Source organism: Rosa rugosa, chromosome 4 (assembly GCF_958449725.1).
Source record: "Rosa rugosa chromosome 4, drRosRugo1.1, whole genome shotgun sequence".
Classification (NCBI taxonomy): Eukaryota; Viridiplantae; Streptophyta; class Magnoliopsida; order Rosales; family Rosaceae; genus Rosa; species Rosa rugosa.
Genome location: NC_084823.1, coordinates 26,698,325 through 26,760,987, shown reverse-complemented (window position 1 = coordinate 26,760,987; position 62,663 = coordinate 26,698,325). Strand labels below are relative to the sequence as shown.

At 37.2% G+C, this 62,663-nt stretch overlaps 7 protein-coding genes and 1 long non-coding RNA gene across 17 annotated transcripts in view; 5 read left to right on the top strand and 3 right to left on the bottom strand.

Moving 5' to 3' along the window:
• Positions 1-12,317: 12,317 nt before the first annotated feature.
• On the bottom strand, positions 12,318-13,184 carry LOC133744567 (uncharacterized). Its single transcript, XM_062172658.1, has one exon. It carries the CDS (start codon positions 13,182-13,184, stop codon positions 12,318-12,320), a length of 867 nt encoding a protein of 288 aa, XP_062028642.1.
• Positions 13,185-13,339: 155 nt separating this feature from the next.
• LOC133741874 (uncharacterized) lies at positions 13,340-22,573 on the top strand. Of its 3 annotated transcripts, XM_062169590.1 has the most exons (13): positions 13,340-13,850; positions 14,541-14,597; positions 14,727-14,796; positions 15,054-15,127; positions 15,307-15,404; positions 18,179-18,481; positions 18,702-19,603; positions 19,755-20,076; positions 20,198-20,460; positions 20,589-20,816; positions 20,910-21,008; positions 21,098-21,190; positions 21,887-22,573. In XM_062169590.1, the coding sequence occupies exons 8-13, from the start codon at positions 19,755-19,757 to the stop codon at positions 22,265-22,267; spliced, it is 1,386 nt and encodes a 461-aa protein (XP_062025574.1). In that variant the 5' UTR covers positions 13,340-13,850; positions 14,541-14,597; positions 14,727-14,796; positions 15,054-15,127; positions 15,307-15,404; positions 18,179-18,481; positions 18,702-19,603; the 3' UTR covers positions 22,268-22,573. The 3 variants fall into 3 exon arrangements, with proteins under 3 accessions (XP_062025574.1, XP_062025575.1, XP_062025573.1); XM_062169591.1 differs by lacking the exon at positions 18,179-18,481; XM_062169589.1 differs by lacking the exons at positions 18,179-18,481; positions 18,702-19,603 and having other exon boundaries at positions 13,341-13,850.
• Positions 15,848-19,581, top strand: LOC133744566 (uncharacterized). The gene is made up of 5 exons (XM_062172657.1): positions 15,848-17,369; positions 17,549-17,660; positions 17,718-18,092; positions 18,179-18,481; positions 18,702-19,581. Exons 1-5 carry the CDS (start codon positions 15,848-15,850, stop codon positions 19,579-19,581), a joined length of 3,192 nt encoding a protein of 1,063 aa, XP_062028641.1.
• A 659-nt stretch (positions 22,574-23,232) lies between the features above and the next one.
• LOC133744564 (uncharacterized) lies at positions 23,233-24,867 on the bottom strand. The gene has a single exon (XM_062172656.1). It carries the CDS (start codon positions 24,865-24,867, stop codon positions 23,233-23,235), a length of 1,635 nt encoding a protein of 544 aa, XP_062028640.1.
• Positions 24,868-24,966: 99 nt separating this feature from the next.
• Positions 24,967-28,028, bottom strand: LOC133742870 (uncharacterized). Of its 2 annotated transcripts, XR_009862801.1 has the most exons (6): positions 27,474-28,028; positions 27,164-27,247; positions 26,902-27,022; positions 25,490-25,668; positions 25,174-25,332; positions 24,967-25,077 (listed from the first exon to the last, which is right to left on the bottom strand). It is a non-coding gene; the product is annotated as an uncharacterized LOC133742870 (long non-coding RNA). The 2 variants fall into 2 exon arrangements; XR_009862800.1 differs by having other exon boundaries at positions 24,975-25,332.
• Positions 28,029-28,183: 155 nt separating this feature from the next.
• Positions 28,184-33,982, top strand: LOC133742869 (uncharacterized). 5 transcript variants are annotated; one of them, XM_062170551.1, is made up of 8 exons: positions 28,184-28,318; positions 28,593-28,710; positions 31,252-31,508; positions 31,591-31,673; positions 32,207-32,293; positions 32,493-32,641; positions 32,802-32,933; positions 33,357-33,982. In XM_062170551.1, the coding sequence occupies exons 3-8, from the start codon at positions 31,325-31,327 to the stop codon at positions 33,544-33,546; spliced, it is 825 nt and encodes a 274-aa protein (XP_062026535.1). In that variant the 5' UTR covers positions 28,184-28,318; positions 28,593-28,710; positions 31,252-31,324; the 3' UTR covers positions 33,547-33,982. The 5 variants fall into 5 exon arrangements, with proteins under 5 accessions (XP_062026535.1, XP_062026533.1, XP_062026537.1 ...); XM_062170549.1 differs by having other exon boundaries at positions 28,185-28,318; positions 31,203-31,508; XM_062170553.1 differs by having other exon boundaries at positions 28,194-28,318; positions 28,621-28,710.
• Positions 33,983-34,066: 84 nt separating this feature from the next.
• On the top strand, positions 34,067-35,426 carry LOC133742868 (endochitinase EP3-like). Its single transcript, XM_062170548.1, has 3 exons — positions 34,067-34,198; positions 34,343-34,823; positions 34,918-35,426. Exons 2-3 carry the CDS (start codon positions 34,367-34,369, stop codon positions 35,322-35,324), a joined length of 864 nt encoding a protein of 287 aa, XP_062026532.1. The 5' UTR covers positions 34,067-34,198; positions 34,343-34,366; the 3' UTR covers positions 35,325-35,426.
• A 24,861-nt stretch (positions 35,427-60,287) lies between these two features.
• Positions 60,288-62,663, top strand: part of LOC133742814 (calmodulin-binding transcription activator 2-like) — a 7,077-nt gene continuing 4,701 nt past the window's right edge. The window contains exons 1-4 of one of the 3 annotated variants that reach the window (XM_062170492.1): positions 60,288-60,565; positions 61,065-61,184; positions 61,300-61,415; positions 62,261-62,349. In XM_062170492.1, the coding sequence (XP_062026476.1) occupies positions 60,526-60,565; positions 61,065-61,184; positions 61,300-61,415; positions 62,261-62,349 (365 nt within the window). In that variant the 5' untranslated portion in view covers positions 60,288-60,525. Of the gene's footprint in view, positions 60,566-61,064; positions 61,185-61,299; positions 61,439-62,260; positions 62,350-62,663 lie in introns of those variants that run through there. The other 2 variants (XM_062170493.1, XM_062170494.1) reach the window with 2 other exon arrangements.

Below are 62,663 nucleotides of genomic sequence, written 5' to 3'. Positions count from 1 at the left end.
AACTTAAATTTATTGTATGCTCAGCATAGTTTCAGACAGGTCAGATGCCCCAACTTGGGGAATTAGGTGGCTCCATCTCAAGAAATAATTGAATTTGACTTGAGTTATAGATGCCTTTTCTTGCAGTAGAAGTAACTAAGAACTATAACAGCATTTGTAAAAGTTACATGCAATTAAAATATCAGATCTGATTCTTATTGTGCAAAATATTAATAAGAAATTTAACTCCCACCAAATTAGAAAACAAATGGGGTTGACTAGAAGTCAATGCATGAAGGCCAGGTCTTAAGAACTGGAGTCAATAGACACAGGTCTTTAGATTCATCACATACCACACAATGGAAGTGAAGACTTAGGAATGAGTCATTGAATCTCATTCACATAATTCATGGAAAGAAAAGTATTACAGGAATTTTTGGCATACTTCGAGAAAATTGTGCACAACAGTCCAAGAAAAAGAAAAGAGAGACGAACCTTATAGTCCAGAATCTCCAGATAGGCACTGGACCGTCTGAAGGGCTAAGGCAATATTGAAAACATACCATGGAAGTTCCCAAATTTCTCATTCTTTTACTGTTTGCAGCAACGGTTGCTTGGACTCAAGCGCGGTCACTAGGGTTGCAAAACCTAAGGCAAGGGAGCTCCTTGAAAGTCGAGGAAGAGAGTGACTTCTTAGTTTCACCAAATGGAACTTTTTCCAGTGGATTTTACAACGTCAGCACCAATTCCTCCTGCTATTCAGTATGGTACACCAACACTATCAACAAAACAGTTGTCTGGATGGCTAACAGAGATACACCTGTCAGCATTAGACAGTCGAAGTTAGCCCTCCGCAGAAATGGCAACCTGGTCTTGACTGATGGAGTTGGTTCAACTGTATGGTCAACCAACACTTTGTCTAATGCAAGCATGGAGTTTCATCTTCGACTTCTTGAAACAGGAAACTTGGTGCTGATCAACCAAGCAGAGAGGATCATCTGGCAGAGTTTTGATTCTCCCACAGATACACTTTTACCATCTCCGAGCTAATTTCCGAGCTATACACTTGAAATTAATCAATGCTGTACTTATGAAAGATGTTGGGAATGTTGAGATGATCTTGTTGATGAAATTTGGTGACCAAATTTGGGGTTGGAACCGCCTGTTGTGGCGGCGGGTAGGGGTGCGTCCAGCCATTGTCGGCGTCTTATTTTGGTTTGTTGGGTTGAGCATATCGTTACGAGCGTGTAGATATGGATTTGTATAAATCGAGGCACGTTTTGAAAATGATAGGAATTTCCAAAGTTTTTGGAAGTTCGGGTTTTGATTTGTGAAGATCCGACCAATAGATTGACCCTAGCTTTTGATAGGTTGTTATAACTATTGAGTCAACGTAACGTATGAAATTTGGCTCGTTCGGTTATGATTTCAAGCATCCGATGATTTATGTTTTAGGGTTTCAAATTTATTATCGTAAATTTAGTTTCGATTCTTGAGAAATAATTATTGATTACATTGATTTGTTTAGGGCGATGGGTAATTCGAGTTCGAGGAAGAAATATTTGGACGACTGTCGTAGCTGCAATCTGTGAGTGGATTTGTTTTTAAATTAATGATGCATGCAGTATTATATTTTAAATATTAAATTATCGTGTTGATTTACGACTTGCTTATAATTTATCTGGATTTCTTGACATTATATTTCTGACGAGTTATTTATGAGTTATTGAAAATTCTTGATGCTATGTTTTTCGAATATCAATTTATATGATGATATATTAGTATGAATGATTTATCGAGTATTTGAGCATGAATGTATTATCAAGATATTCTTGAGTTATGCTTTCGATGATTTATTGATGATTTACTAAGTTAATATTGAGTTTCTTTTTCGAAAGCATTTATTAATGAGATTGATTTTAGTTATTCGAGGCATTTATTAATGAGTTTGATTTTAGTTTATTCGAGGAGGTAAATATGTTAGCGCATGCATAACCTGGTCGACATTCCCTTCCAGAAAATATTATGGTCGGCAGTACCCTCCAGATTGCATGAGATAGTTAGTCGGTAGTACCCTCTAACCATCATTTACTCTTCCGATCGGCAGTACACTCCGATGCATCCCTGGTCGATTGTACCCTCTAGGTGGTATGAGATGACTAGTCGGCAGTTCCCTCTAGTAATCGCCTATTTTGAAATATGAGTTTTTTAACAAGATTTATGAGACTACTATATTTTCGAGATTTTTGAATGATTTTGAGGTACTTATCATATGAGATTTTAAAGAGATTTTGAGAATGTTTTCGAGATGTTTTCAATACGTGTTTGAGATTTTAGTAAAGATGATCGAGGATTAAGAGTTTTTCGCGAGATCTTACTGCATGCTTGGTTTTTAAGAGAATAATTTGGGAATGCATTAAATCTTATACTTGTTTTCCTTCGAGATTACTTATTTTTCGTCCACTCACTCTAACGGTTTTTAAATGCTTTTCCCCTGGGCTCTTCGGTTTAGTTGAGGTTGGGCGTACATGGTGTTGAGGCATAGCTGTCACTGCTTCCGCATTGTAGGACTTATCGATCAATCCTTTACCTTTCTATTTTATTTTCTTGTATACCTGGTGTATTAGATTGCTCTGATAACCTAGTGGCTAAATGTTCTTAAGTTGAGACTTGTGTTGTGTTGTGGAGTTTGTTGTGAATCGGGGAGTAGCGTGGGTCCAAGAGTTGAGGATGGTGTTTGATTTTAGAAGTGTATTGTTTTTCTACAGGTTTTGAGTAGCCCATCTTTAAGGGTGACTCTGTCGAATTTTCAATAGAGTTATTCCTAAGTTAGGCCCCGCAAGGCTACCTTGGATTTCACGGTGAAATCCAGGATAGGTCCTGTCATGCATGATCTTGGTGCCTCCTTAACAGGCTTCAAGGGCTCTCTCAGATCCATGATCTCGGTGCTTTGCAATGGAATTCACCTTTAAATGATCTCGATACCTTCTCTATGAATATTCAGGCCCCCTCGTACGAGATGCATATCTACCTTGACATGATCCCATTGTCTCTTTAACGTGATTCACCTTTTCATGATCTCGGTGCCTCCTCTACAGAATTCAAGGCCTTTTACTTTTACATGATCTTGTTGATGTCATAATTTAGTCGACAAATACTTTTGACTTTTCAACTCATTCCACGTGGGACGTGTAGAAATGTCAAAGAGTCCACGTAGGACTCTGACCTTTCAACGCACTTAAACCTTTCATCTAGAAAGAAAATGAATCCTTAGACATAAATAACCATGACTAGTGAGATGCCTAACCATGGTATGCCATGTCCTTGACCTTGGACCTCCACCTCTTAGGTCTTAGACAGTCACCATGTTATTGACTTGTCGTCTTGGATTGCAAGGTCAGAGCATATTCTGACCTGGCTATTAGAATAGGGTCCGAATGAATCAGGAGCCTCAACCCCCAAAGGCCAAGAATTCGACCCCCAAGGCTTAGAAGCCTCGACCTCTAAGGATCATGGCCACGACTTCCAAGCCTAAAGCCTCGACCTTCAGGCTCACACTTAGACACAGTCAAGGAGACATGGTAGTACAAATCAAGGACCAACTATCACCAACTTTTCCACGTGTCATGATACGCTCAAAGCAAGCGCATAATTTAACCCTGAAATATCGTTAGTAGTATAAGCAAATAGGGATCGTTCTATTCCGGGGATTGAGGGTACACCTGTCATTGTCAAACAATTAAACAATTAAAATTAAAACAAAGTATAATATTCACAAAGATATTCACAAGTATAAAAAATTATTTACGAAAAAGGGGGGATTTAGGTTTTGGTTTTCGAAAATTAACTAAGTTAAGAAAACAATTAAAATGCAAAAACATAAAAATACGAATGGAATGAGAAAACAAAGATCAAAACCAAAACATATGATTAAAATCGACTCAATTTCTAACATTGTTCATCAAAGTCATGCAAGAGGAGTTGATCATGTAAATTGTTAGAAAGCAAACAATTCCCATATTTTACTTTTCAATGCTAAATTAATCTAAGTGAAAGCACAAATACTAATCCTATCAAACATGCATTCAAGCCCTAGAAAGCTAGTCAATCACACATGTTTAACGCAATAAACACCTAGAAAGGCTATCAACTCAAGTGTGCAACTTAGTATGAAAAAGTCCACCTAATTGCAATTCTCTTTGATTAAATCCGATTTTTGCACAAAACCTTTACTACTTTTCGATTCAAGAACACAAAACCAAAAAGTTGATTCATGTTCTTAAATTCGTAGCACCATTCATATAAAAACCCTAAAAGTTTCGAACCATTTAGAATTAACATACAAAAGATATCTATCATGCAAATTTAATCAAACACTCACACAAAAGCAACAATGAATCGCAATAAAAGAATCTGAAAATTCTTCAATTAATCATAAAATTTCAGAATCAATAACTTTGTTTAAACATATATGTCAACTAGTTCATAACCAACAAAATTCAAAGCAAAGGTTACAAAGGAGAATCGGATTACACCGTGGATGAAGATGAGATGGATGATACGTTATGGTCTCTTGAAACTCGAAAGCAAGCTTCAAGGATGAATATGGATGATGGATGCTCACGGCTTCTCTTCTTCTTCTTTGGCCTTGCTTGAACTCGTGGAGATGACTAGAGGATGGAGAAAGGACTTCAAAAGCTCACGGCAAAGAGAAGTATTTTCTAATTTTTCTAAAGTAAAACGCAAAGGAGAGGACCCTTAGACATTGAGAATGAGAGAGTATATATAGGGGATGGCATACCTGGTCTCCAAGCCGTGCACTTCTCCAAGCATTCTCACGGCACAATGATAACTCCACATAATTTTCCTCCAATGCTTGCTTGCCACATAAGCCCTATGATGTGTTCCAACCAATCACAAAATTCCAATGTTAATTCCCTAAATAATCTTGCCGAAATGTATAGAGATATTTTCTGATTTTCTTCACCAATTTCGGCAACAATATATTTAGAGAATATAGGGGACGAATCTAGACTCCTTTTTGGCCGTTTCTTGGTCTCCACACTTTGGCTTTCCTTAAAACTCTCTAGGGTTTATCACTTTGCCGAAATCTCTAGGGTTTCTTCTTGACTTGGACGGCAATCCCTTCTTTTCCTCTTCATTCTTCACGGCAAAACCTTCTAGGGTAAGTCTCCAAGTATATTTCTTTCCATAAAAATAGCCCTAGAAAATCTCACCCGAAATCTTCTAGGTTCTTCTTGATTCTCACGCCACTTTCTCTCTCCTTCTTTGTATTTTCACGGCAAAGCATCTCTAGGGTTTCATCCTTGCGTCACAAACCCTAATTCCATGGGCTTTCATGGGCCTTGATCCATTTTGCCGAAAATCCACTTCATTCTTGAGAGTTCTTGGGCCTTGTTGCTTCAACTTCAAGCCTTGTCTCTTTCCAACGTCAAAACACATTATTTTTCCATTTCTTTTTCATGGTTGCGTTGGAAACTTGCTTGGGAAGCCTTCCTCCTTTTCGCAGGATTTCCTTGTTGGACTAGGAAAGCTTATTTCTTCATTTCTGCTCAATTGTGTGGCCCATTTTGTCTCATATTCGCTCGTCTTGACGTTCGCAAGCTCCTCTTTCCATTCGTGAGTTCATTTTCACTTTTTAGCTCGGAGGTCCTGAATATAGAAACTATACTGAAAATAGAAACTTTCTAAAAATGAAAAATAGAAACTTACTAAAAATGAAAAATAGAAACTTTCCTAAACTGAAAATGGAAACTTGCCAGAAATGAGAAATGGAAACTACAAAAATAGAAACTTTATACAAATAGGAACTTTCCAAATCGAAGAATGGAAACTTTCCCAAACAGAGTTTTAATAAGGAAATAACGCAGAAAAATGTAGGGAAATGCAGTTAAAACGTCGCATTAAAATGCTCCTATCATGTCACTCTTGTCATGTCAACAGTGATTCGAGGACAAAGGGTGGTTTATGAGGTGACACCTGTCACCAACTCTGTCAAACCCATCCTGGAGTGTCAGTGAGCAGAGAGTAGGGGCTGACACCCCCGATTTTATGGGATTGAGACCATGCCTTTCTCTTTCCACCTCAACCCTCTTCTCCTATAAAAACCCAGCCTTCACAAGGCTGAAGAGACAACTTCAGCTCTCTCTTCTCTCCCAACACTATGCCAAAATATATATGCTATGAAGCTCTACCAGTTGGAGGCAATAGAGGCCCAACATCAGGTGAAGGAAGTCCGAGACGAGACTATCAGTTTCACCTAATATACGAGCTTGGAAGCCCAAGACCAGGCACAAGACCACCAAGGCCGTATCTTCAGTAATTCAGTCACAAGAGGTGGATGACCAAGACTAGGCACAAGATCACCGAGGCCATACCTTTAGTCACACGAGGTAGAAAACCAAGGCTACTTATGTTGTCAAACTAATCGAAGGAAGAGATAAGCCCACTTGAAGAAAACAACCTTACCACTTTACACTTCGATTTTAACGGAACTTCCATTTTTTATGCCGAAATTGACACCAACAGATCTCATGGCTTTCCATACGAAATTCACCTTTGCATGATCTAATTGCCTTCTAGTTGAGATTCATAGTCTCTCAATCACCTTGGCACGATCTCATTGTCAAGATTTTTGGTCTCTATCACCTTGGCGTGATCTCTCGCTCTTGCAAGTAACTTCTTGATCATCTTGGCATCATCTTATGGCCTCTTGTATGAGATTGACGGCCACCCCTTCACAATCTCATGGCTTTCCATCCGAGATCTCATGGCCTCCCGTATATGATGCACAACCTCCTTGGCATGATCTCGCGGTCTCCCGTTACAAATCTCACTATGCTCCAACATGAAATTCACTGCCTCTGCATGATTCATGGCCTCCCCTACATGATGCTCAACACTCTAGTACGAGATCCAGGCCCTCATTTGCCTAATCTCATAGCATCCCGGTCAAGATTCATTGCTCCCTGGTCTAGATCTGTGGCCTCCCGGTCGAGATCCATGGCCTTATGATAACCTTTGCATGATCTTCTGGCCTTCAAGATTGAGATTCATGGCCCCCAGGCTGAAACCTGCCAAATACCAGCTAAACTGGGCCAAGTTAAATCGAAACCGACTCTAAACTGGATGTCAGGCTCGGCAAAACCGAACTGACAGACTGAGTTCGATTATGTTTTGGTTGAGAAAAACCTGAAGTCCAATTAAGACTGAACTAACCAAAGTAAGGTATTTGTAACCAAAATGACTTCAATCCCTTTTATGAGGTGTGGGATCAAAATTGATGGTATAACTTGATTTCGAATTCCAATTTTATGTTCTTTGAGATTTCAGCTAGTATTATCCGAGTACAAAAAAGAACCATTGCAGAATATGTGAGAGGTCTAACTCTACTAGTTCTCAGCTGACGAGATACATTGTTTCTTTATCCTTCTCAAGCAGGCTATAATTCATTGAGTGTTGTTGGGATTGAAATATTTTGTGGCCTTAAATGTTGATGGTTAACGATTTCTTGATTTACTGTATTTTCTTTTTAGCAAGGTTTTTTTGTGTCCTTGATTGGTTCCCTATTATCTTGACGACTGAATAGGGCTGTCAATTCTGACATGACTCGAAATCCAAATGAAATAAAGCATGTTGAACCCGCACAATTAAAAAGTGGGTCGGCCGCGGGTCGACCTGCCATGACCCATTTAATAAACGGGTCGGCCGTGGGTCAACTCACCAATACGACATGAATCCTTATAACCCGTTTATTAAATGAATCGGGTTATATATTATATATTACCCGCGTAGACGACCCATTTAAAAAAGTAATATTATATATAAGGGTTGAATAATTCTTTTCTCACTTTAAACTAGGGTTACCACTTCACTGTTAATACTATAAATTTTCTAGTGAATTTAATCAATTTATGCATTTTTTTAGTTAAATGGGTCACAATAATGTTAAACCTTAAATGAGTCATTTTGTCCAACACGACATGACATATTTATTAAATGGGTTAAGCGGGTTGGAAATGGGTAACTGTTTAATAAATAGGTTGGGTTTGAGTTTAAATTTTTGACATGATTATTAAATGGGTTGGGTTTGAGTTTGTCTCTTGTGACATAACAAATACCTTAACCCGACGTGAACCATTGACAGCGCTACGGGGTGAAGATGGGAAGATTTTTGATTGATTTTAATTTGTCATCCATTGAAATTTGTTCTTCACCATGCTCAAGGTGGATTGCTTCTACATAATGCCTAGGCTCTCAAGTCATCTAGATTTAAAAGATGGGAGAGTCTTCCATACACAACGTGAAGATACATGCACTTTTGAGATTGGACAATTTTGGGTGAAAAATAACAGACCCCACATATAGACGGCTGAGATTACATAATTGGTGTATGTGCACTTACACCGTCGTGTATAAAAGAATTTTTGTTAAAAGATGGTACATTCTTTAATGGACCAACTTACAAACTCCCCAGCGAACCAAATTTCAAAAGAAAAGTGATTACATGGACAAAGAGGACAAGACGAGAGCAAAGAAAGAAAGAAAAATCCAGGTATTTCATAAATGATAGGTTCCAAAGTAAACAATTTCAACGCATCCAAATAGATACAGCAAGTCCACTGAGGGACTTGTTGCCATGGGACCAACTCACTTTGTGACCCAGGTCACAAAAAAAATTCAATTTCCAGCTGCTTCCATTGGTCTTTTGTTGCCCCAACAGTGACTGTCCCAGGCCACTACCCAGGTCAAGCTTTAAATCTTCAAAATGTAATCCAATCCAATTCAAAAACTACTTACACTAGCATGTAGAGCACGAAGAGTAGATCAACTTTTGTATCTCCTGCACCACAAACCGTCGCCGGAGCCTTGGCTTCTTAAACTAAATCCATGGCTTCTCAATGAAAGCATCAATCTGGAAATCATATTTCTCATAGATCAATTGGCAATCCAGGATATGTATGGTTTTGAGGCTTTGCCCACAGCCAAAAACTGCTGAACTTGCAGTGCTACGCCAAACTCCTTGGCGATTAACCTCCTCCTGTGGATAAAATCAATTTATGAAGAATAACGAGAACAGTATTAAATAAACAAATACCAACTAGGAAAATGTTTTGAAACAATCTTATATTCAGACTAGCATCAGAGATCAGAGTAGGTAATGTAGTCATCAATCATTATAACTTTCAACTCGGCTGATATTCCTATGTCATTATGCTAAAAAATTTTGATTGAATTACCACCATATATGATATATGTGATAATTCAAAACAACAATCCCCTTTTTAATGTTTCCTTTACTTCTGCAGATTCATCTGCAAGTAAAACTTTTCCCTTCAGATGCTTCTGCAGAGGAATTCACAGATGTTATGATTGTTATCACTAAACACATGTTTCCCAAACTACTTTTGCATGTAAGAAAAAGACACCTACAATAAGGAGCGGGCTAACCTATAATTAAGTCATTATTTAAAATTAGTTTCAAGAAAACCAATTGTAGACACAACAAATGTAAACCTACAGTCGACCTATCATTCCCGTAATGTATTGGTAAAAATGTAAGTTTTTTGCTTCTTTGCTAACTAGCTAGCATCACATGTTTATCACTGTTGAATGCTACATTAATTTCTATATTTTCACTACCCCTGATTTGTCCCCAGTAAAAAATATATGTTTCTGCCTGTGTAGAATCCTTACAAGCAATTTACCTACAGTCGACCTATCATTCCCGTAATGTATTGGTAAAAATGTAAGTTTTTTGCTTCTTTGCTAACTAGCTAGCATCACATGTTTATCACTGTTGAATGCTACATTAATTTCTATATTTTCACTACCCCTGATTTGTCCCCAGTAAAAAATATATGTTTCTGCCTGTGTAGAATCCTTACAAGCAATTTACCATATACAAATTTAGTTCACACATCTGTTTGTACCCACATTTGCATGGCCACTCGGACGTAGCTAATGTGTATAGTTATTGAATGACTTCTAATTACAATGAGCCGCTCAACAAGTAAGTGGGGGTCGATAGCCAGAAATGTTGGCCAACGAATAATTGGACACTTCGTTTGGTCCAAGACGAGTCAGACAAAGCTAGGCTTTTAGTTATCGGCCGGCCCATAATCATCAATTTGAAAAAGAGATTTATTATCTAAAAGCCCATCGGCCAATTGCTCAAATCACTTAAGTCAGTTTCCAACTTGGACTCAACAACTTGGAAAGATAGCAGCCGATTGACAGATCGAGGCCGATAAGTGATACGGAAGAAAGTTGATCAAGTTAGTGTTTCAGTCGATTTGAAGTTTGTTAGCCGATAAGGAGAGTCCAATCCAAGGTATCCTACTTCAAGATTAATCACAGCCATTGGTGACAACCGTCAAAGCCGATCAAGATGAAATCCAACGTCAAGTCAGCCGACGATAAGTATTGGAGCCAAATCAAGATAGAGACACTGAGCCAAGAGGAAGCCGAATTTCACTCAACTTCAAAGAGCCAAGAGGTCAATTCAATTCACAAAGTAGCCAATATAAATAGAAGCATCGACAGAAGACAATAGACACACAACTCCAGAAACTCAAGCCATCAAGCTTTTCTTATTTTCGTGTTACCTTTTGCTTAGGTAGAAGTTCCGTCTGTTTCCCTAGTTTATTTGCTCTGCTAGTTACAATTTCAATTGCTTTAATTTCCTTGTAGCCTAGTATCGATTTTGAATTGTTCTCTTTGTTTTCTTTCAAACAATAGTTAATAATTTTCAGCCATTCCATATTTCAGTTTCGTTGTTATTATCTTTTATTTGCTCCTTATTGTCTTTATGCTTTATTTGTTTGATCATGTTATTTACTGTTCGTAGTCGCATAGTAGCTATCAATCTTGAAGATTTCATCCGTTACGAGTTCACCTTTACAGTTACTTGTTATTATTTGGATCCAATTGATTTAAGCCCTGTGACCAGACAATTCATATTCACTCACACTCTCACAACCACACCCAATTCACCCGACCTTCAGCCATCAAGTCCTTGATCCAAAGGCAGCGAACTATCGGCCGAGAATCAGTTTTTTCCTCGGCCAACAATTGCTTGATAAGTCAGAACTACATCTACTACAACTACAATTGCACACTTGGCCTTCTGGCCGTGTGCTGGCACGCCCCGCAATCTACTCACCAAGAAGGACATTTGTTTCTTGATCTCTCGGCTTTTTGGCCGAGGTGATTTTTAGAGGCAACAACATCATGCAAGTTAAGCTTTGATACTTAGAAAACAACCAAAATACACATCAAGGTCAACAAGCATAAAAGCTGCTTTATAACTTTTTTTTTCCCCTCCATTTTTAAATATTCATTCATATTAGACAGAAGTATTCTCTTGGATAATTGATATCTTCACTACTACCAAATCACTTGTGTGCATGGATACGTGAAAATGGCTTCATATCCCGTACCGATACAGGATACGGGTGCGATACGGTTGGGATACGCGTATCCTTTTCTAGCTCAACCCCAGTGCTCTGCGTCTGATCTGATGGGGTTGTGATAATGTCATCTTAATGGTCCACCACGGTGATAGAGACTCGGATAGAGTTTGGTTTTTTCTCTTTTTTTTTTTTTTTTTTTTTTTGAGAATGGGTTTTCTCTCTTTTCATTATTATTATTATTATTATTACTATTTTTTTTCTTTATTATTACTAGCCTTCCTGCACGCGCGATGCGCGTGCGGAAGGGCCACGCTCGCGCGTGCGTATTGTCCTTCCTCTTTTGCTATGCATATTTGAAATGTTACTCATGAGTGCTATACATTTTTCTATGTTGCTTATTACCTAACTCTTACCCCATACAGATATTATAAAATATTGTATATGTATTTAGCAATCCATCAGTAAAAAACATAAATGGTTGGAACAAATATGTCTTTAGCAATCCATTGTACAAAAATATGCGCTGGTATATACAAATATATATAATTTTAATGGTTGGAACCCAGTCTACTTATTATTGAAATTGGTTAACTACCACAAAATAAAAAGATATTTAAAGGAAAAGAAGCAGAGCTTAAGAGTTCTTTTTGTTCCACTCTTTCAAAATAAGCTAACTGAGATAATAATGTTCATTTTTACTGATTTTCCCATGCACCAACCACATGAAAAATACGGAAACATGCCTCCTATGGCCCTTGTCTCTTTAGAACTTTTTCATTTGTTGAAGGCGACAATCTGGTACCATTCCTACAAATAGAAAGAATTACACAAAGTTACAGGGTTATAATCCAAAAAAATTCAATCAAATATGTACATTTCTAATCAATAAAAATGTTAAAATACCTATGAAGACGATCTATCATTTGTGTTTGAATGAAGCAAAACTTCTTTAAATACGACATTCTTTGTAAATACGCCATCTTCACCAACTATGGATCCTTTTTTAACCAGAACTTTTGTGGTTGACTCCGATACTCCTCTCGACAATGCCACATATAATTGTCCATGACTAAAAACATGATCTGGGAGGTAAACACCTACATGTGGGATAGTCTGGCCTTGAGATTTGTTTATGGTCAAACAGAAGCTCAGTTTCACTGGAAATTGCTTTCTTGTTAGTTGAAATGGGAGCCCAGCATTTTCTGCACTTTTCAAAGGAATTCTAGGTAGAAAAACTCTAGTCCCAGCAAATTGTCCTGTTAGTATCTCAGCATCAATCAGATTTTGGTACGAACCACGGCACAACAATCTAGTACCGTTACACAATCCCAATTTAGGGTCAATATTCCTCAAAAGCATGATTGGAGCACCTACTTTCAGAGTTAACTTGTGGGGTGGCAGCCCACCTGCGGTTATTGAGTTCAGAAACTCTGGTTGGTACAAATTTCTGATGTCATCTTCAACAGAGTCAAATGAGTACAATGTAATTTCTTCACCTGGAAACATATGGATTATCTTTTCATTCAACACGTCCACATCGTCGTTTATAGGAGTAATCAATGCTCTGTCCACCATGTATCTTGCATCATTTACATGATCACCCAAATTGGGGAAAACTTCATCAATAATTAGATTGATAGATTGGTCGCTTTCCCATGGAACCACCATGCATTCCGGTAATCTTATCATTTCGTCATTGATGACTTGTTCACTCCCATCGCCTACACGAAGAAGAAACTCTGCAAATTGGTGGTCATTTATGGATCTCATATTCTGTCTCAGTCTCAATATCTTTATCTGTGTCCAAAATGTTGATTTCACAATGGAGGCTTGAATGAGTTCAGACTTCGTTCCTTCACTACAAGAAATTTGACCTTTTGCAACGGGTTTATATGCAAAGAGCCAAAATTCCTTGTATTTGGTGTGAGTATGCAAAGAATATTGCAGTTCCTTATATTTGTTTGAGGGAATACACAAAGAATAGCAGACTTCCTTGTATTTGGGCTCCAGATATTTTAGAGCCCAATAATTCCTTGCAAGTGTTTCATAATCCTTGCATTGATCAAGGCGGGAGAGTCTGGCGCTAAAATGAAAAAACTTAATACAAGGAATTGTACAATTCCTTGTTTTGTGTGCATTGATACTGCAAGGATTTGAGATTATTCCTTGTATGTAATAAAAAAACAAGGAACCCAGTCCTTACTTCCTTTGCCGATATAAATAGAAAAATAGACACATAGAAGCTTCTCTCACGTATCCCAAAGACCAATTCTGAAAGATCTGGATAATCTCTCAAAATTTATCGACGAACTCTTACGAATACCGTCGGTGCTCCTTGTTTCTGTCAATTTTCCTATTCGTCTTTGGCTTTAGGAGAAGACCTTTCTTCATCTCTCTCGTCCTTGATGTCATTCACATGATGATAGTTGTATTCAGGTTCTTGTTCTTTCTCTACTTGAAGATTTAATCTTTGATAATTACGTTCTTGTGAATTGATATATGGGCTTTTCTATTTTTGTTCTTTGGGTTCTCTCTCAACAAGTCAATTTGGGATTTTTATGATGTTTCTCTGTTGATCGGTGGTGGTGAGTGCTTTCAATTTGCTTTGTATAAAGGCAACAAGGAAGATTGCTAGTTTGGCTAACCATTAGCCTGACTATGTCAATTTAGCTTTCAATTGCAAATATACAAAATTCCTTCTTTGACAATGTAAAGAACGAAGATTGCTAAAGCCTTGATAAAGTTCATACCTTTTTGCAAACTCAGAACTCTATTACAAAGAACTTTGCAAAAACCAAGTGAGAAAATGAGGGAAAGTAAGAAAAATTAGATGATTGTTTGGTTGGAGAGGAGGATTAAGATAAAGTGGTAAGCTTTCAGGGTCTGATGACTTTATCAGCAAAGGGAGTTGCAGAAAGAAAATGGTTTCATTTATAAGAAGTGTATTACATTGATAGAGGAAAGGGATATAGACTAATTAAATAGATTGTCTTTTCCCTACTGGTTTGGGTACAAATGTTGTACGTAGGGATTTTTTTTTTTTTAAACTGATGTGGTTATGGTTTTGTCTTGGTTTCACATATTAATTTCTCTCTGAAGGTGGTTGTGTTGTTGGTTTATATGCAGGTTGACACTTGTGTTGCTGGTGGGGGAAAAGTGCTAATTCCTTCAGAAAGAGCTCAGGTATTTCAATCAAGATAATTTTGATTGCTTTGAATTCAATTATCTGTATCTCAGCCAATTTTGTCATGTCTTAGTTAAAAAAGTGAAAGAAGTATGCAGTATCTATGATATATGTTTGTGTTTCCTCAGGTTCCTTTTGACTGCTTCTACTGCTTCTAATTGGACGGCAAGTCTCCAGGCCTGCTAGATTATTTACGAGGTAAGCCTTGGAGTTTAGTTGCTGGTCAATTTTCATTTATGAGGTAAGCCTTGTAGTTTAGTGCTTGCCCATTTGGTTCTGTGCATATGATATGGTAAAAATATGTAATTAATATAAGGTCTTATGTTGATTAGTTCAGCTTACGTGTGGAAATTATGATACATTGTAGACTGAAAATGGTTGACTTTGATTTTCTTTTTCTTTCTTTTATTCTTTCTCTGTTAATGGTTTACAGTAAGGTTTTTTTAATTTCTCAGGGCTTGCTACACCTAATTGAGTTAAAGATCATTCAACAACGTCATTATTGATCCTGATTGCTTTGCTATAAAAGGTATTTCCTTTTTGAAAAAAAATTGTCTATCATCAATACTTAGATTTAATCTTAAAAGGATTATTATCTGACACTTACTAGGAAAGACCAAAGAATTATTATCTGTTTTTTTTTTAATAGTGTCACTTATACTTATTGTGTCAAAATTTAACTTCTTGATCTTGCAAATATTATTGCAGTACAAGGAAACCATTAAGGTCATTAGAATCCTCCTGAAACCATTTGCGTGAAGTCATTGAGTTGAGCTTGTGTAGTCCTCAAAGAAGCTAAGGAAAAGGTTTGATTTCACTGCCTACTTTTTTCAAGTATCTCAATATGTCATGATATGAAATATTGATCTACCAGCATTTTTACATGTTCAAAAGTGTCAGCATATCTTTAGTTCATTATGATCTTGGTATATATTTTTAAGTACTTTGTTTGCTTTCCTTCAATAACTTTTGAAGCATATTGGCCCATTATATGCATGTATACACACGCACTATATATGTGTATATATAAGTGCTTAATTACTTGAGTTCTTTTTGAAAGAGTTGTAGAGTTAGGATATAATATAATAAATGATTGTAGACCAAGTAATACTGAATAAGCATTTCTTAGTATGAATGAAAATAAAAATAAAAAACAAACTGAACACATACGTTTCATACAAATACTAATATAGGGTATATGTTCATTTATCAATAGGTGTACCTTTCACGAAATAACAGGAACTCTAAGATGAATAGGCAGTGGATTCACTGCGATCGATGTAGTAAGGAGTATAAAAATGGGGTCAAATCATTCATTGAATTTGCTAAACAGAATGTGAATGAGGAGAATGAGACAGTATGTCCCTGCTCTAGTTGTGGTTATTCAAAGTTGAAAACTATTGATGTAGTTCACATCCATTTACTGCAACATGGGTTGTCAGTAATATTTGAAACATACTTTAGGTTAGGAAGTGAGACTATGCCTTCTCCAGTTCAGGAGCCAGTCATTGAACCCAACAATGACATATTTGATATGATGGACGATATGCTTGATAGGCATGACTCTACTAATCAGCATATTGATGGGGGTGAAGACACTCTAGGGGGTGATGATTTTGATGAGGTTCAAAGGGTAGATGGTGATAACTTTGATAAGTTATTACTTGAAGCACAAAGGGAATTGTACCCCGGTTGCACTGAATATACTGTTTTGACTTTTGTCGTGGAGTTGCTTAGTTGTAAAGTGGATAATTTGTGGACTAACAAATCAGTTGAGAGGAACTTACAGATCATGAGAAAAATGTGTCCAAAACCCAATTACATTCCCGAATCTTATTATGCATGTAAGAAGATGTTGAAAGATTTAGGGTTAGGGTATGAAAATATTCATGCGTGCAAGTATGATTGTGTCTTATTTTATAAGGAGCACGAAGGGAAGGATAAGTGTCCTGTGTGTAATGAACCACGGTACAAAAATAGTAACTCTCCACAAAAAAAGAAGATTCCTCAAAAAATTTTGCGCTATTTTCCCTTGACTCCAAGATTGCAAAGATTGTTTAAGTCTAGACACACAGCTGGTGATATGAGGTGGCACAAGGACAAACGGGTAGATGAGGAAGGAAAGATGAGGCATCCGGCAGATGGATCTGCATGGAAGGATTTTGATATATCTTATCCAGAATTTGCGAAAGACCCACGAAATGTCAGACTAGGCCTCGCTACCGATGGTTTCAATCCTTTTGGTAACATGAGTTTGTCTTATAGCATGTGGCCCGTGGTGGTGATTCCATATAATCTACCCCCTTGGAAGTGCATGAAGAAAGCATTCTCTATGCTTACCTTGTTAATTCCTGGACCAATTTCACCAGGAAGGGACATTGATGTATATCTGCGCCCGTTAATTGATGAACTTAAGGAGTTGTGGGTTCATGGTGCTAAAACATATGATAAGATGGCTGAGTCTGATTTTAATATGCGTGCAGCGGTAATGTGGACGATTAATGATTTTCCAGCGTACGCTAATCTATCCGGTTGGAGCACGAAAGGATATTTGGCATGCCCTGTATGTAATAAAGATACAGCAAGCCATACATTGAAAAACAAGATTGGTTATGGTGTGCACCGTCGCTTCTTACCTATACATCATTCTTGGCGCAAGGATACCAGTAAAAAGAGCTTCACTGGTAAACGAGAGATGAGAAAGCCCCCTGTAAAGCTCTTTGGTAAGGATATACTGAAACAGCTTAAATCCCTTAGACCAAGCAAACCTGGTAAGCATGAGAGCAATTTGGATAGGAAAAGAAAGAGGACCACAGAAGAATTAAATTGGTCAAAAAAAAGTATATTCTTTGAGTTAGATTACTGGTCTACTTTGAAAGGCATAATCTAGATGTTATGCATATTGAAAAGAATATATGTGATAACATCATTGGAACATTGTTGAATATAGAGGGGAAATCAAAGGATACAATTAAGGCAAGGATAGATTTGAAAAATATGAACATCAAGGAAGATTTACATTTGAAGCTCAAGGGGAACAAGGTTGATAAGCCCTTAGCTGAGTATGTATTTACACCATCACAACGGAGATTTTTTCTTGAGTTCATTAAATTTTGCAGATTTCCAGATGGTTATGCATCTAATATAGCTCGTTGTGTGAAAGTTGATGAGGGGAAGTTATCGGGTTTGAAAAGCCACGATTGCCATGTACTAATCCAACGACTTCTTCCTGTAGGAATTCGAAAACACTTAAAGAAGTCCATTTGTACTCCACTTGTGGAGTTATCACAATTCTTCGAAAAGATATGTGCAAAGACTTTATGTATTGCTGATCTGGATAGGTTAGAAGTAGAAATTGTCATTATTCTATGCAAATTGGAAAAAATCTTCCCACCAGCATTCTTTGATATCATGGTGCACTTGGCAGTCCACTTGCCCGGTGAAGCCAAACTTGCTGGTCCTGTAGGATATCGATGGATGTACCCGATAGAAATGTAACACACATTTATTTATTTTAGATTATGATGGATCTTTCATTATATAGAATAAACCAAATGTTCTGTATTTGTCTTATTCCCAGATTATTGGGAACATACAAGAAGTATGTGCGTAATAAAGCTCATCCAGAGGGTTCCATTGCGGAGGCATACATTTCGTATGAGGCATTAACCTTTTGTTCAATGTACTTGCGTGATGTTGAGTCATCTCATAATCGTCCAGAACGGAATGATGATGGGGTTGAATCCAAAGCAAAGATTTCTGTATTTGCTCAGAAAGTACGTCTCACTGGTGGTAGTAAACTGGTAGAATATTCAAAGGAGCAAATGGAAGTACTTTATTGGTATATCTTGGACAATTGCATTGAGATTGAATCATTTAGAGAGTAAGTGTCCTCTTTTTTGTTGTTTATTTTTTCATTCTTTCTTTTAATTATGGGTTAGGATCTGTGGCACTTCAATTAGCTTGTCTTTAAATGTGCAGATTTTAAAAACATATATGAACTTTATATCAGATAGAACTTTAGTTAAAGAAGCTGCCATAGTTCCTAACCTTTTTCATTGCATTGATCGCATTATTATAATTATTTCTTTTGGGTCATGCAGTGAGCATAAATTGCTGTTGGAAAGGGAGAGTCTCAACCAATTGGAAGAAAGGCATAGGAAAAGTTTTCCAAGTTGGTTTAAGGGTCGTGTCAAAGTATTGTATGATCAGAAATCTGCATTGGTGAATGAAGAGTTGTATGTATTAGCACAGGGTCCAACTCGCCGATGTGTCCAACATACTGGATGTATTGTGAATGGTGTTCGATGGCGAATCAAACAGATTGATCAGACTAAGACAACCCAAAATAGTGGAGTAATGACCATGGGGTCACATGAAGGAGAAGCTTGTACTTACCATGACAAGTTACTCAGTGTTGTTGAAGTCCAGTTTCAATTAGGCTTTAAGGTTATTCTTTTCAATTGTGAGTGGTATAATACAGGGAACAAGAATAATAGAGTGAAGAAAGATTATCATCTCTTGTCAGTTAATATAAATAGTCGGTGGTACAAAGACAATCCATATGTGCTAGCAATTGAAGCAAATCAAGTCTTTTATCTAGATGACCCAAAGTTGGGTCATCCATGGAAAGTTGTTCAAAGGATTCAGCCTAGGCATGTTTGGGATGTGCCGGAGAAAGAAGATAATGAAGATGACAATAACACTGACAACAATGGTGATGAGAATACAGATGATGACAGTGACACTAACATGGAATGGGAAGTCCAGATGGAGGATGATGAAATTGAAACATCGTTAGTTAGAGATGATGGCGAGCCTGAAACTATAATCTTAGACGATTCCAATAGGTCATTGCTAATTGACACAGAGAATGACAATGATTTCATAAATGATGATGCTGACGTTATGGAGGATGATGAACTATCATCAAATGAAAATGAAGATATAGTTGGCAGTGAGGCAGATAGTGATTTAGAATAATGGTAGTGGTCAATTAGTCTAGGTAATATCTCAGTTGAAGTTCAATGAAATATACACGTTATTTTTTATAATGTATTCTATGTATGATTAGTGCACTGCTTGTACTTATTTTTCTTTAAGCTAAGGAAATTGTTTTATTTGTAATTGAGCTAAAGGTAATTGACATATTGCAGATGGCTCAAGGGAGAGGGAAGCGGATACGGAAGGTTCAAAAAGTGCCTCCACCTCAACAGCCAGCTACAACAACTATGGCAGATAATGTGTCAGCTAGACCTACTGTGCGTGAGACTGTGCCAGCAATGCCACTGACAGATAATGCATTTGCTACCCCTACTGTGCGTGAAAATGTGCTAGCAACAACTACTGTTCATGCTCATGTCAGTCATGTACGAGCAAGAGCTAACACGCCACCAAGAGCTAATTTGCCACCACAAACTAATGTGCCACTACCAGCTAACGTGGATCCATCAATTCATCAGCTGCCTACCCAACAAGGTAAATCGTATTTGTCTTCGATTTTTCTATTTCTTCTTTTTTTTCTTTGTTTTTTTTACCAAAGAAAATTAGGTTAGGCATATAGGATAGGTAAATATATATAATTGGTTTTTGTTTGCAGAAATCCCTTTTGTGGGCATTGGCATGAAAAGGAAGCGTGGTAAATCATGTGGTAAGGCTCTTCAGGAGCTTATAAAGGCTAATGGTGGACCTCTGCGTGTTGACTTTCATCGGACCATCCATGTCCTTTCTGATGACACAATTTCTAAAATGTTTACTTCTGAGATAGGAATTACTGTTCGAGGTGGGGCACCAGTATGTAAATATGGCTGGTCTGATATTGATGAAGAAGATGATAAGAGGTTGCTAAGAGAGGAATTGCGGGTGAGTTTATCCTAAATGAGGTGGATTTGTTCTTTGTTTTAAATAAATAATTATTTACTAACAATTCTAATAAGTATACGTGTACCTAAGTAAATGTAAATTTTATGTACCTAACAATTCTTAATCAGGTGTTCTTTATGGTGGACTTAACTGATCCAGCTGTTGTTGCGTATGTGGATTCCAAAATGTCTACTGCCTACTCCCAATTCAAGACTCGACTAAAGAAGGAATGGAAAGCATTTGGCTCACCTGAGCTAGGAAGAGCAAACCTGCCTAGTGCAGATTTATGGAATGAGAGACCTGTCTCACATTGGCACTGGCTTTGTGACAACATATACACCAACCAGTCTTGCATTGTATGGATTCATTAATTTATTTGGTTTTATTATTCAATTATTCTAACTGAACTTTTATAGATTTGATTGATAATAATTTGATTGATAATGAAGGAGATTGCGGAAAAGAATTCTGCTAACAGGTATATGCAACAACATACTCACAGAGCTGGTGCACGGCCATACGTGCAACATGCTTTGGTGGCCTCTAAGGTAAACATGAATTAGTTTCAAGTTCAAAAGCCACTCTTAAATGGGTAGTTAACTGATTATTAATATATATGTGTATTTGTTTAATGGAGGGTGGGAAGGAGTTGTCACTCATACAGAATTGGGGAGAGAAACACAAGGATAATAATCATGAATGGATCAATGAGGCTGCCAAGAACAAATATGTAAGTCACTTAACTCAATTTAGGTTGTGTATACTGCATTAAGATTGTGTTGGTGATGATCTCAGCCCTCCACTCCTTTTGGCCTTTAAATTAAGCTCGTTAATCTCTTACTAGATCACTGTATTTAATCATGGATGATGAATGTAAATCATTTGGCCAATCTCTTTATCATCTATCTTCATATCTGTCATTCTTTTTTATCTTATTAGTTGCATAATAATGATATGGGCATCTTTCTTAAATATAGACCAACACATGTGCATCTTTCTTATTAGTTGTTTGGTTGGGCTGCTTCCCAGCTTTTAATGAATATCTTTGACAAAAAAAAAAAGTGTAACTTGACGTTTATATCCAGAACCTGACTCTGTTTTGGTGATAGTATCCTATTCAACCGATATTTTTAAGTCTGATTTCTGCACAAGTTGAGAATATGATAATATAATGTCAACCTTATTTGCAAATGGATGTATCGAATATGGAAATATGTGCAATTAATGAACGAAAACAGAGACTAGAACAAAGGTAGTGTACTTACATACATAAAATTTTCTCATACCAAGAAGATCAAAGTGGTTATTGCCAAATCTTTCTTAAATAATCTGGGCATCTTTCTTAAATCTGGGCCCTTAGTTATGTTATTTGCTTGAATTAGGTTATTAGCTTTTATTTATCTATATATTATTTCTGTTTGTGTAGGAGAAGATGGAGGCTGAGAGGAATGCCCTTTTAGAGAAGATGTACCAAGAGGCACCTGAGGGTACTGCACATGATTCTATCAAACTGACTTTGGAAGTTGAGTACCCAATAATGGCCAAGAAGCTTGGGAGGAAGGGTAGGATGATCCATGGCATTGGTAACGTCCCTCACATACGTTCTAACATACGTAGAGTATCTGCATGGGGTGGCAACAATTCTGAGGTAGCTGAATTGCGTGATCTTATCGACCAACTTACCTTTAACATGCTCAATATGAAGGAACAAAATGGACTATTGAAGGCTCAAATGGAATATTTATTGAGGCAATCTCCTGGGCAGATGAGTGAGGATGACTTCCCCCATCCTAGCACCAACTGCTAAGTCTTTGCTTGAGTAGTTTGGGTGAGCATTTGCTAGACTTTTGGTCTGATGTCCCTTTTTGTGCAGTTATAGCTTTTTACCATGATTATGGTACTGTCTAGCAATACTCAAGCAAATCCAATGTGTCCCTTTTGAGTAATGCAAGCTGACACATAACTAGTATATTAGAACTTTGGTGGATTTACTTGAGTTTTGATCTTGTGCCTCACTCAGCTCAAAGTCTCAACGCATATAGGACATCTAATTAGATTAGTGCAGTGCTTCTAACTTTTGATGTACAAATGAACAAGTTGATTATATATGAAGCAGTTATTTAATGTGAAATATGAAGAATTTCTTTTATATTCAGTTTTTATTATTTGCTGGAAAATCAATTTATATTTAATTGAAAAAAAAAAAATTTATTCAAGGAATGGAAGTTCTCAAATTCCTTGCAATAGCTTACGCAAAAGCAAATGCAAAGACCAACATGCAAAGAAATTTCCTTGCATTTGATATTTGCACACTCATACTTTTACAAAAATGTAAGGAAATTTCCTTGTATATTAGTCCTTGCATTTGGAAAAATAGTGAAAATTCCTTGTATATAGTTTAATGCAAGGACTGATATGCAAGGAATTATCCTTACATATGGTCAGTAATGTGGACCCCAAATTGTAAAATGCAAGGACAAATTCCTTGCAAATGATTGTCCAAATGCAAGGAATTTTCAAGTTGTTGTATTTGCTCTTTTGCAAGGGCCTCTTTGCAAGGACTCAAATGCAAGGAATATTCCTTGCATTTGGGTTAATGCAACGAATTTTCAGTTTTTTGCAAGGAAAAAATTCCTTGCAAAATGCCATTTTTCTTGTAGTGCTTTAGGAATAACAGGGAGGACTTGACGAAAATCTCCCCCAAAAATCATTATCTTTCCACCAAATGGTAAGTCGACATCCATTATGTCTCTAAAAGTTCGATCAAGTGCTTCAAAGACATGTCGAATCTTGTACCAGTTGTGCCAGAGCAGACTGTTTACTTATGGAACACATAGATGACGCATCTACATTGAGTGGAATCTTAAATCTAGAGTGAGCTGTCCTCCCGCCGGGCAGTATATTTGCAGCTATTCCGGATGATCCTGTGGCTAAGACTATATGATTCATTCTTCGTATGTTTGCTAGCAATGCACGGTATAAATATGTCTTCCCAGTTCCACCAGGACCATCAACAAAAAATAATGCACTTCTTTTTCTCTGAACTGCATCCATGATCGTGTTAAAGGCGATCCTTTGGTCGTCATTAAGGCGGTCAATTGCATCAATGTCTTCTTGAGAGATATGTACGGAAAGTTCGTCTTCAATACACCTTGGCATTCTTGAATTTTCTTCTGGCTCCGTTGTCATTTCAGGCAGGTCAAAATCTCTAATGTTCCTGTTAAATTGTTCAAGTACTCCATTTAAATCTTGTAAGAGCCTGTTTCGGTTTGCAATATCACCAGATGAAGGATAATCTTCCACCATAAAAGGAAAAAATTCATCCCACAATGTTCGGACACCGATTGGCTCATTGTACACCAAAATTGTGACGAATAATCTCCTCAAAGTTGATGGCATCCTAATTGCAGAGGCCTCCAACAAACACTGTCGGATACTATTGTCATTTTCTAGCAAACCTTGTTTCTCTGCTGCTTGCTTGAAAGTTGGTTGTAGAACACCATTAACAGTAAGCAAATCACGAAATGATCTTGGACCTCTTACATGATTAAGGACACGCAGGTAAAATTTCTCACCTTCAGAAGGTGAGACGCTGTATATTCGCCCAATAACCTTGTAGTTTCTTCTTCTTTTCACCCAAATTTTGTTGCTATTATCCCACCTGTAATGTTCAGGAATTTCTCGATACAAATATGCTCTTGCATCCTCATCCATTCGATTTATGGTGAAAAACTCAGTAAGCATTGACATTTGTGCGTGCTCATCTGCCAGAATATTCTCTACTGTTTCATCAACATTGAATGTTATCTGTTGCATGTTGGGAAGATGTATTTGTAATCGCTCTACTGTTGGATATATTCTGTTCATTGCAAATTTGAAGATCCTCCATAAAGCCTCCGGTGCACAGACCCACCTTGCATCAACAAATTGTCTAATTTCATCAAACTCTGGGTTTGATTGCAGCTCAAGTGCCACTCTATCAGGACCTTTGTAGATATACTTATATAAGTACTTGACACTTTTTATGCTCCCACATATTTCAACATTGATGTGACAATTATACCGTAATAGCAACCATGGGTTGTAGGGAACCACCCAACTGTTATCCACCATCACATCTCCTCGTCTACGCAAAGGTACTGGTAAACGACTTGCTCGTCTCCGATATACAGGATATGCATCATTCCCTTGCACAGTGAAATTTGCAAATGGTTTTGGGTAGCCTTTATTGCAACTTCCATTTTTCATACATGACTGCCTTGGGTTAAGAGTTCCACATGGACCATGAATCATATGTGTACACACTGCATCATAAAGTTGAGGCTCCTCGTCCTCATATGGTATTTCAGCTCTAACAATGCGATCATATTCATCAGGGTTATTAAGCTTGTCATTTTCTTCTAACATAATCAGCATATGAACATGTGGTAGGCCCCGTTTTTGAAATTCAACAACAAAAGCATGTGCAGCCACTTTTCCCAGCACCCCCTTGTTGATTATTCATGGGCTCACTTTCATTGTCTTCCTCAATGTTGTTGGTATGTTCCTCATCATTATTCATGGCCACATTGTTGTTGTTATGCTCCTCATGATTATTCATGGTAGCATTAGGTAACTCTGGATATAAGTAAAAATATTGATCCTTATCAAAAGTTGTTTACAACAATACATACACATGATTCGCTATCAATAAGTTTAATATATTAAGCTCACCATAGCGAGTAGAAATTCGGACAACTCCATCGCTTGTTTCTGATCTATTCGAACGTGCCATTTGTCTTATGCGAGTTAAGCGAACCCTTGAGTAGTCTTGTTCGGGTTTGTTGGAATTTGAAGAAATTCTTGAACTTGTGCCTTCATTGTCAAATTCTTCTATTAACACAAATGAATTAGCATTTTTTTGGAGGAAATTCCTATGAGTGCATAAATCTTAACAGTGTAATTGTATTGAAGAAGTTCATGTAATTGAACTATAAATTATAGCTATAAAATTGAGCAATATACTTGGAACATTTGATTAAAGAAGTACCTGGAGCGTGTTCAGCTCTGTTACTTGGGCTAGTTTCCACCACGGGTCGCTTTTCTTGAGCTATTGCGCGTCGTCGTGCCTAGTATGCTTGACGTTGTGAAGAACTCATTGACTCTCGCCATTGTCGGTGCCGAGCACGCACACGCTCCATTTGGTCCATGAGTCGTTGGCGTTTGCTTCTACAAAAAATAATAAATCTCTTTAGTTTTTTTTTTTCAAATGATTTTTGGTATAATAAATTTTTCCATTCTATACATCGCAACCGGTTTGCATTTAAGAGTTGCTATATATTTTTATTTTATATTTTATTTTGATCAGAGTCTTTTATTTTACTTTAGTTATCTTACGTTAGAAAGGAAAAATTTTATGAGTTAGAAAAGAGAATAAATAGTCACGTCAAAAAAAAAAAAAAAAGGAAAGAAGAAGAGGTAAATCCTTCCCATCCACCGGTAGGAATACTTTTTTTCTTTGTTTTCATGGTCTGTTTTCTTTGTTCTCACCATCACTTGTTTGTAAGCCCCTAGTCTTCCACGTTTGATAAGGCCCAATTCATTCCCTTCACCTAATCATGAAATATTCCCTTCATTTCCCTTTTGGTTCGATTTGGTTGATCTAACCAACCATGATTTATGTTTTCTTATTTTCTCTCCCACCATGAATTCAACCCCACCCTCTTTCTCGTCTGTACCCACCTCGTCCCCTCCCCCACGATCACCCATCAAAACTCTGCTATGCTTCCTCCTTCATTATATGGTCATTTTGGGGACTTGACTGACCACCACCACCACCTGACTTTGTCCTCCTCCGCCGCCAACGGCAACATCGACCGCGTCCTCTTCCAAGAGCTCATCGAGATCATCCCTCTTGTCCAGTCCCTCATCGTAAGCCCACTGAATCCAACACTCAATTTCGCAGAGTTGAAGTTTTCCATCTTCTAATTTTCAATCTGATTATTCAGGATCCGGAAGCCAGCAGTTCATTTACGCGGCGCGGTTCGGTCACCGACAGCAGGACACCTTCGAGAGGCTCCTTATCCAACAAAGTAAGAATGATTTTTTGTTTGTAACTTGTCAAACAACACTTTGGCAATCCCAAATTGCTTTTACAAATTTGTTAAATCATGTAGCCATTGGACTAAAATGTTCTACATTGGCAGCAAAATTAAAACGAAGTATGTTGGAAGAAAAGGCCGAACCAATAAAGCATGTCATTATCAAAGCTTACAATAGAGCACATGATCAAAAATAGAAGAAATATATCTAAATGCTATCTTCTGTATGAGTAAGCATTGACCGAGAAGGTACGGGTTCCTCTTTCTCTGTTATGTGATCTGATTACTTTGTTATCCACCACCTTAATAAAATTTTCTATAGTAGTATTACAATAAAATGAGTAAGGCCAATATGATTAACCTGTGTGCAGATAAGTGTCCCTCCGTATGTAATTGAGTAGTAATGCAAATTGAAGTGGAACTGATGTGATTCACTTTTTGCACCCGTGTCGAAGCCAAAGCCAATCATTCATCTAAATAACCTGAAAGAACAATATATAGTTAGTAGGAAAAACAGCAAACAGAAACCGCCTGAACCTTAAGGAAGTAATGATGTAAGAAGAATAATTTAGTTCGATCCTTTTTTCTTTTCTTTTTTCCCCTTTAGTTTCTTTCTTTGTTACCTGCCATCAAAATTGGATCTGAACCGTTATGATTCACCTCCATAACCCGTCAAGAAGCCAAAGCCAATTATTCATTTAAAGAATCTGTGTAGAAAGAACAGTCTATAGTCAGTAGCAGAAAGATAAAAAAGAAAGTAGACATAGTTTGGGATGAGGAATGAGAAAATTCATCTCAATAACCTGCGCACTAAAAACTGGTAAGCTATTGAATAACATTAGATATGCATTGAAATTTATTTATATTTCTATTTTGTATGCAGAAGGTGTGCAACACGTTAAAAAAAGGGCTGGGCACTGGTCGAAAGATTACCAGAAGATGGAAGCTTCAAAATTGGCCATGTGGTTTTCTTTGTGACTCACCTCCAAAATCAGTGAAGAACCTCTGTAAAAAGAACAATATAGTTAGTAGCAAAAACAAATAAAGACGTGCTAGCAGCAGTGAAAAAGGTCTTCATAGATATAGTTGGTACCTTCAAATGGTTGTGTTTGCAGTGAGAAGGAGGATGAACGTAATTACTTAAATTTGGGCATAAATAAATGAATTGTGGCAACTGGTATGGAGTTAATTGTGGATATTTGTAATCCATTTGTACTTGCAGTTGGAACTGCAACTTGCAGTTGAGACTTGGACGTGGTCATAAATCAAGGAACGTGTATATGCTCTTTCTGTTTTATTTTTTTTTTAGATTTGGACGTGGGAATGGCTGATTGATTTTGTTATTATCTGCTTTTTTTTTTTTCTTTTCTTTTTTTTTTCCTTAATACATGGCTTATCTATTCGGAACGTGGCCAAGGTTTGACAGTTTGACCTATTTTCTAGCATGTCTGATATCTTTCTTTCAAACATTATCTAAATCCATACGTTTGGTTTACTTGTATGCCCTTGAAAGAATAATATTTTAAGTTTAAGCAATTTAATAAACGAAGGGCAATTGCTGGGATTTTAGAAAATTTAACCTTAAGCCTTATTGGCTTAATTAATACTGATGATTATTTTTTTGTTTCTTTACACGGACTGACAGAACCAGAACGACGCCGTCTAAGTCCTACTTTTAATTTTCGGGGTTCACAGAATGAAAAACCTGGCTCTCTCATTCTTCGCTGCGGCATTGGTAGTCTCTAGTCTCTTGACTCTTGGGAATTCTGCAGTGCAGGGTAAGTTTTCAGATTTGATCAATTCTTCATTACTGGACTCTACCAGTGTGAAATTTCGAATAGATTCACACACACACAACCCACCCTTTCGCTGTTTGCTTTAGATTTGGGGTGTGTTTCTGCTCTTGCTCTTTCTATTTTGTGAAGCACTAATTTTACTCAGTGTTTGGATAAGGAATTATATGAGGGGAGATATGACATTTTACTGGGTTCACTCCCAGTCTATGAGCTATGAGCTATCATCTTTAACTTCTTCATCGTCTTCATCACACAGAACTAACACCAATCGTGTTGGGTTGAAGGATTTCACGAACCCACTGTTCTCCTCTCTCTCAGATTTGATCGCAAGCAAATTGGGTTTTGCAAAATTGAAGCAAAATCTTCGAATCAAGGTAAAATCCTGAATCTTTTTTTTTTCTTTTTATCCTTAAGCAAGTAAATGAGATTGAGTAAATTTTTCTGCATTGTTCTATTTCATTGTTCCTTTTTATCCTCAATGAAAATGGTGATGCCTGAACATTCATGTAAATATTATCATCAGCTTTAAGAAATTGAATTTATGGTAGGACATTTCTTTGTTCCTGATAACGCATCTTTGTTCCTGCCTAAACTACATCAACTTTGCTATTAGTTTACGATGGAACAATTTTTTGACATTGTGGGTTAGTTAGCTGTACTTATTTTCTTGTAACTCAAATAACCCCCTTTTTTACAAACCACACCCCCCTCCATGCACATGTTATTGTCGTGAACTTTCGAATCTGTTTATACTTGGACAAGATACCCTTGTCTATTAGTTCAAGTGTCCAGTTTAGAAGAGCCACATTTTTAGCATTTTCTTGAATCTCTGAATGTTATGTTCCTTAATTTAAACTGTCTTTTGATTTTAAAAAAAATTTGGAGTCTCTGAACCAATAGTTTACAAAGTTCATATGATGTCACCATTTGTCTGTACAAGATGTGTGTCGATTCAGTGGATGATCAATTATCTCCTCCTGACTCAGTGAGTAGTGAAATCAAGATGCACAGGTTAGAGTTTGGTTTAGCCAATGCCCTTGTCTAGTGCTTATCAATTTTTTTTTCAAGTTTTAGCTTATAATTGTAAGTTTTCTTTGTTATCCTTATTCGCATTCATTGAAATCAGGGAGAAGCATCTGAAGTTCACTTGGTTAACTTAGAATGATGTTTAATTCTGGACATTTCAAGCTCTTAATTCAAAACCGTAGATTAGGACATTTCTTTTCTGGTCAATCTCTTGAAGCAAGAGGACTGACCTTACGAGTCTCGGCTTCACTTCTTTTTTGGCTAGTACGTGGATATATGCAGTTGTCTTGCTGCTTTGACTGCACCGAGACCTTACTTGAATACTTGTTCTGCGGTTTCTGTTAAACCTGGGGATTAGATTGACTACAAGCTTAATTTGATCCTATTGTTCCTATTTCACTCTTCATATTAGTGTATCAAACTTGATGCTGAGATCATGTCATTGATTTAGTTTGTTGATGCTGAGAAAAACGGACTGGCTAACAGTCAATTACAAGGGTCAATGTCCAACGTCTTTGTTCTTGGGTGTTGTGTGCCATGTTGTAACGTAAGTTAATACTAACCTGGGCATCCTATTATTGAAAACTAGGTAACTGCTTTGATCAGCTTTAAGAGGTTTATAACAGATATAGCTTTTGCTAAATATAGTAACTCTCTAGATTTATGTCTTTTTCCCAAGCTCATAGTCATTTCACTGCTTATCATAACTTGTATTAATCATTCTGGGGATTGAGAAATTGGGAACATATGCTTTATATCAAATCATATGGATCAGCGCCTGAGTCAGCATCTAAATGTAACCAGCAGGTGTCTCCGTCAATTCTTTGATTCTAAACACATCAGATACACTATATCAAGGGCTTCTGGTTTACAATTAACTAGAAATCTAGCAAAATATTAAAAAAAGATTAATCTTGTCAAAAAATAAATATGTTTACAAAATTCCATAATTAAATCCCTTCACTCAAAAAAATTACCCAAACAAAGTCATTTAAATAATTCACCACTTATATCCCTTCATTTTAAGATCCCATCACCTCATAATCCCTTCACCTTATAATCCCATCACCTTGAAATCCCTTGGAACCTCCAAATCCCTTACCCAAACACTACCTTAGAGTTTGTTTCATGTAATACTTTATATACACAGTTGGGATTCAGGTAGTCCAAACCTGTGGTGTGGGACAACCTAGGGGTATTGTGTTTAAAGCCTTAGAAGGGTCAAGTTTAGGATTATCATTTGTTGGAAAATGGGTGTTGTGATTAACGAGCTGGGAACTTTTTGTCTTGTTTATTGCTTTCCACCAATATTTTCATCTTCTACTGTTATGCAGGTCTCCTTCATAATGCACAGCTTTTTCTGTGGTTTTAATATTTGGATTGAATCTAAATTATGCATCAAAAGTTGTTCTTTGTTACTACAAGATTAATAGTAGGTGTGATATGCTGAATTGGTGATTTATTTACTTCTCTGTGTAATGACAATTCGCTGCAGTGTCATAATGGAAATCAATGAAAAATAACACTTGAAGATGTGATTTGAGACCATTTGTACAGTTATTCATGAATCTTACCCCTAATCACAATTACAGTTTGAATAAGTTGACAGATAATCAATGAAACAATTTTTTTCATGCCTCTGGCAGGTGAACATGTAAGGATAACATTCTTTAGTAGGCTTATGTCTTTTGAATTGCGTGTCTTGGGATTTGTTAACTATATCTGGTGCTCCACACTATTTTTCCTGTTTACTGCATAAACTGCCCTAATCTTATCTCTCATATTCAAATGCCAAATCTTCAATCTGAGTTCCTAATACCCTGTCTCTGTCTCTCCTTAGGGTGATTGTTTCCTAATTGAATTCCGTTTGTTCTTGAAACATCCCAAAGGGTCTCAACTTCAGTTAAGAGGCCAAGGTTCACTGTAAATTAAACTCGAAGTCTCTTAAATTCCCATAAGAACATGGAAGGATTCGAAGAATGGAAGAAACAGGCAGAGCAATGGTCATCTCAAGCATTGCAACAATGGAAGAAACAGGCAGAGCCATTATGGTCTCAAGCACATGAGTACATTCAGCAGGTTCCGCCTACTCAGATCTATGCTGCTCTTGCCATCTTGCTAGTAACCTCAGTTTTACTCTTATTAGGTATTTATCCTCGTAATTTTGTTATCTTATTTTTCAAATCCTTCCAAGATTGATATTTATTCGTTATACTTTTGTGATGTAGGTAGGTTGTTTAAACGGCAAAAAGCTAATACCATATTGCTGAGTGGGCTTAGCGGGAGTGGAAAGACTGTTCTTTTCTATCAAGTAAGCACAGATCTTACTGGCTATTGTTCTTCTTAAACATATTGTATAGGTCCATATTAGACTCACCAGTTGTTTGAATTTTCTAAACTGCTAATGCCATTTTGTTTTTTGGTCGCTAATGCCATGTGTAGCCCGTGATAAGTAATGCAAACAAAATGCATTTATGTTATATGGCTTTTTTGTTATTTTGGTTGGGTGAATTAAGAAAGTTAAAAAGATTCTCCAAGCTTTTTACTAATTGGTTGTCATATGGGCACCAATCTTGTCTTATTTCTCATCTTCAATGTTTGCCCTTTGCTTATATATCTTATATTTCAGCCCTTCATATTTTTATCATCTCATCAAGTCAAGTTTCATGCCTGTTTTCAGTAAGATGCTTTTTATTGCCTGAAAAATAAGCAATATCTGGGTAAAAAGTTTCAATGACTTTTTTATTAACTTATGTTTTTTTTTTTTTCTATTTTGGCTTTCTTATATTATTCATTGAAAAATGTTGATTTGATGTTTCTGACATGATTGGGTTCATGTTCCAGCTTCGGGATGGGTCTGCTCACCAAGGTACTGTGACATCAATGGAACCAAATGAGGGAACTTTTGTGCTCAATTCTGAAAAATCAAAGGTGATATATAAATTCCTCATGTGCTTATATGTATCCTTTTCAGATCTAACTTATCTAGTCACTTTAGTTCTGTGTAAGGCATCACTACCTTCTATGCCTTCTTAAGAAACATTCATTCCTTCGGTTTTTTATGTTGTTTTTGTGATCGACTTTGTGGACTTTAACATGTTCTATGCTTTTGTTTGTCTTCTCCTGACAGAATGGAAAGTTAAGGCCTGTGCATCTTGTTGATGTTCCTGGACATTCTCGTCTCAGACCCAAACTAGATGAGTTCCTGCCTCAAGCAGCTGGTATAGTTTTTGTGGTGGATGCTTTGGAATTCTTACCAAACTTGCGTGCTGTTTCAGAGTAAAATTTCCCTACTTCCCATCTGAGCTATACTTAGATACTTTAAAAGTGACTATTTTTCTTGCCTTATTTTGGCACCTATTTTACCATGATTAAGTGTGCCAGCCTGATTGTGCAATTAGCAAGTGATGAAAAATTCTTGCTACTTTAATTGCAACAGGTACCTGTACGATCTTTTGACCAAGGCAAGTGTGGTGAAGAAGAAAATTCCCATTCTTATTCTCTGCAACAAGACAGACAAAGTAACAGCACATAGCAAGGAGTTCATTCGCAAACAATTGGAGAAGGAAATGTAAGATTTGAATTCTTATAAAAAGAAAAAAAAATTAAGCATTGTTACCTTTTGTGTGATAACATATTGTAATTTTATGGAAAGTTTTTGAGAATGACTTGATGGGATATGGTTAGTTAAGTACTTATGCACTTACCACTTGATGTTTTATCACTATGTTCAATTTTTGAGAAGAGATATGTTCTTTCATATTTTGGAGAAAGATATTTCTTCTGATAATAGCAATGTCTTCATTTATGTGGTTTTCTATTTATGATCCTTGGCGTGTCCAATTCAAGATTTTGCATTGAATTTTGCTTTGTTTATTTCTTTCAAGTCATCAATTGCTCCTGGCTCACTGTAGACTGCTCTGTGGATATATCATTATTCTGTTTATGAATTATATATTTATTTAATTATACATTGTTGCCTGATATTTTTCAGTGACAAATTACGGGCATCAAGAAGTGCAATATCAACAGCTGATATTGCAAATGACTTTACTCTTGGAGTACTTGGTGAACCATTTTCATTCACTCAGTGTCAGAACAAAGTTACAGTTGCAGAAGCTGCGGGTATTATAGGCGAGGTAGCTGAGGTGGAACGGTTCATCAGGGACCATGTAAAGTCTTAGGATGTTTTATTGGATTTCATGAATTTGTGGTGTTTCTGCGCTGATGGAGTTAGATGGGCTGAATATTGTGGTTCGATCATTGAAAATCCTCAAAAAAGATGCCTGAAACCAATTAAACTTTTCAAGGAAGGATTTTAAAGGAGGAAAACGGAAGAGACAGTTTGTGTTGTAGTGGGCGACCGAGTATGATACCAAGAACAGCTTGTGGTGGGTTTTATTACTTGCATTTTAATTCGAGAAGTCTTATTACTTGCATTGTTACTGGGTTTGCGATGATACATTAGTCAAAAACACTTGCAGACGAAATGTCCAACTAGGAAATCTCATGAGAACTAGTGTAGACTAATTCAATGCGGCCGCGTAGTCGAGTGTGGCACTGTTTCTACCGAGTAATTGAGAATGAGGTATATATGCATTAGTCATGTCACTTTCCACATTTGGATGCCGATTTGCAAAGGAGGCTACAATGTTGACCTTCTTTATATGTTTGACTATGTAATTTTCACATGTTATGTTATTGGTTTGATGTCCATGGAGGCTGGATCACAAAGTCCAGAGTAGATGGATGGAGAAAATGAATAATTGGCACAAGTCAGAAGTCTCCCCTTTGATCACTTCCATCCACCACTTCTAGAAAGTTGGTTCTATGTAGGTACGTCCCCACGGTCACTTAATTTCGAGCTTTTAACAGTTGCCCATCTATTCCTTCATAAATATTCCATTATAAATAACCAACCAACTCTCCACCTTAATTCATCTGCAATATCCTATCACCCCTCTTCTTCATTCTACCCAGCTCTTGGCTACCACGAAAATCAACATGGGTTCACCTGCTTTCTCTTGTGCAATACCGAAAAACATACGGAAGCAGCAGCAGCTTGTCATTGTGGCTGGAATAGCTCTGGTGCTAGTCCTATGTGTAAGTGTAGTTGAGGGTCAAAATTGTGGTTGTGCTGCAGACCTGTGCTGCAGCCGATACGGCTACTGCGGCACAGGTGACGACTACTGCGGGACGGGATGCCAAGAGGGGCCTTGCAAAACGGCGCCTCTACCTCCCAGTACCAGTGATGTTCCGGTGGCCGACATCGTGACCCCGACATTCTTCAACGGGATAATTGATCAATCGGAAGCAAGCTGTGCCGGGAAGGACTTCTATTCTCGGGCTACGTTCCTTGATGCTCTCGAGTTGTTTGATCAGTTTGGTAAGATTGGTTCCCTTGATGATTCTAAACGGGAGATCGCCGCCTTCTTTGCCCACGTCACCCATGAGACTGGACGTAAGTCATTTTTCTCTTATTCTTTTTTTCTAAATTCAGAAAGAAAGGTACGTACGTGGTAATTAACATAGCAATATGTATGGTGGTGGTTCAGATTTTTGCTACATAGAAGAGATAGACGGAGCATCAAAAGACTACTGCGACGAGACTAACACGGAATATCCATGCAATCCGAACAAAGGTTATTACGGCCGCGGACCCATCCAACTATCGTGGAACTTCAATTACGGTCCGGCCGGAGAAAGTATTGGGTTCGACGGACTAAATTCCCCTGAAAGTGTGGCCAATGACCCACTCATTGCTTTTCAAACTGCATTGTGGTACTGGATGAAAAATGTTCGCCCGGTCATTGTTGAAGGGTTCGGGGAAACTATCCGAGCCATTAATGGTGCGCTTGAATGCGATGGTGGAAACCCTACTACTGTACAGAAACGCGTCGACTACTACATTGATTATTGTAACCAACTTGGTGTTGCCCCCGGTGACAACCTTACTTGCTAGCTACTTAATATGGTAGTTAGTTTATTAGTAGCTAGCTAGGGCCATATATAACATGAAAAATAATAATAAACTGCATGAATAATACAATCTAAATTACAAATACTTTTTATTAGTGTGCATATTTTTCTATTTTCTATAATACAGAGAAATTTATTTTCTAACTTTTTTCTCGATACTTACAATAATAATGTCTAAAAACAAAAACGAAAGAGAAAACAATAGTAATTTTTCATCTAATTCGAAGCTTACACATTAATTCCTTGTATCAGTCAGCTTAATTTCACTTTTTATAAATAATATTTGTTGAATATTGTTGAAACCAAAAAAATTCACAAGTCCAATTCAATGAGGGGCTACATGGTGATGGTCTTTCAAAATAACTCGAAAAAGTGGGAGCCCCATTATAACAAATATTGGTACACGTACAAGCTGTTTTGAGACCAAAAAAAAACATTCATGCATCTCTGTTGATAACCATAGAGTGTGTTTGGATGAATCATTTTCAATGTTCACAGAAATTTATAAATGACAAGAATTACGATTCTATTAATTTAAATTCCATTAATTGATAATTCTATCGTTTGGATGTCTATCATATAGGATTTAAGAAGTTACGTGAGTTACAAATTCTTCTGTTTGGATTGGTTAGGGAAATGAAATCAAATTCGAACAAATCCAAAACAGATCTGCTGCATAAACCTTTTCCAAAGTATAAACTATAAACTAAAGAAGTAAAATAGAAAGCTAAGCAAATGAGTTGCTCGATTAACATACATATGCCTTACATAATCAAATGCATAGCTTAGGAGTTGCTGGGATCCAAATCAACCTCAACTTGTGATCCATCAAGATATTAACAATATCACCTTCATACAGTAATATTTTAAACTATATATGTAGCCTCAGTACATTCATGGACAGACTCAGAAACACAAAAAACCATCAAACTTTAATCAATTTAGTGAAGCCAGCAAGCTATAGATTCAACTCAGCTCACCAAATTTGGAGCCACAAGCTTCACTATTCCCACAAAAGACCCAACTATCACACAAACAAGGCCCATCACTCCCAGTACACATTGCTTTACAAGCTTGGGAACACTCCTCGAAATATTTGAACTTAGAACTCTGGATCCCACTTCACAACAGCACCCCATCGCTCCAAATTCTCAATCCCTCTGCAACACCTCCCACACTCTCTCCCTTCTCCCTACTATGTTCCACCAATGCCATTGACTCGAGCTCGGAAAACGAAGAGAGCGCATTGGGTTTAAGCACCACAGAGAGGAGAGCGTAGACCAGACCCCAAGAGGAGGATGGAGTGGAGTAATAGGTGGCTTCTGGGTCGTTCTGCCTCCGACTCATTTAAGATTTGGTGGGGAAGAAGGAGACCCAGAAAGAGATTTAGGATTTGTGGAGTAATGGCGAAGGAATTTTGGGGTTGGAAGATTTGGGTTTTGACCTTTGACAAAGATTAATCATGGAGTGACAAAGGTTGGGAATGAGTTTTGCAGCAAGGTTTTGGCGCTATGGAATCAAAAAGTTCCTTCCCAGACGGAATTCAAGAATGACACCTATTTTGGGAGGAATTGAAGTCGGTAATCTTGGCCTCCAATTTCCACGATTTTTTCCCCACGGCAATTGCTGATATATTCCACGGACGAGGTTACCAAACATCGGAATTTAAAAGGAGAAATTGTGAAATCCTCATTTTTATTTAAATTCCACCCTTGTTAGCTTTGAATGTCAAGTAAAGGAGGATAGTTGCTATTCAAAGTTTGGTTGGCTTTGACCAAATTCAAACGGCAAGCACATGAGATATATTGCTATTCAAAGTTTTGACCAATTTAAACGTCAAGGATACACTGTTATGTAATATAGTTGGAGATAATCATCCCATTCAAATTTTAAATTACAAGTATGAGGGAGGCTAGTAGCTATCCAATCAGAACTACACTACTATAGTGGTGTGAAGAGAAAAAGGGGGGAGAGGGAAAATCATCAATTAAAAGTTGAAGTTTTGCCGAGATAGAGAGTGACAACAAGCCAAGCTCCAAGGGAGAAGCTTAGGTATCCACCACGCCCATGCTATTCTTGTCCTCTTTGGCAGTGAACCACAAGCTTGTTTCAAATAAAAGAGAGGTCGTTTTGTTGAGTTTCAAGCTATTGGAAATATGGGTGGTCGTTCATGAACGGCCGAGCTTCATTGTGATCACCTCTACTGCATTAAGACAAATATATATGGTCGTTCATAAACGGACGGGGTCTTGCAATCCTGGTTGCTGCGGATTCCAGCATTGGAACATAGGGTCATGAATGGCCGAGTTCCAATCACATTCATTCTCCACATTCACCCTCTTTGAAAATCAGAAATACCAGCCACAACTAAAGAGCTTCCTAGCCTTCTGTCTTCCATCCACCATAAACCACCACTTCCGAAACAAACCATACCAAGTACCAATCACATCGCAAAATGATAGAAGCCTCACCCTTGATTGTTGTCTTCGTTTCTTCTATGTAACCTGCAAACTAAGGGAAGTCAGAGAAACTTAAAGCAAAGCTACGGACACAAAAGAATATTTTCTCTGAGACTCTAGACTCGCTTTGTCAACAGAGATGATCGAGGTGCCCTTTTGCTAAATGAACACAAAGGCAGCGGTGGAGGAGCAATTAAGAGCAAGTTCACCCGTTGGGTCACCAGGTCACCCACTATTTACTGCTTTTTAGTGTTAATTTCCACCCTCTGGGTCACGGGCACAGTTTTCATGGTGACCTGGGTCACCAGGTCACTTTGCAGGTCACGATGGTGACCCAGAAAGTGACTCCGGGTGACCCAGGGCACGAAATACACTGTGCCCGTGACCTAGATGGTGAAATTAACACTAAAAAGTAGTGAATAGTGAGTGACCTGGTGACCCAACGGGTGAACTTGCTCTAAGCCTGCATTCAAACGACAAAAAGCCTTAACACCAATTAAAGAGAACTTTTTCTTTGGAGCGGTGGTCTGATTAACAAAAAAAAAAAAGACAAGATGTGACGAGCTTAATTGTTTAATTGAAGCAGTGGTGTATATGTGGTAAACAAGACAAAGTAATGGAGGCAAAGCTTAATTGAATAACTAGAACAAAAATTCAAATTTGGTTGAGATGGTGCTGTACGTGTTAAGCAAGAAGATAAAGGCAACAAAAATTGAAAAGCCTATGTCCGTACGTAAACAAAAATTCTAATTAATCAAAGCCCTGTCACCACAAAAATTTGGGCCTATTTGAACTTCCCAGCATGACGTCTATTTCAAATCTCAGATCCAACCAGAAGCTCGGCACGACGGGTGCCTAAATCAAATCAACAGAAACTCTACCACATTGAGGTGTCCCCATGAAAAATTATTTGTTTGACAGATTCAAAATATATACATCCGTCGAACCTAAAATTGGTACAAGACCACAAATTCTTCTGAACTACAATGGTTTGATCCATTTACAAAGTATGTAGCCAATCTAGCGACTCACTAGATGCAACCACAATTTCAAATTGAATCCCTGACTTCACCAGTCAAATTCACCCACAAGTTCAAATCAAATCCCTGACTTTTCCAGCCAATCCGAATCCTTGACTCCACTAGCCAAATTCACCCAAACACCACACGTCCAAATAGAATCCCTGACTCCACCAATCAAATTTGACCAATCCCAAACTGAATCATTAACTCCGGTCAAATTCTTCCAACACAAAATTCAAGGGCTCTAAACCGTCACAAATTTCCCAAACACAAATCCGAATTAAATGGGTCATCTACCTATTTAAATCCCAAATGTCAGAACTACATGTTGTTTGATCCCGCAAGGGTATGTAGGCAATCTAGAGCCAAATTAATCTAGATGCAATTGCATCCAAAACACTATTCCTATTCCAAAAGCAATACCCTCAAATGAGTCATTCACTCATTGAAACTCTTGAACTACGAGTGACTTGATCCCTCTCCAAGGGTACGTAGGCAACTCATTCAAATATCTGGGTGTAGCCACAAAACAAACAAACACACATCCCTACAATTGGTTTCTTCATAAATGAAATCAAAGGGTGTTTCCCTTTAATAAAGTATTGTAATTAAGAGACACATTCTGTCTTGAATTGATCAAACCCGAAATCATGAAAACTCTATTCACTAAATGAATATGAGCGAAATTATGTTGGCTGATATTTTCATTATATGTGTTCAATTTTACTCAACATAATTTTTTGGCACGCTCGGTGGGACCCATTCTCCTTTTCATCTCCATTTATGATAAAACTAATCATATATGTGACTTCTTTGGCTCAGGATACAAGAGGGCACCACAAGTGACAATGAACTTCCAAGAGCTCAAAGCTACTAAGTCAAAGGCTGGACATGTAAGACGAGCTAATCATCATGGTTCATTCATCATCGATCAAGCTCTAATCACAAGCGACGTCCTAAAGTTCAACCATGCACCTGTCACAACTCAGATAATAATCGGTTCTATTCTAATCAGCTTATTCGTTATACCATATGAGGTTCCAACAAGGCCCGAAGCCCGGTCCCTCAAGTCCCCACAACAAGTGCACTTGCAATCGATGACAGTTAATATAGCTTCCAGACTTAAGATAGTCAAGTTCACTTCAACCTCTAACGAGTCATCTGACCAAGAGAAAAAACTGGTTAAGGTACACCATCGCCAAAGTCAAACGGTGGTCAACAAAACAGCTTTTAAAACTAGCAAGTCCAAGCAACGAGTTATGAGACTCCCATCTCATGTACCAGTAGGGGCATTCCAAGCACATTAATCACAGGGGTCATTTCTAGCTAATGTACCGCATGAGGCATTCCCGGATTCTTCAGTAGAATCAAGACTCATTTCTTTCTAGTCACCAGTCCCGGCTTTGCCAGTCCATCTCTGCAACTCTCCGCCTCTCTCATATCTCTCAGGTACCTTTCTTCAGCTACCACAATCTTAATCTTTTTCACATCTAATTGTGTTTGTTTGCTTGTTGGGAGGAGTATGATCTTAATTTTTTGCATATGCATTATGCTTTCATCATGTTCTCAATGCTGGAATTGGCTTATTATTAGGAAGAAAGGGAGAGCTGCACCATGTGAATGTACAGAACCCTTTCATTTTACACTTTAGAATAGTCATGGTAGGGAATTTGACCAACACTTACGACCTTTGGTTTTGGCCACTTTTTTATTCATGCGAATTGGGGGTTTTTGTTTTGTTAAAGTTTCAGGTTTTGCCAAACTGGTGTTCATGTTAGGATTTGGTTGAATGATCGTTAAGAGTCCTTGTTTAAGTCAAGTTGTTAGGGTTTATTTGTTTCAGTCAAAATAACTCCTATTTATTAGGAGAAGTCTGTTTAATGTTGTTAGGGTTTGTTAGCGTTTACCTATTCTCTAGTTACTCTACCAAGATCTTAGGGATGTTGAGAAGTGGGTTGCATTATTGCTTCATGTACTTGTAATGGCTTTATAAGTCAATTTGCTTTCATTCAATAAACAAGAATCATTCACCATACTTGAGAATTCTATTGTGTATGCTTTGGTTCTTCAACAATCTGGTATCAGAGCTCCTTATTAGGCCCTGATTGTATGAGAAGAAGAGTGTGAAAGAAAGTTAGAGAAAGAGAGAAACACGAGAGGGAGTGAGTGAAGAATGGCTTCAAAGAGCAATTTTGTCCAGCAAGTCATTCCCAAGTTTAACGGCCATTATGATCACAGGTCAATGTTAATGGAGAACTTCCTTCAATCGAAGGAATACTGGAGCCTAGTTGATGGAGGAATAATGGTGGTAGAAAAAGGTATGGTGCCAACAGAAACTCAGAAAAAGACAATGGAGGAACAAAGGCTGAAGGACCTCAAGGTCAAAAATTATCTATTCCAAGCAATCGGTCGTACCATTATGGAGACGATACTCAACAAAGACACCTCCAAGAACATCTGGGATTCTATGAAACAGAAGTACCAAGGGAGCACGAGAGTCGAAAGGGTACAACTTCAGGCTTTGAGGAAAGAATTCGAAGTGCTCTAGATGAGAGAAGGAGAAAAGGTAGATGATTACTTCGCTCACACCCTTATGATTGCTAATAAAATGAAGGCTCATAGGGAAAAGATGGAGCAAGTTGTGATTATAAAAAAGATTTTGAGGTCCATGACTTCAAAATTTGATTATGTAGTCTGCTCGGTAGAGGAATCGAATGATCTTGACACTCTTACAATAGATGTGCTTCAGAGTGGCTTACTTGTACATGAGTAGCAGATGTGAAGTCACAATGATGAGGATCAGGTGTTGAAAGTTACAGCTGAAGATAGAGGTGGAATGAGAGGAAGAGGAAAAGGAATGGTGCGAGGAAGAGGCAGAGGTACGTAGAGGCTTCAACAAGGCAACCATTGAATGCTATAAATGCCATCAGCTAGGGCATTTTCAGTACGAGTGTCCCAGATGGGAGAAGGCAGCCAATTATGCTGAATTGGACGAAGAGGAAGAGCTACTTCTAATGTCCTATGTGGAGCACAATAACTCAAGTCGAGAAGGTGTGTGGTTTCTCGACTCAGGGTGTAGTAATCACATGACGGGGAACAAGCAATGGTTTACAGAGTTGGATGAGGAATATAGGCACTCGATGAAGCTAGGGAATAACATGAGGATGGCTGTGATGGGTAAAGGAAGTATCAAGTTGCAAATTGGAGGAATAAAGCAGGTAGTGTCTGATGTTTATTACATTCCTGATTTGAAGAATAACCTGCTTAGTATAGGTCAACTACAAGAGAAAGGTCTAGCCATTTTAATTCGAGATGGAGCATGCAAGGTTTATCACAAGAGAAGGGGACTTATCATGCAAACACAGATGACAGCCAATCGTATGTTTGTGTTACTTGCAATTGTGACATCCCAGTCATCAACTTGTCTCAAGGCAACTACTGAAGATACCACAGAGCTATGGCATCGAAGGTTCGGCCACTTAAGTCACAAAAACCTTCGAACCTTGCAATGCAAGAAACTGGTGAAGGGGCTACCTCAATTCAAGTCCACAAGCAAGGTATGTACTAGCTGCATGGTGGGAAAACAACATCGTGATGCAATACCAAGAAAAATCCAATGGAGAGCATTAAAGAGACTTCAGCTCATACATGCCGATATATGTGGTCCTATAACTCCAATTTCAAATAGTGAGAAAAGGTACATCTTGAGTTTTATTGATGACTATAGTAGAAGAATATGGGTGTACTTTCTTACTGAGAAGTGTAAGGCTTTTTCAACATTTAAAGTTTTTAAAAGAGCTAGGGTTGTATATATGTTGCTTGAGAATAGATAGAGGTGGTGAGTTCACCTCAAGAGAGTTTAACGACTTCTGTAAAGCTCATGGAATCAAGAGGTAGCTTATTGCTACTTACACACCCCAGCAGAATGGAGTAGCAGAGTGTAAGAATCATACTATCATGAATATGGTACGATGCTTACTCACAGAGAAGAAGATACCAAATATTTTCTGGCCGGATGCAGTTAGATGGACGGTTCATGTTCTCAATAGAAGTCCCACTGTGGCTGTGAAAGACAAAACCCTAGAAGAGAGCTGGAGTGGTGTTAAGCCAAATGTTGATTATTTCAGGGTTTTTGGGTGTATAGGTCATGTACATGTCCCAGATGCCAAAAGATCAAAGCTTGATGATAAGAGTTACAAGGCTGTGTTGCTTGGAGTGAGCGAAGAGTCAAAAGCCTACAAACTATTTGATTCCATAACCAAGCGAGTTGTGACCAGTAGGGACATGGTATTCGAAGAAAATGAGAGCTAGAACTGGGGAAGAAGTGATGAAGAGAGCTGGAGTGGTGTTAAGCCAAATGTTGATTATTTCAGGGTTTTTGGGTGTATAGGTCATGTACATGTCCCAGATGCCAAAAGATCAAAGCTTGATGATAAGAGTTACAAGGCTGTGTTGCTTGGAGTGAGCGAAGAGTCAAAAGCCTACAAACTATTTGATTCCATAACCAAGCGAGTTGTGACCAGTAGGGACGTGGTATTCGAAGAAAATGAGAGCTAGAACTGGGGAAGAAGTGATGAAGAGATCAACTTTGTGCTTGAGTGGGGAGACAATGAAGAAGAAGAAAACAGTGATGCATCTGGAAGTGAGAGTGGGGTAGATGAAGACCAAAATGAGGAAGTGCCAAGCAGCAGTGAAGAGGTACTGAGCAGTAGCACCTCACCTGAAAGTACCACACCGAACTCACCAAAAGAAATAGTACGTGAAGGAAGAACTCGGAGGGTTCCAATTTGGATGCAAGACTACGAAAGTGGGTTGGGACTTTGATGAAGAAAACTTGCAGAATTTGGCCATGTTCATCTCCTCTGAAGATCCTGCGTGCTATGAGGAGGCTGCAAGAAGTGGTAAATGGAGGAGTGCAATGGACTTGAAGATTGAGTCAATAGAAAAGAATGAGACGTGGGAACTGGTTGATCTACTTGTGGAAGTCAAGAAGATCGGTGTGAAATGGGTGTATAAGACCAAACTGAATGAAAATGGAGAGATTGATAAGTGTAAAGCACGTTTGGTGGCTAAAGGCTAAGAGTACGGGATAGATTATAATGAGGTGTTTGCTCCAGTGGCTCATTGGGATACAATTCGGATGGTACTAGCTTTAGCGGCTCAGAGAAGGTGGACTGTGTTCCAGCTTGATGTCAAGAGTGCTTTCTTGCAAGGAGAATTGAGTGAAGCAGTTTACGTTGATCAACCTCTAGGCTATGTAAAAGAAGGTGAAGAAAATAAAGTCTACAAGCTCAAGAAAGCGTTGTATGGATTGAAGCAGGCACCGAGAGCATGGTACAGCAGGATTGAAGGATATTTTGTCAAGGAAGGCTTCGAGAGATGTAGTTATGAGCATACACTCTTTGTGAAGATTGAAGGAGGAGGTGAAATTTTGATCATAAGTCTCTATGTTGACAATCTAATTTTTACAGGAAATAATGTGAGCATGATTGAGAATTTCAAGAGTTCTATGATGCATGAGTTCGAAATGACTAATTTGGGGGAGATGAAATATTTTTTGGGGGTTGAGATTCAACAAAGTGCAGAAGGTATTCATATGTGTCAAAGCAAGTATGCTAGCTAGAGAAGTCCTTGAAAGATTTGGAATGGGAAAGAGTAATCCGGTGAGAAATTCAATTGTTCCTGGTTCTAAGTTGTCAAAGGAAGGTGGCGGAGTTGAAGTTGATGGTACATTGTACAAGCAGCTTGTTGGCAGTCACACTTGTATGCAGCTAAGAGAGTGTTGCGTTATCTCATGGGTACAACTGAGTTGGGAGTGTTTTATAGAAGAGGAGTTGGTGATGAGTTAGTGGCGTACACTGATAGCTAGTGACTACGCCGGTGATATTGATGATAGACGGAGTCCATCTGGCTTTGTGTTCATGTTGAGTTGTGGTGTTGTGTCATGGTCTTCACGAAAGCAATCTGTGGTAACACTATCCACTACGGAGGCCGAGTATGTGGCTGCTGCTGCCTATGCTTGCCAAAGCGTATAGATGCAACGAGTGCTTAACAAGCTTGGTTATTCTCAATGTAAGTGTGTTACTATGTTTTGCGATAATAGCTCTACCATTAAATTATCTAAGAATCCTGTTTTACATAGAAGAAGTAAACACATCGATGTAAGATTTCACTTCTTGCGTGATCTTACAAAAGATGGAGTTATGGAGCTTAAGTTTTGTGGCAGTAGTGATCAAATTGCAAACATACTAACCAAACCCTTGAAGCTGGAGACATTTGAGAAGCTTCGTGGATTGCTTGGAGTCAAGGCTAAGGTTGAAGTAAACTGAGCTACTTTCAGCAGCTTCAGTTTAGGGGAGGGATTGTTAGGATTTGGTTGAATAATCGTTAAGAGTCCTTGTTTAAGTCAAGTTGTTAGGGTTTATTTGTTTCAGTCAAAATAACTCTTATTTATTAGAAGAAGTCTGTTTAATGCTGTTAGGGTTTGTTAGCCTTTACCTATTCTCTAGTTACTCTACCACGATCTCAGGGATGTTGAGAAGTGGGCTGCATTGTTGCTTCCTGTACTTGTAATGGCTTTATAAGCCAATTTGCTTTCAGTTCAAACATTGCGGCTGTGAGTGATTTTTCTTTTATTTTGATTTTCTCTCTATGTTTTTCATTTATGTGTTTTCTATTTTGATTATATTGATATTGATATTGATGCTATATATGTGGTTTTCATATCTTTGTTCTAAATTGATGTTGGAGGAAAACTTGATTTCCAAATTTTTATTACTTCTGCACAGTTAACTGAAGGTCAATAGGTTGTTGTTACTTTGATTCTTGTAGCATGCACAATCTTGGTACTCTACTTTCGCTATTGTTGATTCTACTTTGCACATAATAGTATGCTTGTGTGTTTTGGTTTATGATAATCTGACCAGTCGTGAAACAAGTAGAACACTTTGTTTTTCTTTCTCCCTACTTGATTTTCACCTTTTGCTCATGCTTTTGCAAATATTATATGTTAAGAGCTTTTTGACAACCCTCTTACTTAATATCAAATGCTTTCAATCAATGTGTCAGTTGTATCAGTTTTGTTATTCTCGGTGTATGGTTTCTTCTGGTTGGTGTTCTGGGTTTTAATGCTTTCGAAACGGTTCACTTGTAATTCTTGTTTGCTGAGAGGAGTATGGAATAGAGTGTATTACAATTCGGGACTTGGAAAAAAAAAGAGAGTAAATTTGAATATATTCTCAGTTTTTTACCATCTTGTTCAGAAATTCAAAGTTGTTTATTGGGCATAGTTGATTGTAGATTAGCTCTAGGGATTGTTAAGTGCTTAGTTTTGTCGAAAATGATTGTAAATATTTTGCAAATGATTATGTAATGGGTTTGTCTTGGCATGTTGAAATTTGTTTTGTAGGTTTTTCTGATCTGAGAGATGGACAAAGATCTTCCAAGTATAAAGATCGAAATGGGTTGTGCTTTATCCATTTTATATCAACTCTAAAAAAACTTTGGCTGAAGGGAGGAGAATAGGTCGTGAGAAAGCATGTGAGAATCCTACTTGTGCTAAGATTGGTGATTTCTGCAACCATTTCAAAGTTCTATTTGCAATTGACGTTTGTTTGTATTACGTTCCCACCATATATATTTTTTTTTTATGCTTTATGCGTATTGAGCCCAATACTGGGTGTGAGTTGAACAGATCAATTGTTGTGTGTTCAAGTGTTGTAGATAGATAAGGCTTATCCACGTGATTTCTTTCAGGGAGAATTTTAAAAACAGTACATGAACTATTGTCCATTGAGAATTAAGGTTATTATACTTTCAAAACAATCATATTAGTGCATGACTTTACAAACCCAACACACTTTTAGTATATGTAGTCAATGACACTGTTAATTATATATATATTTTTTCATTTTTCAAAGAAAAAATTAGTATTTTTGTTCTCTCTCTCTCTCTCTGATGCCGCTCTGTTCCCAACGTCTCCAATGAATGCATCATGAATAGAGCTCCTTGCATCAACATTGCATCTTCCTTGAGAGCTTGAATTGATGCAATTAATATGAAAAGAAAACCCAGAAATTGTGCAGCCAATTCTGCAGGACTGGGCGTGGTCGCGGAGGAAGGAGTCGAGGACCTCAAAGCGGAGCATAGTGATGAGCTCATTAGGGTGGAGGATTTTGCCAAAGTCAAAGGCAAGGTTGGTCGGGATGTCAAACTCGCCGAGCATGCAGACAGGGATGGCTCTGTCGTAGAATTAAGCTTATGTGGGGATTCACTCAAAGGAGATGTATTCTACCAGCCAAAAGCAAAAGGAGGACTTTTTCTTCTTTCTTTGAATTAATTTTACTGATATCTAATCTCCCTGCTTCTGGGTTTTACATCAACAAAAGCTTGAATCGATCTTTTTGTGTGAACTCCAGGTTCACTTCAATCTTTTTGGATATTGCTTCTTCCATCAAAGCCTTCTGCTTTCTGAGTGTAATAAGTAAATTTTATGATATTCAATTTGTGTTTTCTTTGATTGTGGAAACTAACCTATTTTCTTGGAGATTTTGATGAAATTTTGAAGTGAGGTTTTGTTGGAAAGAATAATCGAAGTGGGGTTCCAATCTGGGCGATCATAGCAGTCTTGTTCCATACCAGATTACTAGCAAGTCAAGCTATTCTCAGAGAGAGAGAGGTACCGGTTTTTTAATTTTTTAATTTTTTTATTATTATTATTTTTTTATCATCTGTTATGCCCCATACCCAAACTTACTCGTTTACTAGTCATTTTGATGGTAAACAACAGTCATCTTTACTTTTTACCTTTGTTTCAGACTTTTTAGGGGTTTCAAGAGTTGACTTTTAAAACAAATGTAAAAAGTAAAGATGACTGTGAGTGGACATTTGCTTTTAAATGAAATTGCATGCAGTATATATTTTTGAGTATTTAATTATCGTATTGATTTTTACAATAATTTATATGATTTATCGAGATCCCTTGTTTTATACTTTGGACGACTTATTGATGCTTTACGAAGTGGATTAATAGTTTGATATTGATTTCTCTTTCGAATATTAATATCGACTTTGAATTTATATCGAGTTATGAGTTTGATTTCACTATGAGAATTATTGAGTTTTCGAGGATTCCTTTTGGTAAATTGAGATTAATATATTATGATTTAATGAGTTCAGTTTATTGAGGTAACTATGTTAGCGCATGCATGCATTACCTGATCGGCAGTGCCCTCCAGGTAATAGACTGATCGGCAGTACCCTCAAGACAATATTCTAATCGACAGTACCTTCCAGAATATTTCGGTCAGCAGTACCTTCTGATGCGTCATCTGGTCGGCAATACCCTCTAAATGGCATGAGGTAGTTAGTTAGTCGGCAGTACCCTCTAACTATCTATGGTTAGTCGGAAGTACCCTCTAACTATCACCTCCTCGTCCGATCAGCAATACCCTCCAATGCGTCCCTGGTCGGCAGTACCCTCTAGGTGACATGAGATGACTAGTCAGCAGTTCCTTCTAGTCATCGCCTATTTTACGATATGAGTATTTTTAATAAGAGTATTTTAAATGAGATTTATGAGATAATGAGATTTACAGTATGATTTGAGGTATCAATATATTTTCAAGATGATTTACAGTATGTTTCGAGATATCTTTATCAGAGGTTTTAAAGGGATTTTAAGATGATTTACAGAAAATTTGACCTTATGTTGAGATATCAGTACTAGAGAATAATTAACAGTATTATATTGATTTTGCACTGCATGCACAGTTTTTAAGAGAATAAATTTGGGACAGCTTTAAATATTCGTTTCACTCTATTTGTAATTATTTATTTTTCATCCACTCACTCTAACGGTTTTTAAATGCTTTTCCCTGGGCTTTTTGGTTTCTCGTGCCTAGTCTGCAGAGTAGTTGAGGTCGAGTTTGCGTAGGAATCGAGGCATAGTGACCACCAGTTTCATCTTCCTTGTAGGTTACATGTTAACCTACGTGTATTTATGTTCCAGTTCGTGTGTCTAAATTGCTTTGATCACCAGCTTTCAGTTGTATTAGTAGAAAGTTTATTGATATTGGAGATTTGATTTTCAGTGTTGTTTTACGTTATCTGTTGGAGAGTTGGTTATGAATAGAGGGGAGCAGGTAGGCTCCAGGAGTTGAGGATGGATATGTTCATTCGAGGAGTGTTAGAATGTTTTTATAGGTTTTGGGTAGTCCATTGATACGCTTTAAGCAAACGCATAATTTAACCCTAAAATATCATCAATAGTATAAGCAAGTAGGGATCGATCTAATCCGGGGATTGAGGGTACACCTGTCATTGTCAAACAATTAAAGAATTAAAATTAAAACAAAGTATAATATTTACAAAGATATTTACAAGTATAAACATATTTACAAAATTAAGGGGGGATTTAGGTTTTTGGAAAATTAACTAAGTAAAGAAAACATTTAAAACACAAAAACATAAATACAAGAATGAAATGAAAGAAACAAAGATCAAAACCAAATTTATAATCAAATTCGATTCAACCCTAATATTGTTCATCTAAGTCATGAGAAAGGAGTTGATCATGTGAAATATTCAAAGCAAATAATTTCCCATATTTTACTTTTCAATGCTAATTAACCTAAGTGAAAGCACAAAGACTAATCCTATCAAACATGCATTCAAGCTCTAGAAAGCTAGACAATCATAACACGTTTAACGCATGAAACACATAGAAAGGCTATCAACTCAAGTGTGCAACTTAGTATGAAAAAGTCCACCTAATTGCAATCTTTTTCAATTGAATTCGATTTTTGTCTAAAACCTTTACTACTTTTGATTCAAGTTCACAAAACAATAAGTTGAATCATGTTCTTAAATCTAGCACCACTCATACATAAACCCTAAAAGTTTCGAACCAATTAGAATCAACATATAAGAGATATCAATTAAGCAAATTCAATTGAACAATCACACAAAAGCAACTAAGAATCACAATATAAGAATCGAAAATTCTCATTCAATCATATAAATTTCAGAATTAATAACTTTGTTCAAACATAAATGTCAACTAGAACAATCCAACGAAAATCAAACAAGGTTACAAAGTAGAGGTCGAATTACATCGTGGATGAAAGATGAGGATGGATGATTGATGTTGGGATCCTTGAAGCTTGAAAGCAAGTCTTCAATGGTGGTTGATGGATGAATGGTTCACGGCTCCTTCTTCTCCCTTCGGCCTTGCTTGAATTCCGTGGGTGAACTAGAGGATGGAGAGAGGATGAGAGAAGCTCACGGCAACAATATGATTTTTCTGAATTTTTCTAAAGTGTGGAACCTCCTTCAACGTCAAAGAGGGGGAGTATATATAGGAGCACGGCTAGGGTTCACAAAGCTTCTTGATTCTTCTATTAATTTCCAAGAAATAATCAGAAATTTCCACATCACTTCAACCAATGGTATGACGCCAAGTAAGCTTTAGTGTGTCTTCCAACCAATCACAAAATTCCAAAATAAGTCTAAATTCCTTTAATATATATCATTGCCGAAATTATATAAGGATTTTCTGATTTTCTTCATGAATTTCGGCCAAAATTCTTTTAGGGAATTTAGGGATGCACCTAGACTTGTTTTGAGCTTTTTCTTGGTGTACACATATCTTCTTTCCTTAATAATCTCCCAAGAATCTCTCTTGACGTCATATTGCTTGGTTTTCACGTTGCTTCCTCCTTTCTCTCTTAGCATATCACGGCAATCACACAAAATTACTCCTCCAAGAATATTTCCTTCCTTAAAAGTCTCCCTAGAAAATCTCATGGCTTAATCTTTTATTTTCCTTCTCAATTTTCACGCCAACTCTCTCTCTTCCTCTTAGGATTTCACGGCAATCACTCAACACATACTCCTTTGCGTCACAAAACCCTAGTTTCATGGGCTTTTGTCCATTGCCGAAAATTCAATTCATTTTAGAGAGTTCTTGGGCCTTCTTGCGTCACCTCCTTGCCATGTCATCTTCTAAGGTCTTCAAGAAGCTTCTCTTTCCATTTATGAGCTCAATTCAGTTTATTTATTCCAAAGACCTGAAAATAGAAGCTTTCTAAAATAAGAAATGGAAACTTTCCTAAACTAAAATAGAAACTTTCTAAAAATGGGAAATAGAAACTACAAAGGGGAAGTTCCACCAAATTTTTGGTAGAATTTTTTCTAAAGTGGGCCTCGTAGGGTTGATTTCAGGTTTTAGAGTAAAATATGGTTCAAGTCCTGTTATCATCCTTGAAAAGACAAATTTGCGCTTAAAAATATGACAGAAATCATATAAGCTAACGGAGTAGATGATGGAACGTACCTAAATTGGGTCGGCTTTTCAACCTCAGTTACTAATGTGATAGTTTTGAAAGTATATTACCTTAATTCTCAGTGATCTATATCTTATGTGCTATTCTTAAAAATTTATGTTTCTTTCAAAGAGGGAGAGTGAGGTTATTGTTGAGAATCTCTCATGATATGGAAATATTTAGGTGTAAATGCTAATTGTTTCCCTTCACATTTTGTCAATCGTTATAATTTATTTTTGTGATAATACTTAGGATCTAGATTATTCCATACCATAGAAGGTAGATTGTTATCATATATATCTTGTAATATTCTGAACTGTAATCATCATCAATATACCAATTATCATTTTGACATGGTATCAGAGCAAAACGCTCTTGGACCTAAATTTCAAAATAGTTTCAACTAGTGTTGGAATTTCTTTGAGAAGCTTTTAACTTATCCTTTTGTTTATCATGGCTGCCACTCATTCTACCATCCATAAACTTCAAGCAATTGCTCCCAATCTTACCGTTGAACAATGCCTACAAATTATGACACTGGTAAAGAGTAAGGGTGTTTTTTCATCTCAAGCAAATGGTACAGGTTTACCACATTCCTCTTCTTTTCTTAATCATTGGATCATAGATAGCGGGGCAACAGACCATATTACATCCATTCCTAATTCTTTATCAAATCTTGTTCCTACACCTTCGTTTCCTCCTGTGAAATTACCTAACGGTGAACATGCTCCCATTCAATCAATTGGGGATTTTTATTTTAATTCTAATCTTCGTCTAAATGACGTGCTTTGTGCTCCAAGTTTTAAGGTTAATCTTATCTCAGTAAGCAAGCTTACAAAATCTCTTAAATGTTTCATCACATTTTTTCTTGACATGTGTCTTTTGCAAGACTTGGTTACGAAGAAGATAATTGGCTTAGGTAGGGAGCATAACGGTCTCTATTACCTTACTCCAAATTTAGCCACTAAACCTTCACATATTTCTTCTGCCAATCATGCAATCATTTCTTCCACCTTGTGGCATCGACGTCTTGGTCATCCTTCTCCAAATCGCTTGCAATTGCTAGCCAAAACAATTCCCGATGTTTCTTGCAGAGCAGATAAAGTATGTGATGTCTATCCATTAGCCAAGCAAACACGTCTCACATTCAATTTGAGTACTATTTCCACAACAAAACCATTTGCTCTCATTCATTGTGATATTTGGAGTCTCACAAAATTGCATCTCATTCCGGTGTAAGGTATTTCTTCACAATTGTGGATGACTTTAGCAGATGTACCTGGTTGTATCTTATGCATGCCAAATCTGAAACTCAAAATCTTCTGAAATCTTTTCTTGCCTTTACTGAGACACAATTCAATCAAAAGGTACAACACATTCGTTCTGATAATGGAAGTGAATTTTTATCAATGCGTTCATTTTTTCAAGCTAATGGCATCATTCATCAGCACTCTTGCGTTTACACACCCCAACAAAATGGAGTTGTAGAACGAAAACATCGCCATATAATCATGATTGCCCGTGCTTTACTTTTTCAAGCTAATCTTCCATTAGAGTTTTGGGCGGAATGTGTTCTCACAGCAATTTATCTTATCAACCGTCTACCTACACCACTTTTGTCTGGTAAATCTCCATTTGAAAAAATATTTCAACGTGTTCCCCAATATTCTCATATTCGTGTTTTTGGTTGTCTTGCATATGCCACTAATGTTCACCCCAAACACAAATTTGATCCTAGTGCTCATAAATGCATATTTGTTGGATATCTTTTCGGTCAAAAGGCATATAAACTTTATGATCTAACTACCAAAAAGTTTTTCACTAGTAGGGATGTTATTTTTCATGAGGATATCTTTCCTTATAAGCAAGATTCTCCTAATATTTCTCTGCAGCCTCATGATGCAGTGCTTCCTAATGTGATTCCTGAAAATGATATCCCTCAAGAACCCTTGTCTGCATCTAGGGTTTCTCCCATTGAACACACCCTTCCTCAAGTTGACAATTCTTTATCTCCAGATGTCTTGTCTGACCATGAGACTCATCCCAATGATCAGACACCTACATCACCATCTTCACATCATTCATCCCCTCCACTTGACAACTCTTCACCTTCATCACCATCTTCACCTCCTTCTTCTCCTCCAATACCTAATGAGGATATTGTCCCTGCACTTCGCCGCTCAGAACGCGTTAGAAAACCAAATGTCAAACTAAAAGATTATGTTTGTTCTCATGTTGTGTTGCCTACCCAGGAGGATTCATCGTCTTTGTGGCCATTTCCTAATAAAGGTACGCGTTATCCACTTTCTAATTACATTTCCTATCACCGTTTTTCTTCATCACACCGTTCTTTTATTGCCAATATTACTCGAAATGCGGAACCTAATAGTTTTGCAGAGGCCATAAAAAATCCTCAATGGCAAGAAGCAATGACATCTGAAATTCAAGCTTTGGAGGCTAACAACACTTGGAGCCTTACTCCTCTTCCTCCCGGCAAGGAACCCATTGGCTGCAAATGGGTGTACAAGATCAAGTATAATTCAGATGGCACCATTGAACGTTACAAGGCCCGCCTCGTTGCCAAGGGTTACACCCAAGTTGAAGGAGTGGATTATTGTGAGACTTTCTCACCCACTGCCAAGCTCACCACATTTAGGTGTCTCCTCGCTATTGCTGCCTCCCGAAATTGGAGTCTTCATCAAATGGACGTACAAAATGCGTTCCTTCATGGTGACCTTCATGAAGAGGTTTATATGCTTCCTCCACCTGGATTCAATCGATAGGGGGAGAATCTGGTATGTCGACTAAATAAGTCATTGTATGGTCTCAAACAAGCTTCCCAAAATTGGTTCTCCAAATTTTCCAATGCTATTCAAAAGGCTGGTTACAATCCAAGGCTAATTATTCATTATTTACACGTGTGGTTGGTAATTCTTTCACTGCTGTGCTTATTTATGTTGACGATATTGTGCTCACTGGAAATGATCCCAAAGCCATTGAATTATTAAAGGCATTTCTTCATAAGGAATTTCGCATAAAGGATCTTGGCAATCTTAAATATTTCTTGGGCATTGAAGTCTCACGGTCCAAGAAAGGAATTTTCGTTTCTCAACGAAAATATGCCTTAGATATTCTACTTGATGCAGGTCTTACAGGAGCACGTCCATGTCATTTTCCTATGGAACAAAATTTAAAGCTTACACCTACAAATGGGGAAATTCTTAAAGATCCCACACGTTATCGAAGATTGATTGGCAAACTCATTTATCTCACTGTGACAAGACCAAATATTGTGTATTCTGTTCGGATTCTTAGCCAATTCATGAATCAGCCAAGGAAACCTCATATGGAAGCTGCCATGAGAGTATTGCATTTTCTTAAGGGAAATCCGGGTAGAGACATTTTCTTTCCATCAGAAAATGATTTGGCTTTAAAAGCTTATTGTGACTCAGATTGGGCAAGTTGTCCAACAACAAGAAAGTCAACAACTGGATATTCTGTTTTCTTTGGTAATTCATTGATTTCTTGGAAATCTAAGAAGCAAAATAATGTGGCGTGTTCATCAGCAGAAGCCGAGTACCGTGCTATGGCTATGACTTGTCAAGAATTAACTTGGTTGAGGTACATTTTACAAGATTTTCAGATTATTCATGATAAACCTGCTTCTTTGTATTGTGACAACCAAGCTGCATTACATATTGCCGCCAACCCGGTTTTTCATGAAAGAACAAAACATATAGAGATTGATTGTCATGTGGTTCGAGAGAAGCTACAAGCCGGATTGATTTCTACTAGATATGTTCCTTCTTCTCTACAAATCGCAGACATTTTCACAAAGGCATTGGGAAGAGATAGTTTTGAATCTTTAGTTTCCAAGTTGGGACTTCATGACATTCACTCTCCAACTTGAGGGGGAGTGTTGAGAATCTCTCATGATATGGAAATATTTAGGTGTAAATGCTAATTGTTTCCCTTCACATTTTGTCAATCGTTGTAATTTATTTTTGTGATAATACTTAGGATCTAGATTATTCCATACCATAGAAGGTAGATTGTTATCCTATATATCTTGTAATATTCTAAATTGTAATCATCATCAATATACCAATTATCATTTTGACAGTTATTGCTCAAAAAGGAAGATGGAACTCCATATAATCCAACCATAGCTACTAGCAAATGTTACTTCATAACTACTGCACTCATCTTTAAATTTATAGCCTTATATAATCATCAAAGGAAAAATTTTAAGAACTGTACATGAAATATTGGCCATTTCGAAGTTTGGTACATCAGGTTTCAGATAATTAAGATAAGTACATGAAGTTGCAATTTACCCAAAATTGGTATATGCCGTTAGATCCTCTGTTAGTCAGTGTGATTTTGGTCAAATTTGTAAGGACAAATCCGTCTCTTCAAGGATTGAAAAAAAAAAAAAAAAAGATTGCTGAAGAAGAAGAAGAAGAAGGAAGAAGAAGGAGGAGGAGAAGAAGAAAATCAAATTTTGGTGTCCAAATCAACCTTGATATTGAGGAAGAAGAAGAAGGAAGAAGATGGAGAAGAAGGAAGAAGGAGGAGAAGGAGAAGAAAATTAGATTTGGGTGTCCAAATCAAACCTTGATATCGGGGAGGGAGGGAGGGAGGGAGGAAGAAGAAGAAGGAGAAGAAGGAAGAAGGAAGAAGAATGAGGAGGAGAAGAAAAAAAGATTTTAGGTACCCAGATTTAGGTGTCCAAATCAAATCGGGGAAGGAGGGAGGAGGAAGAAGAAGAAGAAGAAGCACTATGCCAAAAAATGAATCAAACGACAGTGAAAAACTGTCGTCTGATAGTGAAAATTGTTGTTGTTAATACTCCTGCCGTCTGATGCAGGTATCAGACGACATCGTGAAATTGTTGTCAGAATCCAATTTGGACAAGTGCTAGTATTAATATGCATGTTATCTGAATACCAGAAAGGACAACATACGACTGTGTAGAGTCCGTTGTGCAAGTCATATTAATCGGCAGCAATCTCATGGAAAGTAACTTTTGAAGCAAAGCTTGACAAGATCAGTTGTGTAGAAACTGTTGTCCTTTTAAATGTTCTACATCATTTTTTTGAGATAACGCTGTTGTGTGAATTGAAGCAAAACAACAAAAGTTTGTAGAAAGTATTGTGTGAATACTACAGAACATGGTACTTTATTGTTGTGTTTTTTCTAGTTGGGCAATTAAAATTGTTTGAAAAGTATTTTTGTTAGATTGTTCATACAACAGTTTTTGAATACCATTTTATAATGTTCCATTGTCAGACAATTGTTAGACAATAGTTTTCATTTGGAATGAAATGGTATGAGAGAGAGTCACAAGACATATTATGCACATAGCATTTAACCAAAACCAATTGACCAACATTCAAAAACATATCCATTGGTTAAGCATTCAAAACCAATTCATTCCATCATCACCCCAACATTAACATAAGGATTAATTTCAGTTTACCCCCCTGAGGTTTGGGGTCATGTCACCCCCTCTATTCTCAATTTTGAATTTTTACCCCCCAAACTTTCCAATTTCAATCAGCCGTGTCCAATTTCTCCTATTCCGTCTAAATTGGACGATAACTCTGACGATCGGACCCACTTTGAGGGTTAAAATGGTCATTTCAAGACAAAAAAAACTAAAAATAAATAAATAAATAAAATTCCTTTTTTTTTTTTTCTATTTTTTCGTTTTTTTTTATTTATTTATTTTGTCTTCAACCTATACACCACAAATTATAATAGGTTTATAAAAACAAAAAGATACTCTAGGTGGTTGAAAGCCGCTCGCTGGTCTACGATATTTGTGATATATCTCCGATAAAGTGAAGAATTTTAGGATATATCCCCAATAAAGTGAAGAAATATCTGTAAAAAACGATTTTACACTTTATCTGTAAATATCTGTAAAAAATGATTTTACACATATATTTCTTCACTTTATTGGGGATATATCCTAAAATTCTTCATTTTTTACAGATATTTCTTCACTTTATTGGGGATATATGTTAAAATTCTTCACTTTATCGGAGATATATCACAAATATCGTAGACCAGCGAGCGACTTTCAACCACCTAGAGTATCTTTTTGTTTTTATAAACCTATTATAACTTGTGGTGTATAGGTTGAAGACAAAAAAAAAAAAATAATAATAAAAAAAACAGAAAAAAAAAACTGAAAAAATAGAAAGAAATTTTTTTTTAGTTTTTTTTTTTTGTCTTGAAATGACCATTTTAGCCCTCAAAGTGGGTCCGATCGTCAGAGTTAACGTCCAATTTGGACGGAATATGAGAAATTGGACACGGCTGATTGAAATTGGAAAGTTTGGGGGGTAAAAATTCAAAATTGAGAATAGAATGTCACCCCCCAAACCTCAGGGGGGTAAACTGAAATTAGTCCTTAACATAATAAGCCTACCTAAACATAAAGCCCAAAAACATCAAGGCCAGAAACATATTGTACTAGTCCACTTCCTTGTCTTCATCAACTTCCGAACTCTATACCTTTCTTTCCTCTTCCTTCTCTGCAACAAGATATCCAAAGTAGAACCCGACGCCAAACTGACCAGTCATGCTTGAAGAAAAAGATATTTGGCTGAATTAGTGTTCATTCTATTGATTGCAGAAAATATATACAGGATGGTAAACTTGTACAACACGAAGTCTCCATTAGTTTAGGAGACCAAGTAAGGAAAGACAGCCTATACAATCTATTACTATCAAAGTAGAATCCTATACAAATCAAATTTGTTTAATACTCAATCAAGATGAATATCCTTTCTAATACTCCCCCTCAAGTTGGAGAGTGTATGTTCATAACTCCCAACTTGCATAACAACGATTTAAACTTGTCTTTTCCCAAAGCTTTAGTGAACACATCTGCCAGATGTTGAGATGAAGTAACATGTTTAGTAACAACCTGACCGTGCAGAATTTTATCCCTAATGAAATGACAGTCCATTTCGATATGTCTAGTCCTTTCATGGGAAGATGACAGCGGGCATAACAAGTCACTGTCTTTATATTTCTCGTTTCTGGCCAAATGATTTTAGCATTGTCAACATTTAGAAAGAGAGTTCAAGTGAGAAATAACTTGTTCAAATTTATAGAAAAGTGTGGTCTTAAGTTTAAATGTTTAATAAGTAGACATTGCTTGAAGTAAACCCAGTGAGCCTTTGCAAGTGATTACAAAATAAGAACTGTGTTATTGTTTGACTTTCTCATTAATCCTAGGAAGCATGTTGCCACATTTTTCGGGCTGAGATGTTCTTATTTTTTTTGTTAAAATGTCTCGTGCTTTTCGTTTCATCTATTCACAATTGGTTTTCTTTGTGACTATATTTTAGGAAAATAGCTGATGCTTCGAATTGCTGAGTTGGTTCCTAGACATTCTGGTAGGACCAAGAAGCAGTAGCCAGCATCCACATCTACTTCTGGGCCTTCCAAATCTGGGAAGCATGCATGAAAAGAAAACGAGATAGGGTCCTAGTTATCATGTGTTCACTTTTGTCAGCTTAGACATTCAACTAGTATAGCTAGTTTAAGTTGAAGATACATGGACAACATGTCCTATTTGTTGAGGATGATTTATTTGGTTTGGCTAAAATATTTCCCTTTAATGGGGAAGTTAATGATACTGTTTTGTCCATTTTTTATGTCCATCAACACAAGAATAGAGGAGTCTCTTGACTACCAACACTCTTGAAATTTTTGAATGATATTGTTGACCTTGTGAAAGGATCTTATTTTGTGCCCTGCAAGAAATTGTTTCTTTTGTGGTAGTGAAGGTTAGTATGAGATTGTTCAGGGTTCCGCCAATATCCTATCTGAAAGCAGATCTTAAGATCATCCTTCTCTAAGGGTAATTTGGATTGACAACCATTCTACAACTGTTGTTGAACAGCTTTCTTCGGTCGATATTTAGTAATGCACATCTAGCCAATGTGATGGTGATTGTACGGGTTGCAAGTTTACTTGACTTGACTGCAAGACATAATTATCACTTAGCATAAAAGGTAGAACCCTATCTTATAGGTCAGGTTTGGGTAGGACAGACTTGTTCTTAACACCTTATTCGTTGTTATAACCTAAGACTTTTACAAAAGCACTAGAAAACAGAAAACCAAAAGTAGCATCCAAGATGACCATAGAGGCCCACTTCGTCTTTTTCTTATTAGAGGACAACAGACCACGTCAGATTTGTACAAATCCATTTCCTTTTTTCCATCTTGTATTGGTGGTTTCTATTTCCCCCTATATTTGTATTTGGATTTTTCTCCTTTTTAAATATTTAAAAATCTTATTCTCATTAGGGGTTGCCGTAGTAGATAATAAATGATGTTGCTGGAGATGAATGTGAACGTAAAGGTGTGGAGTTATAGAGGTTACAAAATGTTAAAAAACGGTAGGCAAAACATTACTAAGCTCGTTTTAGAACTACCTCATATTTTTTAAACCTAGTAACGGAAGCGACACGTTTAGTACGCGAGATAACTGCAACGTCCCTTACGGTGCAAGTTACGAAATGTTTAGAAAACGTTTTGGAAACCTACATTAAAAGCAATTTGATACTTTCACAAGTCATTATTGTGTGTACCAAGAGCACTACTTGTCTGTGATTCTGAACAATACAATAGTGCCCCCGATTTTTACGTTATAATAGAATGACAACAAATATAAAAAAAATATTTAAATCAATTTAACGTATTAGTATGTCACATACACCAAGAAAATCATCTCGAAGCACAAACACGTGATAGTCTGAAACTACCTTATAATTTTTTTCATTTTAAGATGTCATCTTTGTTTTTGTAAACAAAGTTTTAATGTTCATGACTCCAATTTATGTCAAGGCATTTTTTTTTTTTTTTGTATTCAAGGCATTTTTGGTAACTTGTCTAATTTTAATTACATGTATAATTTGATTCTTAATTACATGTAGTGTAAACACAAAGGACAAAGCCATTATTTTCGATCGACTCTAGCCTCACCTCTCCCTCTCTCATTTATTCTTTTCCTTTCCTTTCTTTCTTTACAAGTGCCTTCCACACGCATCGCTTTCCATCTCTCTCCTACAAACCTCCATTCTCTTCTTCTTCTTCTTCTTCTTCCCCAGTTTACACCTCCCCCCCCCCCCCCCCTCTCTCTCTCTCTCTGGAGACCGCCTGAAACCATTTCTCAGCTTATTGCTTCATTTGTTGATATAATCGATAGCTTAATCGAAAAGAAAATGAATCTTTGATCGATGATGATTATGATATTCTCGGAGCTGTATTGCTTTGCTTTTTCTGTATCGGCGGCATTCACAGTCCCTGGCTGATGAAAACTAGGGTTTGTGTGAGCTTGTTTATTAGTCGCCCATGGCTGAGATGAGAAAATACATCCCCAATCAGCAACTAGGTCTGCTTCTTCACCTGGCATTTGTTTTTCTCTTTTTTTTTTTCCATAAATTTGAGGTTTTGATTTTATTGCTCGTCTGATTAGGAATCGGATTCTTATATGGAAATGCGTGTCTTATTTTGTAAATTTTTTTATTAGGCGTGATTGTTAATTAGCAGCTCATGCATGCTCCTAATGCTCCCACTCTCAGGTTTTTTGAATTAATGTAAGAATTAATTTGCATGCATTGAATGGTTTAAGTAATCTAGCCTATGTAAGGTGCATTTGCATATATGCATTGCTGGTGCATTGAGTTGTATGACTCTTATTATGTCAGGGGCGTGCTTGTAAAATTTTATGCTCTCGTCGTATGTGCATCCTGTGCACTTGTCACCAAATTGGGATGAAAGTGTCCTCTGCGAATTTTGTTCTCACATTTTGGTGTTCCCCTGTATTTTGTTTTGGTTATTTTAGTTTGAAGATATTTAAACCTTTTCACTACTTTTTTGGAATTTAACAGACCTTGTCCAGATATTGCAAGAATCACAGCAGCGTTGGCTCCGGCCTACTGAAATTTGTGAAATACTGCGCAACTACCAAAGGTTTCAGTTAACCCCAGATCCACCCGTCAGGCCTTCAGGTTGTCCATGGCATATTTTCTTGTATTGCTACATTTGGATTTTGAGATCGCATATACTAGTACGCTGCTATTTATCCTCCATACAATCTGAAACTATATATTTTTATTTTTCCAGCTGGTTCTTTGTTCCTCTTTGATCGTAAAGCACTTCGGTATTTTCGTAAAGATGGTCACCGCTGGAGGAAGAAAAAGGATGGAAAGACTGTCAAAGAAGCACATGAAAAGTTGAAGGTGTGCTGTTCAATCTATTATTAGTAAGTTCACTTTTTTGTTGGTCCTAAGAGATAGAGTTGTGTTGTTGCCTGGTTATTGTCTTTCGGTCTTGGCCCTCTGTCTTTAGCTGGTAGTTTGCCAGGCAACGCAGGACTTATGGTTCCCAATAGGTTTCTTAGTTCATGTTTGTGGGTCCAAGGATGCTCAAGTGCTTTAGTGAACTCTTTGGAAGTGCAAATTTGATTTCTTTATTTGGATAGTCTATTTCACTCATTAAAATAAGCATTTATTTCTGCCAATTGGTCTAATAGAGTTTAGATCATTATGGACCTTCACTTTGGGTTACTTGAGCATCCTGAGTTTTCATCAACCCATTTCTTAGGTTTGATCATTAGCTGTTAGTCTTTCTTTTCAGTAATTATGAACTAGAAATGAAACTTATTGTGGAGTAAATGATCGTGTATTTGTATGCATACTTTTCTCAGATCCAGTGCTGGGATTTGCAAATATATCATGAATAGTAAATTGTCAAGTTGTATCCGCTCTGGCAGACTATGCCCGCGTTTTAACATTCTTTTATTTTCTTTTTCTTTTTGTCTTTTGTATTTTGAGTTGGTTTGCATGTAAGATAGACTATTTAGTTTCTTCTCTCTTCATTAGTTTAGATATCAATAAATATGTCTTTCTTTTGCTCAAATCTTATATCTCTAGGGTCTTTGTCAACATTGGTTACTATCTGACATTTCCAATTTGATTCACTAGAAATTTCTTATGTTGTGAATGAAGTCAGTTAAGTTTTGTTGGCACATATCGTATCATTGCTAAGGCGTGATAAATGTCTGTTGGTTTTTGGTATGCTGTAGGCTGGTAGTGTAGACGTTCTTCACTGTTACTATGCCCATGGGGAGGACAATGAGAATTTTCAGCGGAGGAGTTATTGGATGCTTGATACGTGAGTTTCCTGTTTCTGTTCTTGTTGTTGAGGGTGGAATGTTTAAATAACCTGTAATATAAAGTATGATCTGTAGGTGTAAATTGCTTAATGGCCTATTAGATTTGGAATTGTAAGAATCGTTAGAACGTATGGTATTCAATAGTGGGGGTTATGTACAATGACAAAGAGAAATTGTTTCTTCCTTATTTTTTTATTTTTGTTTGCAAATGCTGTAACAGCTGTAAGTTATTGACCTATTAAGTACTTTCTCTTTTCCTTTGTTCGGATTTTGGTATCACTTTTCTGATAATTTTTTTTTCTCTTGCTTGCTT

What these genes read in the sequence shown, in the direction of transcription:
- LOC133744566 (XM_062172657.1), top strand. Translation starts at nt 15,848, where the DNA reads ATGAATAGGCAGTGGATTCACTGCGATCGATGTAGTAAGGAGTATAAA. An exon ending in CCTTAGACCAAGCAAACCTG is followed by an intron (nt 17,370 to 17,548) that starts GTAAGCATGAGA and finishes TGTTGAATATAG; the next exon opens with AGGGGAAATCAAAGGATACA. An exon ending in TGGATGTACCCGATAGAAAT is followed by an intron (nt 18,093 to 18,178) that starts GTAACACACATT and finishes TCTTATTCCCAG; the next exon opens with ATTATTGGGAACATACAAGA.
- LOC133741874 (XM_062169591.1), top strand. Translation starts at nt 19,755, where the DNA reads ATGGCTCAAGGGAGAGGGAAGCGGATACGGAAGGTTCAAAAAGTGCCT. An exon ending in TCAGCTGCCTACCCAACAAG is followed by an intron (nt 20,077 to 20,197) that starts GTAAATCGTATT and finishes TTTTGTTTGCAG; the next exon opens with AAATCCCTTTTGTGGGCATT. An exon ending in ATGCTTTGGTGGCCTCTAAG is followed by an intron (nt 21,009 to 21,097) that starts GTAAACATGAAT and finishes TGTTTAATGGAG; the next exon opens with GGTGGGAAGGAGTTGTCACT.
- LOC133742868 (XM_062170548.1), top strand. Translation starts at nt 34,367, where the DNA reads ATGGGTTCACCTGCTTTCTCTTGTGCAATACCGAAAAACATACGGAAG. An exon ending in CGTCACCCATGAGACTGGAC is followed by an intron (nt 34,824 to 34,917) that starts GTAAGTCATTTT and finishes GTGGTGGTTCAG; the next exon opens with ATTTTTGCTACATAGAAGAG.
- LOC133742869 (XM_062170551.1), top strand. Translation starts at nt 31,325, where the DNA reads ATGGAAGGATTCGAAGAATGGAAGAAACAGGCAGAGCAATGGTCATCT. An exon ending in AACTTGCGTGCTGTTTCAGA is followed by an intron (nt 32,642 to 32,801) that starts GTAAAATTTCCC and finishes TAATTGCAACAG; the next exon opens with GTACCTGTACGATCTTTTGA. An exon ending in AAACAATTGGAGAAGGAAAT is followed by an intron (nt 32,934 to 33,356) that starts GTAAGATTTGAA and finishes GATATTTTTCAG; the next exon opens with TGACAAATTACGGGCATCAA.
- LOC133744564 (XM_062172656.1), bottom strand. Translation starts at nt 24,867, where the DNA reads ATGTTAGAAGAAAATGACAAGCTTAATAACCCTGATGAATATGATCGC.
- LOC133744567 (XM_062172658.1), bottom strand. Translation starts at nt 13,184, where the DNA reads ATGAGATCCATAAATGACCACCAATTTGCAGAGTTTCTTCTTCGTGTA.